Raw genomic sequence first — 72,089 nt, forward strand, 5'->3', positions numbered from 1 at the left:
GTTGATTGTGATGTGGTACCTATGCAAGCATGTTCCTTATTACTTGGTAGACCATGGCAATTTGATAAAAATTCTGTACACCATGGTAGAAACAATCACTATACTCTTGTTCATAAGGATAAAAATATTACTTTGCTTCCTATGACTCCTAATTCCATTTTGAAAGATGATATTAATAGAGCTAATAAAGCAAACCAGGAGAAGAATAAGAGTGAAAATCAGATTGTGGCAAAAGAATTTGAGCAACAAATGAAGCCTAATAATAAACCATCTAGTGTTGCTTCTGAAATTAAATTGAAAAGTGCATGTTTATTTGCCACCAAATCTGATATTGATGAGCTAGATTTCAGCAAATCTGTTTGCTATGCTTTTGTGTGCAAAGAGGCATTATTTTCATTCGAGGACGTGCCTTCCTCTTTGCCTCCTGTTGTCACTAACATTTTGCAGGAGTTCGCTGACGTCTTTCCACAAGACGTGCCACCAGGATTACCGCCTATTCGAGGGATTGAGCATCAGATTGACTTAATTCCCGGTGCTTCACTGCCAAACCGTGCACCATACCGTACCAATCCAGAGGAGACGAAGGAGATTATGCGTCAAGTACAAGAGCTTCTCGACAAAGGTTATATACGCGAATCCCTTAGTCCTTGTGATGTTCCTATTATTCTAGTGCCGAAAAAGGATGGTACATCACGTATGTGTGTTGATTGTAGAGGCATTAATAATATTACTATTCGTTATCGTCATCCTATTCCTAGGCTAGATGATATGCTTGATGAATTGAGTGGCTCTACAATATTCTCCAAAGTTGATTTGCGTAGTGGCTACCATCAAATTCGTATGAAATTGGGAGATGAATGGAAAACAGCATTTAAAACTAAGTTTGGATTATATGAGTGGTTAGTCATGCCTTTTGGGTTAACTAATGCACCTAGTACTTTCATGAGATTAATGAACGAAGTTTTACGTGCTTTCATTGGACGATTTGTGGTAGTTTACTTTGATGACATATTGATTTATAGCAGATCTTTGGAAGAACATTTGGACATTTACGTGCTGTTTTTATTGCTCTACGTGATGCACGTTTGTTTGGTAACCTCGGGAAGTGCACCTTTTGCACCGACCGAGTATCTTTTCTTGGCTATGTTGTTACTCCATAGGGAATTGAAGTTGATAAAGCCAAGATTGAAGCTATTGAGAGTTGGCCGCAGCCCAAAACGGTCACACACGTGAGGAGTTTTCTTGGACTCGCTGGATTCTATAGGCGTTTTGTGAGAGATTTCAGCACCATTGCTGCACCTCTCAATGAGCTTACAAAGAAAGATGTGCCTTTTCTTTGGGGTACCGCACAGGAAGAAGCCTTCTCGGTATTGAAAGATAAGTTGACACATGCTCCTTTACTCCAACTTCCTGATTTTAATAAGACTTTTGAGCTTGAATGTGATGCTAGTGGAATTGGATTAGGAGGTGTGTTATTACAAGATGGCAAACCTGTTGCATACTTTTCTGAAAAATTGAGTGGGCCTAGTCTGAATTATTCTACTTATGATAAAGAATTATATGCTCTTGTTCGGTCTTTAGAAACATGGCAACATTATTTATGGCCCAAAGAATTTGTTATACATTCTGATCATGAATCTTTGAAACATATTAAAAGTCAAGCTAAACTGAATCGTAGACATGCTAAATGGGTTGAATTCATTGAGACTTTCCCTTATGTCATTAAACACAAGAAGGGAAAAGAAAATGTTATTGCTGATGCATTGTCTCGTCGCTATACTATGCTTTCACAACTTGACTTCAAAATATTTGGTTTGGAGACCATCAAAGATCAATATGTGCATGATGCTGATTTTAAAGAGGTAATGCAGAATTGTAAAGAAGGAAGAATGTGGAACAAGTTTGTCGTTAACGATGGATTTGTGTTTCGTGCTAACAAGCTATGCATTCCAGCTAGCTCCGTTCGTCTTTTGTTGTGGAGGCGCATGGAGGAGGATTAATGGGACACTTTGGCGTGAAGAAGACGGAGGACGTACTTGCTACACATTTCTTTTGGCCAAAGATGAGACGGGATGTTGAGCGTTTTATTGCTCGATGCACTACATGTCAAAAAGCTAAGTCATGACTCAATCCTCATGGTTTATATATGCCTTTGCCTGTACCTAGTGTTCCTTGGGAGGATATATCTATGGACTTTGTTTTAGGTTTACCTCGAACAAAGAAGGGGAGGGATAGCATATTTGTTGTCGTGGATAGATTCTCGAAAATGGCACACTTTATACCATGTCATAAAAGCGATGATGCTGTTAATGTTGCTGATTTGTTCTTTCGTGAAATTATTCGCTTGCATGGTGTGCCAAATACTATTGTTTCAGATCGTGATACTAAATTTCTTAGCCACTTTTGGAGATGTTTATGGGTTAAGTTGGGGACTAAACTGCTTTTTAGTACTACTTGTCACCCCCAAACTGATGGCCAAACTGAAGTAGTCAATAGAACATTGTCTACTATGCTTAGGGCTGTTTTGAAGAGTAATAAGAAAATGTGGGAGGAATGCTTGCCTCATATTGAATTTGCTTATAATCGTTCATTGCATTCTACTACTAAGATGTGCCCTTTTGAAGTTGTGTATGGTTTCCTACCTCGTGCACCTATTGATTTGTTGCCTCTTCCATCTTCGGAGAAGGTTAATTTTGATGCTAAACAACGTGCTGAATTGATTTTAAAAACGCATGAGTTAACTAAGGAAAACATTGAGCGTATGAATGCCAAATATAAACTTGCTGGAGATAAGGGTAGAAAACATGTTGTGTTTGCACCTGGAGATCTTGTTTGGTTACATTTGCGTAAGGATAGATTTCCTGATTTGCGCAAATCAAAGCTCATGCCACGGGCTGATGGTCCCTTTAAGGTTTTAGAGAAAATAAATGATAATGCATATAAACTTGAGCTGCCTGCAGATTTTGGGGTTAGTCCCACTTTTAACATTGCAGATTTGAAGCCTTATTTGGGTGAGGAAGATGACCTTCCGTCGAGGACGACTTCATTTCAAGAAGGGGAGGATGATGAGGACATCAATACAATTGTTACACCCACAGGCCCTGCTGCTATACATACTGGACCAATTACTAGAGCTCGCGCACGCCAACTAAATTACCAGGTATTTTCGTTTCTTGGTAATGATTCTAATGTTCATGAGAATATGATGCTGTCTAAATTGGATACATTTGTTTTGCTTACAAATAAAGGGCCTAGCTTGGAGAAGGATGAACATTGGAGCAAGAACGAGCATGGAGATGATGGCATGCGCAAGGGGAACAAGAACGGAGTTACAAGTGATGATTTCAGGACTTTGAAGCCACCATAATGGGCGCATGAAGCCTTGGACGAAATATACAAGATGCCACTTCATAAATTTCGTCCCGAGGTTATTATAGGTGCTGCGTCACCTTATTATTGGGCCAGGCCCATGTAATTTCGAAATACATAAGTATAGGCTATTTTTAGAGTCCGTATGTGTGGGGAAACAAGAGATAGGGTTGATTTCGGACCCCTCCACCAAGGGCCACGAAATTCCCCCCTCTTCCTCCATATATACAGCCCTTAGGGCATCGTTTAGACTTTGGGTTTTGTTTAGATTAAAAGTTCACCATAGCTGAAACTTCGCGTACTTCGTTTGTGTTCAACGACCAGACAAAGGCGTCACAGAACCCCACCTTGATCAATAAAGCTTTCATCTTATATTCGCAATATCCAGATTGCAATCTCAGTTTCTTGCTTGTTCTTCGTTTGCTCGCAGGAAACAGACCCTCGTGGTCAGGTTGATCGTGCTCCGGAATAACCTCTCGGAGTTGGTTTAGCGATTGCTAAGGCGCGACGTCCTCGCACGTTCGTAGTCGGATCGTCAAAGTCGACTTCCACCAAAGCGATATCCATCATCTCATCGAAAGACGGGACACCTTTGCCTCTATCAAATAAGAGTGAAAATCAGATTGTGGCAAAAGAATTTGAGCAACAAATGAATCCTAATAATAAACCATCTAGTGTTGCTTTTGAAATTAAATTGAAAAGTGCATGTTTACTTGCCACCAAATCTGATATTGATGATCTAGATTTTAGCAAATCTGTTTGCTATGCTTTTGTGTGCAAAGAGGCATTATTTTCATTCGAGGACGTGCCTTCCTCTTTGCCTCCTACTGTCACTAACATTTTGCAGGAGTTCGCTGACATCTTTCCACAAGACGTGCCACCGGGATTACCACCTATTCGAGGGATTGAGCATCAAATTGACTTAATTCCCGGTGCATCATTACCCAACCGTGCGCCATACCGTACCAATCCAGAGACGAAGGAGATTATGCGTCAAGTACAGGAGCTGCTTGACAAAGGTTATATACGTGAATCCCTTAGTCCTTGTGCTGTTCCTATCATTTTAGTGCCAAAAAGGATGGTACGTCGCGTATGTGTGTTGATTGTAGAGGCATTAATAATATTACTATTCGTTATCATCATTCTATTCCTAGGCTAGACGACATGCTTGATGAATTGAGTGGCTCTACAATATTCTCCATGTTGATTTGCGTAGTGGATACCATCAAATTCGTATGAAATTGGGAGATGAATGGAAAATGGCATTTAAAACTAAGTTTGGTTTATATGAGTGGTTAGTCATGCCTTTTGGGTTAACTAATGCACCTAGTACTTTCATGAGACTAATGCACGAAGTTTTACGTGCTTTCATTGGATGATTTGTGGTAGTCTATTTTGATGATATACTGATTTATAGCAAATCTTTGGAGGAACATTTGGAACATTTACGTGCTGTTTTTATTGCTCTACCTGATGCATGTTTGTTTGGTAACCTTGGAAAGTGCACCTTTTGCACCGATTGAGTATCTTTTCTTGGCTATGTTGTTACTCCACAGGGAATTGAAGTTGATAAAGCCAAGATTGAAGCTATTGAGAGTTGGCCGCAGCCCAAAACGGTCACACAAGTGAGGAGTTTCCTTGGCCTCGCTGGTTTCTATAGGCATTTTGTGAGAGATTTCAGCACCATTGCTGCACCTCTCAACGAGCTTACAAAGAAGGATGTGCCTTTTGTTTGGGGTACCGCACAGGAAGAAGCCTTCATGGTATTGAAAGATAAGTTGACACATGCTCCTTTACTCCAACTTCCTAATTTCAATAAGACTTTTGAGCTTGAATGTGATGCTAGTGGAATTGGATTAGGAGGTGTGTTATTACAAGATGGCAAACCTGTTGCATACTTTTCTGAAAAATTGAGTGGGCCTAGTCTGAACTATTCTACTTATGATAAAGAATTATATGCTCTTGTTCGGACCTTAGAAACATGGCAACATTATTTATGGCCCAAGGAATTTGTTATACATTCTGATCATGAATCTTTCAAACACATTAAAAGTCAAGCCAAACTGAACCGTAGACATGCTAAATGGGTTGAATTCGTTGAGACTTTCCCTTATGTCATTAAACACAAGGGTAAAGAAAATGTTACTGTTGATGCATTGTCTCGTCGTTATACTTTGCTTTCACAACTTGACTTTTGGTTTGGAGACCATCAAAGATCAATATGTTCATGATGGTGAATTTAAAGATGTATTGCAGAATTGTAAGGAAGGGAGAACTTGGAACAAGTTCGTTCTTAATGATGGATTTGTGTTTGGTGCTAACAAGCTATGCATTCCAGCTAGCTCCGTTCGTCTTTTGTTGTTGCAGGAGGCGCATGGAGGAGGATTAATGGGACACTTTGGCGTCAAGAAGACGGAGGATATACTTGCTACACATTTCTTTTGGCCAAAGATGAGACGGGATGTTGAGCGTTTTGTTGCTCGCTGCACTACATGTCAAAAAGCTAAGTCATGACTCAATCCTCATGGTTTATATATGCCTTTGCCTGTACCTAGTGTTCCTTGGGAGGATATATCTATGGACTTTGTTTTAGGTTTACCTCGAACAAAGATGGGGAGGGATAGCATATTTGTTGTCGTGGATAGGTTCTCGAAAATGGCACACTTTATACCATGTCATAAAAGCGATGATGCTGTTAATGTTGCTGATTTGTTCTTTCATGAAATTATTCGCTTGCATGGTGTGCCAAATACTATTGTTTTAGATCATGATACTAAATTTCTTAGCCACTTTTGGAGATGTTTATGGGCTAAGTTCGGGACTAAGCTGCTTTTTAGTACTACTTGTCACCCCCAAACTGATGGACAAACTGAAGTAGTCAATAGAACATTGTCTACTATGCTTAGGGCTGTTTTGAAGAATAACAAGAAAATGTGGGAAGAATGCTTGCCTCATATTGAATTTGCTCATAATCGCTCATTGCATTCTACTACTAAGATGTGCCCTTTTGAAATTGTGTATGGTTTCCTACCTCGTGCACCTATTGATTTGTTGCCTCTTCCATCTTTGGAGAAGGTTAATTTTGATGCTAAAGAACGTGCTGAATTGATTTTAAAAATGCATGAGTTAACTAAGGAAAACATTGAGCGTATGAATGCTAAATATAAACTCGCTAGAGATAAGGGTAGAAAACATGTTGTGTTTGCACCTAGAGATCTTGTTTGGTTACATTTGCGTAAGGATAGATTTCCTAATTTGCGCAAATCAAAGCTAATGGCACATGCTGATGGTCCTTTTAAGGTGTTAGAGAAAATAAATGATAATGCATATAAACTTGAGCTGCCTGCAGATTTTGGGGTTAGTCCCACTTTTAACATTGCAGATTTGAAGCCTTATATGGGTGAGGACGATGAACTTTCGTCGAGGACGATTTCATTTCAAGAAGGGGAGGATGATGAGGACATCAATACCATTGTTACACCCACAGCCCCTACTGCTACATATACGGGACCAATTACTAGAGCTCGCGCACGCCAATTAAATTATCAGGTACTTTCGTTTCTTGGTAATGATTCTAATGTTCATGAGAATATGATGCTGCCTAAATTGGATACATTTGTTTTCCTTACAAATGAAGGGCCTAGCTTGGACAAGAAAGATGAACCTTGGATCAAGTTCAAGCATGGAGATGATGGCATGCGCAAGGGGAACAAGAACGGAGTTACAAGTGATGATTCCAGGACTCTAAAGCCACCATAATGAGTGCATGAAGCATGGGACGAAATATACAAGATGCCACTTCATAAATTTCGTCCAGAGGCTATTTTAGGTGCTGCGTCACCTTATTATTGGGCCAGGCCCATGTATTTTCGAAGTACTTAAGTATAGGCTGTTTTAGAGTCCGTATGTGTGGGGAAACAAGAGTTAGGGGTGGTTTCGGACCCCTCCACCAAGGGCCACGAAATCCTCCTCTCTCCTCCATATATACAGCCCTTAGGGCATCGTTTAGACTTTGGGTTTTGTTTAGATTAAAAGTTCGCCATAGATGCAACTTCGCGTACTTCGTTTGTGTCCAACGACCAGACCAAGACGTCACAGAACCCCGCCTTGATCAATAAAGCTTTCATCTTATATTCGCAATATCCCGATTGCAATCTCAGTTTCTTACTTGTTCTTCGTTTGCTCACAGGAAACAGACCCTCGTGGTCAGGTTGTTCGTGCTCCGGCGTGGTCAATAACCCTCGGAAGTTGGTTTAGCGATTGCTAAGGCGCGACGTCTCGCACGTTCGTAGTCGGATCGTCAAGGTCGACTCCCACAGAAAACGATAGCCACCATCTCATCGAAACATCGGGACACCTTCGCCTCTATCACACGATGGGCATAGAATATGTAGTGGACAATAACCCATTGCCAAGTGAGGGTGATGTAGAAGAATTGCGCGAAGTCTTTGCGCGAAGAGAGCGGTGGGAAAGACAATCCATGGGATCCCAAGTCATCGTTGCTCTCTAGAGCTCGTTTTGTCAACTCGTGGGATTGCGAGGTTGACTAGTATTCATGGGTACCTACACAAAAGAAACACAAACGAAAGAAATTGTGTGTGTGGTAAATGTACACATCATCCATCATGATGTGTATGTGCACGTGAAAGTTAGCACAAGATAAGCGTTGCTCAAAGAAATTTGATGCATGGTATAAGAACATGTCATCCATCATGAAAGAATAGTTATTGTGTATAACACGATGGGGATGCAAATTGAGCATACAAATATATGGCACATCAATATCATGTTTATTCATGGGGAGCATGTTGTGCACATAAGTATGAGGATCATGCAATGGATGGGAGTGATCAAAATCTCCTAAAATGTATGAGGAAACTATGGGGGTCTCCTCATGAGCAATATTGGAAACATCATATGGAGAAAATGGGCAACACTCAAAACAATGCATATCCGAAGCTAGGTGGTCATGGCATGGCATATGAGATAAATGATGCAAAGGAAGCATATCAATATCAACACAAGAAAAACAGATGCCGATAACCATGGGCTTGTCACCTATGCCATATGTGCAAATTGGGTTCATTTTTATAGCATATGCATAGTCACTATGAAGAGATTGCAAATATGACATATGATTGATCTCATGCATAGCATATGACAAGTCAAGCGGATTGGCAAACATGATGTGACCTAAGGAATTGTCACAAGAGATCCTATGCAACATGGCATCACAACTAATAGACTCCACATGGCAATCATCATATTCATCATAAATGGGTAAATCATCGCATGGGGAAATCATACTAGCACGAAGCATGTCAATAGGGGGATCAACAACATGCAAGCAATCAATGTCATGAATGTCCACTAGTGGGACTAGAGCATCACCTTCACCTATGTTACCTTGTTCATTCCACTCAAGTGGTGTAGGTGAGGTGGGAAAGACCAAATGGTGGTCATCTTCATCTTGATGGAACCATGTGGGGGCTGCATCATATTCCACCATGGCCATCGTCTTGTCCAAAGGGAGGATGAAGTCATCGTGAGTCGGCGCGTCATCATAGATGGGACCTAGCACCAAATGAGAAGACACAATAGAGGTAGAGGTCAAGTCGTTAGTGTTGAAAGTGGTCTCACATGACCTATCAACTATCTCACTCTCTTTATGTGGTGGTTCACTAACTCCCTCAAAGTCGGTGCACTCAATCGCTCGTATGGTGGAGTCACTCATCTCACTCAAGTGGTAGGGGTTGTGGCTCTCCTCACATGGGAATTGGGGTAACACATCTATGGGGCTAGTGGTGAAGTCACTCTCACTCTCAATATGGTGGCACAAGTCACTCAAGTCATCATACCTCGCCGTGGTCGAAGGGAAAATCCCATCCTCAACCATCTCGTTGTTGTCGCCGTGGATGAAGGCCGAAGATGGCACATCATCACTCTCGCCTCCTAAGATGGAAGCATCATCCTTGCTCGTCACCATGTCGCTCGCCTCCAAAGCTTGGTCCTTGAGGGTCTCCGTAGTCGTACTCGTCGCTGCACCATCTTGAAAAAGAGTCATGGAGGACTCGGCATCATCAATGCCACAAAGAGGAATGTCAGTGAAGTCGACCTTGGGAGCATCGTCTTGGAGCTCGTCGGGCTTGGACATCTTGGTGGTACTATCCTCATGCTCATTCTCATGGAGCTTGGTCGTCGCGAAGTGAGCTTGGGGTCGAGAAGCCTTGGCCTTCATGAGTTCTTGTTCCGCCTTGAGAGCACTAATGTAGTTGTCGTCGAGGGACTTGTTGTTCTCGAGGAAGATCGTCTTGGAGATGTCGTTGTGCAATCCCATCATGAAGTGGAACTTCATCGAAATGGGGTCGTCCATGCCGACTCGTCGCAAGGCAATCTTCATCTCCTTGAAGTACTCATCGATGGACTTGGATCCTTGGATGGTGTTCTCCAATTGGCGTTGAAGTTGTTCCGTGTAGGTTGGAGGCACAAACTCTCGCCACAAAGCTCTCTTTGTCTTGGGCCAACTCATGTCGTAGCTCTCCGAAGGTGTGTGAAGCCACCATGTGGACGCGTAGTCATGGAAGTTCCTTGTGGCACACTTCACTTGATCTTCAGGAGGGACTTGATGTAGCTTGAGGTAGTCGTCCATCAAACGCTCCCACTCGAGATACTCCTCGGGTTCTTGAGTCCCATAGAAAGGAATCGTGTGGTCGATGTCGAGGTCGTACTAGCTCGTGGAAGTCACAGACTTGAGCTTGGGGAGCTTCTCTTGAGCGTAGTCTTGAGGTGCTTGTTGGCGAAGATGCCATATATCCGAAGGCAAAGATGCCTTGAAGTCGCCTGGCGAAGATGCCAAAGTGGTTGGTGTAGCCGTAGCTCCGTCTTGGTGGTGCTTGTCTCGCGGTCTTCTCTTGTGGTCATGAAGTTTGGACTTGGCGTGAAGTAGGGCTTGTTGCGACTTGTAGGTAGGCGCATCTTGAGCATCTTCATGATGATGTTGTCGTTGTTGTGTTTGAGCTCGATGTAGATGTCGTTCGTCGTCGTCGTGCACATGTTGCTTGGAGGTGACTTACCCTTCATGACGAGGTGGATCACAAACGTGATAGTGGTCGCCATGGAGATGTGGACGACTTGCGCTTGCATCATTTTTGCGCTCCGAAGACTTGTGACTTGAACGTCGCCGCCTTGAGGATGATGACGGGGAAGAACGGTTGATCAACAAGGTCTGAATCTCCTCCATCCTTGCATCTTGCTCCTCCTTTTGTGAGGAAAGCTTGTTGTTGATGTAGTTGTACACGCCGTCGTTGTTGTGGAAGACCGGAGATGAAATGCCTTGCCTATCCATCACAAGATTCGAGCCAATATGAGTGGAGAAAGAGAAGAACGAATACCAAATGTACCTTGACCGAAGTTGAAAGTGGATCAATGATCACTCCAATGTGGAGAAGGAAATAGCACAATTGGTACCAATTCTTGTCGGTTTCTCACACCTACACAAATGAGGCTTATGGTGGAGCTCGGTGAGGATAGTGGCACAAACATTTAATGCAAAATGTTAGCAAGAGTCAATAATGTTGAAAGAGATTCACAAATTCGCAAGTGTAACAAGTAGACCAATAGCAATATGTGGCACACGGAAACACACACACGGATAGATAAATGGGGTCGTGCAACCAAGGATGAGCACAAAATGTGGAATCCACGGAAAACGCTCGTGTTGCACAACTCAAGAGAGACGCTAGCACGATTGCTCACTAGGCGGATACGACACTTGTGCACAACCTATAACATGCAAAATGGATAACTTTCTATCCCAAGTATGCTATGTATGTATGGTTCCCGGTGTTTGATCTAAGATGATCCGATATGACAATCTTATGCAATGTGGTGGATGCTATGGCTATTGCTTACAAGCTTCTTTGCTCTTTCTTTGCTTAAAAGCTTATTCTTTTTTTCATGGCCACTTTGCGAAATGCACTAACCAAGGTAGCAATTGTGTATATGCGGGAACAAACTTGAGGCACACGAGATGATATCATAACAAGATGATACCTATTGTATGGTATGTATGCAATGGGAGGTGTAGCTCGATGATCACTAATGTGCACAAGTAACGTTGCCGGCAATACTCAAATGGCTAGTCTCGATAGGCAAGTGACGCAAAATTGGCTAGGGGTTAGCAATGCAATGGCAATGGAATATACAATGGAGGTATACCACGATACCAAGATGATATGGAGGTTACCGTCCTTGTCGATGATGAATGGCGGTGATCTTGATGGAGATACCAAGATGATGGAGACTCGTCCCTAAGTAGCCGAAACACCTTAGGAAACGGAAAAACCGCGAACTCAAAATCTGAAATGCCAAATGGTGGTAGCGGGAATGTGGTGGTGGTTGCACTAGGCAATGCGGAAGTGGAGGTTATGGTGGTGGACTATACACGGTGTCGGAGTTGAAAGCAGGGTCCCCAAGTAGCCGAAACACCTTAGGAGACACAACTCACAACACAAACAAAATTGGGTTAAGTTGAGGTGGCGGAAGTGTATGGTGGCAAGGTTATGCGGAAGTGGTGGTGATGGTTGATGAAGAAGCGACCGTCCCTAAGTAGCCTAGACACCTTAGGACACTCAAATCACTCCTCAAGCAACCACTAATGCGATGGGGGAAAATTGGTTAGGTTGCGGAAGGCTATGGTGGTGTAGCGGATGATATGGTGGAGGGCCTAGGCAAACTAGCCAAATTTCAGAAAATTTGACGGAGTCAAATGATGTTGGTGGTATTTTTGTGGTAAGGGGGATGTCAAGAGCTTCTAAACGAGCTAAAGAACGTCAAAATCGGAGTTCGGATAATTTAGTTATGGCCGAAACAAAATTTCAGCGAAGTCAGTTTTTACAGGTAGCGGACGTCCGAAAAAAAAACGGTTGTCCGGTCGCCGGACATCCAGTCGGGTCGGAAATCCGCTGATTCTACTCAGGTTAGGGGGTTCCGGTCGTCCGGTAAAGTCGGACGTCCGGTGGTTCCTGGGTCTCCGGACGTCCGGTAAAGCAACAGTCGTCCGGTGGGTTGGGGTCAACTCGAGATCCGAGATCCGAGACGCGATTTTGGGCAGAATTTGGGGATTTTGGGGTCAAAATTGATGAGATTTCGTGGATAAAAGATGGGGAAACTTGGGGAGATGCTAGATCCACTTGAAACCAAGCAAATCCATGGATCAAAATGATGAGGACATCAATACCATTATTACACCCACAGCCCCTACTGCTACATATACGGGACCAATTACTAGAGCTCGCGCACGCCAATTAAATTATCAGGTACTTTCGTTTCTTGGTAATGATTCTAATGTTCATGAGAATATGATGCTGCCTAAATTGGATACATTTGTTTTGCTTACAAATGAAGGGCCTAGCTTGGAGAAGGATGAACATTGGAGCAAGAACAAGCATGGAGATGATGCCATGCGCAAGGGGAACAAGAACGGAGTTACAAGTGATGATTTCAGGACTTTGAAGCCACCATAATGGGTGCATGAAGCCTTGGACAAAATATACAAGATGCCACTTCATAAATTTCGTCCCGAGGCTATTATAGGTGCTGCGTCACCTTTTTATTGGGCCAGGCCCATGTAATTTCGAAATACATAAGTATAGGCTATTTTAGAGTCCGTATGTGTGGGGAAACAAGAGATAGGGTTGATTTCGGACCCCTCCACCAAGGGCCACGAAATTCCCCTCTCTTCCTCCATATATACAGCCCTTAGGGCACCGTTTAGATTTTGGGTTTTGTTTAGATTAAAGTTCGCCATAGCTGCAACTTCGCGTACTTCGTTTGTGTTCAACGACCAGACAAAGGCGTCACAGAACCCCACCTTGATCAATAAAGCTTTCATCTTATATTCGCAATATCCAGATTGCAATCTCAGTCTGGATAATTCTGGCTAGGCAGTTTTTAGACCATTTGTAGACTTTTTCGAAAAAAATTTGTTGCGGAGCAAAAAAAAAGAGGAAAAAAAAGTGCAAAAAAAAGAGAAAAAAAAATTCAGAGTGTGCTCCTCCCTTGTTTAAGTGTCGCGCCGTGATTTTGTTGGTGTTCTAGGCTCGCGTCTCTAGCACAGTCTAGCCTAGGACCAGCACAGTACCGTCGTTGAGCGTTTATTCAACTTTGCATCTCTGAATTGATTATTGCTGACCCTTTTTGCTACCATATTATAAGCCTTCCCAGCTCCACATACATCTACGTCGTGCGTTTGACTCTCCCTGGTAATCGCTCTGTCCAAGCTTTGAGAGTTTTGACTACAACGGTTGCCGATCACCGCCTGTTGCTGGGTAAGAACTGGTAAGAATTTGAGTTTTGCTTGACGGATTTGTGACACCCACCACCACCACTTGTTAGTAGTCTGTAGGATCATATTCTTGTGTGTTTCGAAACAAAGCTCGATAACAAGTTTAATGAATTGCTCGCGCGTCTTCCACCACCACCACCACCTCTCCAACAACAACAACAACGACTACCTCCACATCGCGAAACAGACCTTCGCCGAGCGAGTCGTGTTCCTCTTGCGTTTGGCCAAACTGTTGGTGCTGCTGTTGATACTTCTGTGGCTCCTGCTGCTGATGTGGAGGAGGATGATTATGTGGGAGATTATGAGGATGAGGTTGATCAAAATCAGCACTACGTGCAGCCACCTGCACCACCACCAGCAGGTCGACCTCAGGTATATATTCGTAATGGCAGGCCTGCACCACCACCTCAGGTACGAGATGATGTCCATATTCCTAAACTGAAATTGAATATTCCACCATTTGAGGGTAGATATGTTCCTGATATATATCTTACTTGGGAGTTAGAAACTGAACAACGATTTACATGTTTACAATATCCTGAGGAGAGACGAGTTGCTGCTGCTGTTTGTGCTTTCACTAGTTTTGCATGTGTATGGTGGTCTGAACATTGTAGATTATATCCTATTCCAACTACTTGGGCCGCTTTGAAAACTGCTATGCGTACACGTTGGGTTCCACCATATTATCAACGTGAATTGCTTCAAAAATTACAGCGCTTAAGACAAGGAAAAAATTCTGTAGAAGAATATTATCAGGAATTACAAACTGGCATGATTAGATGTGGTATTGTTGAGGAGAATGAAGCTATGCTTGCACGTTTTTTGGGTGGATTAAATAGAGAGATTCAGACCATTCTAGACTATAAGGAGTATACTAATATCACTCGTTTATTCCATCTTGCTTGTAAAGCTGAACGTGAAGTGCAGGATCGACAAGCACTGGGGCGAACTAACTTTTCTGCAGGCCGACCTTCATCATGGACACCACGTGCATCTTCTACTTCAACTGCACCAGCACCTCCATCCGGTGCCACCTCCAGCCGTGATACAAGAAAACAGGCACAACCACCATTATCTGCCAAGAGCGCACCTACGGGGCCTGCACAACGTTCTTCTTCTTCCATGGCATCAACAGGGCACACAAGTGATATTATTTGTCGTCGTTGTAAGGGAGGAGGTCATTATGCGAGAGAATGCAAATCTCCGCGTGTGATGATTGCTACCGCGGATGGTGGATATGAGTCCGCTAGTGACTATGATGAGGAGACTTTGGCTCTTATTACACGTGAAGAACATGGTGGAGATGATTCTGATCATGAGACGCAATACATGGCTCCTGAAGACGCTGACAGGTATGAATGTTTAGTTGCTCAACGTGTTTTGAGTGTGCAGGTCACACAAGCTGAGCAGAATCAGAGGCACAATTTGTTGCATACCAAGGGAGTTGTGAAAGAACGTTCTGTGCGCGTCAACATAGATGGAGGGAGCTGCAACAACTTGGCTAGCATGGAGATGGTGGAGAAGCTTTCTCTCACCACAAGACCACATCCACATCCTTACTACATCCAATGGTTCAACAACAGCGGCAAGGTTAAGGTAACACGTACTGTTCGTGTGCATTTTAGTATCTCTACATATGCTGATTATGTTGATTGTGATGTGGTACCTATGCAAGCATGTTCCTTATTACTTGGTAGACCATGGCAATTTGATAAAAATTCTGTACACCATGGTAGAAACAATCACTATACTCCTGTTCATAAGGATAAAAATATTACTTTGCTTCCTATGACTCCTGATTCCATTTTGAAAGATGATATTAATAGAGCTAATAAAGCAAAACAGGAGACGAATAAGAGTGAAAATCAGATTGTGGCAAAAGAATTTGAGCAGCAAATGAAGCCTAATAATAAACCATCTAGTGTTGCTTCTGAAATTAAATTGAAAAGTGCATGTTTATTTGCCACCAAATCTGATATTGATGAGCTAGATTTCAGCAAATCTGTTTGCTATGCTTTTGTGTGCAAAGAGGCATTATTTTCATTCGAGGACGTGTCTTCCTCTTTGCCTCCTGCTGTCACTAACATTTTGCAGGAGTTCGCTGACGTCTTTCCACAAGACGTGCCACCGGGATTACCACCTATTCGAGGGATTGAGCATCAGATTGACTTAATTCCCGGTGCTTCACTGCCAAACCGTGCACCATACCGTACCAATCCAGAGGAGACGAAGGAGATTATGCGTCAAGTACAAGAGCTTCTCGACAAAGGTTATATACGTGAATCCCTTAGTCCTTGTGCTGTTCCTATTATTCTAGTGCCGAAAAAGGATGGTACATCACGTATGTGTGTTGATTGTAGAGGCATTAATAATATTACTATTCGTTATCGTCATCCTATTCCTAGGCTAGATGATATGCTTGATGAATTGAGTGGCTCTACAATATTCTCCAAAGTTGATTTGCGTAGTGGATACCATCAAATTCGTATGAAATTGGGAGATGAATGGAAAACAACATTCAAAACTAAGTTTGGATTATATGAGTGGTTAGTCATGCCTTTTGGGTTAACTAATGCACCTAGTACTTTCATGAGATTAATGAACGAAGTTTTACGTGCTTTCATTGGACGATTTGTGGTAGTTTACTTTGATGACATATTGATTTATAGCAGATCTTTGGAAGAACATTTGGAACATTTACGTGCTGTTTTTATTGCTCTACGTGATGCACGTTTGTTTGGTAACCTTGGGAAGTGCACCTTTTGCATCGACCGAGTATCTTTTCTTGGCTATGTTGTTACTCCACAGGGAATTGAAGTTGATAAAGCCAAGATTGAAGCTATTGAGAGTTGGCCACAACCCAAAACGGTCACACAAGTGAGGAGTTTTCTTGGCCTCGCTGGATTCTATAGGCGTTTTGTGAGAGATTTTAGCACCATTGCTGCACCTCTCAATGAGCTTACAAAGAAAGATGTGCCTTTTCTTTGGGGTACCGCACAGGAAGAAGCCTTCATGGTATTGAAAGATAAGTTGACACATGCTCCTTTACTCCAACTTCCTGATTTTAATAAGACTTTTGAGCTCGAATGTGATGCTAGTGGAATTGGATTAGGAGGTGTGTTATTACAAGATGGCAAACCTGTTGCATACTTTTCTGAAAAATTGAGTGGGCCTAGTCTGAATTATTCTACTTATGATAAAGAATTATATGCTCTTGTTCGGACTTTAGAAACATGGCAACATTATTTATGGCCCAAAGAATTTGTTATACATTCTGATCATGAATCTTTGAAACATATTAAAAGTCAAGCTAAACTGAATGGTAGACATGCTAAATGGGTTGAATTCATTGAGACTTTTCCTTATGTCATTAAACACAAGAAGGGAAAAGAAAATGTTATTGCTGATGCATTGTCTCGCCGCTATAATATGCTTTCACAACTTGACTTCAAAATATTTGGTTTGGAGACCATCAAAGATCAATATGTGCATGATGCTGATTTTAAAGATGTAATGCAGAATTGTAAAGAAGGAAGAATGTGGAACAAGTTCGTCGTTAACGATGGATTTGTGTTTCATGCTAACAAGCTATGCATTCCAGCTAGCTCCGTTCGTCTTTTGTTGTTGCAGGAGGCGCATGGAGGAGGATTAATGGGACACTTTGGCGTGAAGAAGACGGAGGACGTACTTGCTACACATTTCTTTTGGCCAAAGATGAGATGGGATGTTGAGCGTTTTATTGCTCGCTGCACTACATGTCAAAAAGCTAAGTCACGACTCAATCCTCATGGTTTATATATGCCGTTACCTATACCTAGTGTTCCTTTGGAGGATATATCTATGGACTTTGTTTTAGGTTTACCTCGAACAAAGAAGGGGAGGGATAGCATATTTGTTGTCGTGGATAGATTCTCGAAAATGGCACACTTTATACCATGTCATAAAAGCGATGATGCTGTTAATGTTGCTGATTTGTTCTTTCGTGAAATTATTCGCTTGCATGGTGTGCCAAATACTATTGTTTCAGATCATGATACTAAATTTCTCAGCCACTTTTGGAGATGTTTATGGGCTAAGTTGGGGACTAAACTGCTTTTTAGTACTACTTGTCACCCCCAAACTGATGGACAAACTGAAGTAGTCAATAGAACGTTGTCTACTATGCTTAGGGCTGTTTTGAAGAATAATAAGAAAATGTGGGAGGAATCCTTGCCTCATATTGAATTTTCTTATAATCGTTCATTGCATTCTACTACTAAGATGTGCCCTTTTGAAGTTGTGTATGGTTTCCTACCTCGTGCACCTATTGATTTGTTGCCTCTTCCATCTTCGGAGAAGGTTAATTTTGATGCTAAACAACGTGCTGAATTGATTTTAAAAATGCATGAGTTAACTAAGGAAAACATTGAGCGTATGAATGCTAAATATAAACTTGCTGGAGATAAGGGTAGAAAACATGTTGTGTTTGCACCTGGAGATCTTGTTTGGTTACATTTGCGTAAGGATAGATTTCCGGATTTGTGCAAATCAAAGTTAATGCCACGTGCTGATGGTCCCTTTAAGGTGTTAGAGAAAATAAATGATAATGCATATAAACTTGAGCTGCCTGCAGATTTTGGGGTTAGTCCCACTTTTAACATTGCAGATTTGAAGCCTTATTTGGGTGAGGAAGATGAGCTTCCGTCGAGGACGACTTCATTTCAAGAAGGGGAGGATGATAAGGACATCAATACCATTGTTACACCCACAGCCCCTACTGCTACATATACGGGACCAATTACTAGAGCTCGCGCATGCCAATTAAATTATCAGGTACTTTCGTTTCTTGGTAATGATTCTAATGTTCATGAGAATATGATGCTGCCTAAATTGGATACATTTGTTTTGCTTACAAATGAAGGGCCTAGCTTGGAGAAGGATGAACATTGGAGCAAGAACAAGCATGGAGATGATGCCATGCGCAAGGGGAACAAGAACGAAGTTACAAGTGATGATTTCAGGACTTTGAAGCCACCATAATGGGTGCATGAAGCCTTGGACGAAATATACAAGATGCCACTTCATAAATTTCGTCCCGAGGCTATTATAGGTGCTGCGTCACCTTTTTATTGGGCCAGGCCCATGTAATTTCGAAATACATAAGTATAGGCTATTTTTAGAGTCCGTATGTGTGGGGAAACAAGAGATAGGGTTGATTTCGGACCCCTCCACCAAGGGCCACGAAATTCCCCCTCTTTTCCTCCATATATACAGCCCTTAGGGCACCGTTTAGACTTTGGGTTTTGTTTAGATTAAAAGTTCGCCATAGCTGCAACTTCGCGTACTTCGTTTGTGTTCAACGACCAGACAAAGGCGTCACAGAACCCCACCTTGATCAATAAAGCTTTCATCTTATATTCGCAATATCCAGATTGCAATCTTAGTTTCTTGCTTGTTCTTTGTTTGCTCGCAGGAAACAGACCCTCGTGGTCAGGTTGATCGTGCTCCGGCGTGGTCAATAACCTCTCGGAGTTGGTTTAGCGATTGCTAAGGCACGACGTCCTCGCACGTTCGTAGTCGGATCGTCAAAGTCGACTTCCACCAAAGCGATATCCATCATCTCATCGAAAGACGGGACACCTTTGCCTCTATCAAGTGGTATCAGATTTCCAGGTTGCTCGGTGAGATTTTACAGTTTTTCGTAGTTTAGATCGAGTCTGTTCTTCATACCTATAGTCCACGAAAAAGCCACAAAAAAAATTAGGGTTAGTTCATCATATCCGAACCAATCTGAGCCTTTGCATAATCTTTTTAGGGTTTTGCTTTGTTGAATTTGCGGTTGCATCGTCGTGTCTAGTTGCTGGTCTTAGAGTCTAGTCTTTTAGAGTTTCGAGTTCTGGTCATAAGTTGTCACGCCGCCGCCGCACCATCATCATCGCCCCTGCCGTCTACCACCACCACTCCTGATAGAGGCGAGAGTGTCCCGATCTTTCGATGAGATGATAACTATCAATTTGGTGGAGACGACTTTGACGATCCGACTACAAACGTGCACGACGTTGCGCCTTAGCAATCGCTAAACCAATCTCCTGAGGTTACTGACGATGCCGGAAGCACGGTCAGCCTGACCACGAAGGTCTATTCCTGCAAGCAATCGAAGAACGAGCAAGAATATGATAAAGCAATCTGAATATTGCAAATATATATGAGGTATTGATAATGGTGGGGATCCGGAAGCGGTCTTGGTCTGGTCGTTGGACACAAACGAAGTACACGAAGTTGCGTTGGCTAACTTTTAACTAAACAAATCCCTAGGAAAAAGCTACTAGATGGATCTACTTATATAGGAGCAAGGGGTGGCGGCCAAGGAGGTGGGAGGACGTCCCAAGGCAGCCTAAAACTAAATCTAGGTCGTACAAGGCCAATGGGCCCAAGTGGAGGTGATGTAACACCTTTGGACTTGTAGTTTGACTCGGATTCTGCTGCAGCATCAGATTGTTTCGTCCACAACTCAACGCTCCGGACGAATTTGAAGGTGATTCCAATTGGGTTGGAAAGTGCACGAAATCTTGTTTCCAACAAAAAAAGAATCACCCAATTCGGAGTCCGTATGAAAAACTTGTGTGCGTTTTGAGTCAGGTATGTCTGTGCAGTCCGAATCTGAATCCAGAACGTGAGAGACTTGGACTCTATCTTCTCTTGGGCCAAAAGTGACGTGAGAGAACTTTTTGGACAGCAAATAAACATCTCTTTCTTCCTTATCTTCATATGTGGATTGTACAAATGTCCCATACACCTGCAATTAGACAAAGCACAAAAGTGTGTGAAGTATTTTTGTTCTGGATAACATAAATAGATTATTGAATAGTTTGCACTAGAAATCACCTGACAAATATGCATATATGCAATATTTTTGGTCATATCCAAGGTAGTCATGTCCTCATCACAGGTACTTTCGTTTCTTGGTAATGATTCTAATGTTCATGAGAATATGATGCTGCCTAAATTGGATACATTTGTTTTACTTACAAATGAAGGGCCTAGCTTGGAGAAGGATGAACGTTGGAGCAAGAACAAGCATGGAGATGATGCCATGCGCAAGGGGAACAAGAACGGAGTTACAAGTGATGATTTCAGGACTTTGAAGCCACCATAATGGGTGCATGAAGCCTTGGACGAAATATACAAGATGCCACTTCATAAATTTCGTCCCGAGGCTATTATAGGTGCTGCGTCACCTTTTTATTGGGCCAGGCCCATGTAATTTCGAAATACATAAGTATAGGCTATTTTTAGAGTCCGTATGTGTGGGGAAACAAGAGATAGGGTTGATTTCGGACCCCTCCACCAAGGGCCACGAAATTCCCCTCTCTTCCTCCATATATACAGCCCTTAGGGCACCGTTTAGATTTTGGGTTTTGTTTAGATTAAAGTTCGCCATAGCTGCAACTTCGCGTACTTCGTTTGTGTTCAACGACCAGACAAAGGCGTCACAGAACCCCACCTTGATCAATAAAGCTTTCATCTTATATTCGCAATATCCAGATTGCAATCTCAGTTTCTTGCTTGTTCTTCGTTTGCTTGCAGGAAACAGACCCTCGTGGTCAGGTTGATCGTGCTCCGGCGTGGTCAATATCAATGCTATCACCGTTCATTATAGGTATCTCATTCCATGCCTAAATGATATGCTAGATGAGCTTAGTGGTGCCACTATATTTTCCAAAATTGATCTTAAGAGTGGTTACTATCAATTCCGCATACAAGAGAGTGATGAATGGAAAACCGCATTCAAAACCAAGTTTGGTTTGTATGAGTGGTTAGTCATGTCTATGGGTCTCTCGGAAGCACCGGGCACTTTTATGCGCCTTATGAATCATGTCTTTCGCCCTTACATTGGTATATTTGTTGTGGTTTACTTCGATGACATTCTTGTGTTTAGCAAATCTATCCAAGAGCATGTCACCCATGTCTGCACCGTTTTGCAAACTCTTAGGAAAGAGCGTCTCTATGCTAATATGGAGAAATGCCTTTTTGTTGTTGATAAGCTCGTTTTCTTGGGTTTTGTGGTCTCTTATAAGGGTGTTCATGTAGATGAGTCCAAGATCAATGCTATTAAGACTTGGCCGCAAACAACCAACTTGCATCAAGTGCGTAGTTTTCTTAGCCTTGCGGGTTTCTATCGTCGCTTTGTGAAGGATTTTAGCACCATTGCTTCGCCTTTGCATGCTTTGAGCAAGAAGAATGCGCCGTTTATTTGGGGACCATCCCAAGATACCGCATTCAATGAGCTTAAGAATTTTCTTTCTCATGCTCCTGTGCTTTCTTTACCCAACTTCGACAAGCCTTTTGAGATTCATTGCGATGCTAGCGGTAATGGCATAGGAGGTGTGTTAACGCAAGAGAAGCGCCCCATAGCTTACTTTAGTGAGAAACTTTCCGGAGCGCAACTCAACTATCCCATCTATGACAAAGAGTTATATACTTTAGTCCGTGTTTTACATGAATGGGAACATTACCTTCGTCCCCATGAGTTTATCATTCATACCGATCATGAGACCCTCAAGTATCTCAAGGGTCAAACTAAGTTGAACAAGCGTCATGCTAAATGGAGTGAATTCATTGATAGAGGCAAAGGTGTCCCGTCTTTCGATGAGATGATGGATATCGCTTTGGTGGAAGTCGACTTTGACGATCCGACTACGAACGTGCGAGGACGTCGCGCCTTAGCAATCGCTAAACCAACTCCGAGAGGTTATTGACCACGCCGGAGCACGATCAACCTGACCACGAGGGTCTGTTTCCTGCGAGCACACGAAGAGCAAGCAAGAAACTAAGATTGCAATCTGGATATTGCGAATATAAGATGAAAGCTTTATTGATCAAGGTGGGGTTCTGTGACGCCTTTGTCTGGTCGTTGAACACAAACGAAGTACGCGAAGTTGCAGCTATGGCGAACTTTTAATCTAAACAAAACCCAAAGTCTAAACGGTGCCCTAAGGGCTGTATATATGGAGGAAGAGAGGGGGAATTTCCTGGCCCTTGGTGGAGGGGTCCGAAATCAACCCTATCTCTTGTTTCCCCACACATACGGACTCTAAAAATAGCCTATACTTATGTATTTCGAAATTACATGGGCCTGGCCCAATAAAAAGGTGACGCAGCACCTATAATAGCCTCGGGACGAAATTTATGAAGTGGCATCTTGTATATTTCGTCCAAGGCTTCATGCACCCATTATGGTGGCTTCAAAGTCCTGAAATCATCACTTGTAACTCCGTTCTTGTTCCCCTTGCGCATGGCATCATCTCCATGCTTGTTCTTGCTCCAATGTTCATCCTTCTCCAAGCTAGGCCCTTCATTTGTAAGCAAAACAAATGTATCCAATTTAGGCAGCATCATATTCTCATGAACATTAGAATCATTACCAAGAAACGAAAGTACCTAGTAATTTAGTTGGCGTGCACGAGCTCTAGTAATTGGTCCAGTATGTATAGCAGCAGGGGCTGTGGGTGTAACAATTGTATTGATGTCCTCATCATCCTCCCCTTCTTGAAATGAAGTCGTCCTCGACGGAAGTTCATCTTCCTCACCCAAATAAGGCTTCAAATCTGCAATGTTAAAAGTGGGACTAACCCCAAAATCTGCAGACAGCTCAAGTTTATATGCATTATCATTTATTTTCTCGAACACCTTAAAGGGACCATCAGCACGTGGCATTAACTTTGATTTGCGCAAATCAGGAAATCTATCCTTACGCAAATGTAACCAAACAAGATCTCCAGGTGCAAACACAACATGTTTTCTACCCTTATCTCCAGCAAGTTTATATTTAGCATTCATGCGCTCAATGTTTTCCTTAGTTAACTCATGCATTTTTAAAATCAATTCAGCACGTTGTTTAGCATCAAAATTAACCTTCTCCGAAGATGGAAGAGGCAACAAATCAATAGGTGCATGAGGTAGGAAACCATACACAACTTCAAAAGGGCACATCTTAGTAGTAGAATGCAATGAACGATTATAAGCAAATTCAATATGAGGCAAGCATTCCTCCCACATTTTCTTATTATTCTTCAAAACAGCCCTAAGCATAGTAGACAACGTTCTATTGACTACTTCAGTTTGTCCATCAGTTTGGGGGTGACAAGTAGTACTAAAAAGCAGTTTCCCCAACTTAGCCCATAAACATCTCCAAAAGTGGCTAAGAAATTTAGTATCACGATCTGAAACAATAGTATTTGGCACACCATGCAAGCGAATAATTTCATGAAAGAACAAATCAGCAACATTAACAGCATCATCGCTTTTATGACATGGTATAAAGTGTGCCATTTTCGAGAATCTATCCACGACAACAAATATGCTATCCCTCCCCTTCTTTGTTCGAGGTAAACCTAAAACAAAGTCCATAGATATATCCTCCCAAGGAACACTAGGTACAGGCAAAGGCATATATAAACCATGAGGATTGAGTCGTGACTTAGCTTTTTGACATGTAGTGCATCGAGCAATAAAACGCTCAACATCCCGTCTCATCTTTGGCCAAAAGAAATGTGTAGCAAGTACGTCCTCTGTCTTCTTCACGCCAAAGTGTCCCATTAATCCTCCTCCATGCGCCTCCTGCAACAACAAAAGACGAACGGAGCTAGCTGGAATGCATAGCTTGTTAGCACGAAACACAAATCCATCGTTAACGACGAACTTGTTCCACATTCTTCCTTCTTTACAATTCTGCATTACATCTTTAAAATCAGCATCATGCACATATTGATCTTTGATGGTCTCCAAACCAAGTATTTTGAAGTCAAGTTGTGAAAGCATAGTATAGCGGCGAGACAATGCATCAGCAATAACATTTTCTTTTCCCTTCTTGTGTTTAATGACATAAGGAAAAGTCTCAATGAATTCAACCCATTTAGCATGTCTACGATTCAGTTTAGCTTGACTTTTAATATGTTTCAAAGATTCATGATCAGAATGTATAACAAATTCTTTGGGCCATAAATAATGTTGCCATGTTTCTAAAGTCCGAACAAGAGCATATAATTCTTTATCATAAGTAGAATAATTCAGACTAGGCCCACTCAATTTTTTCAGAAAAGTATGCAACAGGTTTGCCATCTTGTAATAACACACCGCCTAATCCAATTCCACTAGCATCACATTCAAGCTCAAAAGTCTTATTAAAATCAGGAAGTTGGAGTAAAGGAGCTTGTGTCAACTTATCTTTCAATACCGAGAAGGCTTCTTCCTGTGCGGTACCCCAAAGAAAAGGCACATCTTTCTTTGTAAGCTCATTGAGAGGTGCAGCAATGGTGCTGAAATCTCTCACAAAATGCTTATAGAATCCAGCGAGGCCAAGAAAACTCCTCACTTGTGTTACCGTTTTGGGTTGCGGCCAACTCTTTATAGCTTCAATCTTGGCTTTATCAACTTCAATTCCCTGTGGAGTAACAACATAGCCAAGACAAGATACTCGGTCGGTGCAAAAGGTGCACTTCCCAAGGTTACCAAACAAACGTGCATCACGTAGAGCAATAAAAACAGCACGTAAATGTTCCAAATGTTCTTCCAAAGATCTGCTATAAATCAATATGTCATCAAAGTAAACTACCACAAATCGTCCAATGAAAGCACGTAAAACTTCGTTCATTAATCTCATGAAAGTACTAGGTGCATTAGTTAACCCAAAAGGCATGACTAACCACTCATATAATCCAAACTTAGTTTTGAATTCTGTTTTCCATTCATCTCCCAATTTCATACGAATTTGATGGTATCCACTACGCAAATCAACTTTGGAGAATATTGTAGAGCCACTCAATTCATCAAGCATATCATCTAGCCTAGGAATAGGATGACGATAACGAATAGTAATATTATTAATGCCTCTACAATCAACACACATACGTGATGTACCATCCTTTTTCGGCACTAGAATAATAGGAACAGCACAAGGACTAAGGGATTCGCGTATATAACCTTTGTCGAGAAGCTCTTGTACTTGACACATAATCTCCTTCGTCTCCTCTGGATTGGTACGGTATGGTGCACGGTTTGGCAGTGAAGCACCGGGAATTAAGTCAATCTGATGCTCAATCCCTCGAATAGGCGGTAATCCCGGTGGCACGTCTTGTGGAAAGACGTCAGCGAACTCCTGCAAAATGTTAGTGACAGCAGGAGGCAAAGAGGAAGGCACGTCCTCGAATGAAAATAATGCATCTTTGCACACAAAAGCATAGCAAACAGATTTGCTGAAATCTAGCTCATCAATATCAGATTTGGTGGCAAATAAACATGCACTTTTCAATTTAATTTCAGAAGCAACACTAGATGGTTTATTATTAGGCTTCATTTGTTGCTCAAATTCTTTTGCCACAATCTGATTTTCACTCTTGTTCGTCTCCTGTTTTGCTTTATTAGCTCTATTAATATCATCTTTCAAAATGGAATCAGGAGTCATAGGAAGCAAAGTAATATTTTTATCCTTATGAACAAGAGTATAGTGATTGTTTCTACCATGGTGTACATAATTTTTATCAAATTGCCATGGTCTACCAAGTAATAAGGAACATGCTTGTATAGGTACCACATCACAATCAACATAATCAGCATATGTAGAGATATTAAAATGCACACGAACAGTACGTGTTACCTTAACCTTGCCGCTGTTGTTGAACCATTGGATGTAGTAAGGATGTGGATGTGGTCTTGTGGTGAGAGAAAGCTTCTCCACCATCTGCATGCTAGCCAAGTTGTTGCAGCTCCCTCCGTCTATGATGACGCGCACAGAACGTTCCTTCACAACTCCCTTGGTATGGAACAAATTGTGCCTCTGATTTTGCTCAGCTTGTGTGATCTGCACACTCAAAACACGTTGAGCAACTAAACATTCATACCTGTCAGCGTCTTCAGGAGCCATGTATTGCGTCTCATGATCAGAATCATCTCCACCATGTTCTTCACGTGTAATAAGAGCCAAAGTCTCCTCATCATAGTCACTAGCGGACTCATATCCACCATCCGCGGTAGCAATCATCACACGCGGAGATTTGCATTCTCTCGCATAACGACCTCCTCCCTTACAACGACGACAAATAATATCACTTGTGTGCCCTGTTGATGCCATGGAAGAAGAAGAACGCTGTGCAGGCCCCGCAGGTGCGCTCTTGGCAGATAATGGTGGTTGTGCCTGTTTTCTTGTATCACGGCTGGAGGTGGCACCGGATGGAGGTGCTGGTGCAGTTGAAGTAGAAGATGCACGCGGTGTCCATGATGAAGGTCGGCCTGCAGAAAAGTTAGTTCGCGCCAATGCTTGTCGATCCTGCACTTCACGTTCAGCTTTACAAGCAAGATGGAATAAATGAGTGATATTAGTATACTCCTTATAGTCTAGAATGGTCTGAATCTCTCTATTTAATCCACCCAGAAAACATGCAAGCATAGCTTCATTCTCCTCAACAATACCACATCTAATCATGCCAGTTTGTAATTCCTGATAATATTCTTCTACAGAATTTTTCCCTTGTCTTAAACGCTGCAATTTTTGAAGCAATTCACGTTGATAATATGGTGGAACCCAACGCGTACGCATAGCAGTTTTCAAAGCAGCCCAAGTAGTTGGAATAGGATATAATCTACAATGTTCAGACCACCATACACATGCAAAACTAGTGAAAGCACAAACAGCAGCAGCAACTCGTCTCTCCTCAGGATATTGTAAACATGTAAATCGTTGTTCAGTTTCTAACTCCCAAGTAAGATATATATCAGGAACATATCTACCCTCAAATGGTGGAATATTCAATTTCAGTTTAGGAATATGGACATCATCTCGTACCTGAGGTGGTGGTGCAGGCCTACCATTACGAATATATACCTGAGGTCGACCTGCTGGTGGTGGTTAGGTGGCTGCACGTAGTGCTGATTTTGATCAACCTCATCCTCATAATCTCCCACATAATCATCCTCCTCCGCATCAGCGGCAGGAGCCACCGAAGTATCAACAGCAGCACCAACAGTTTGGCCAAACGCAAGAGGAACACGGCTTGCTCGGCGGAGGTCTGTTTCGCGACGTGGAGGTAGTCGTTGTTGTTGTTGTTGGAGAGGTGCGTTAGGTGCACCGGGTGGTGGTGGTGGAAGACGAGCGAGCAATTCATTAAACTTGTTATCGAGCTTTGTTTCGAACGTCTTCTCAAGGCCAGTGATCTTCTCCATGGCCTCTTCAAAATTGTTCAGCACATCTTGCACCTGTTCAGTCATCATTTGCTGAAACTTATCATGAAGCTCCTTGTTCGATAAATTCTCCCAGTCAATCTCGTCGGCTTGTGATCCTGGCATGGTTAGCAGCAATAGAAATACACAAGAATATGATCCTACAGACTACGAACAAGTGGTGGTGGTGGGTGTCACAAATCCGTCAAGCAAAACTCAAATTCTTACCAGTTCTTACCCAGCAACAGGCGGTGATCGGCAACCGTTGTAGTCAAAACTCTCAAAGCTTGGATAGAACGATTACCAGGGAGAGTCAAACGCACGACGTAGATGTATGTGGAGCTGGGAAGGCTTATAATATGGTAGCAAAAAGGGTTAGCAATAATCAATTCAGAGATGCAAAGTTGAATAAACGCTCAACGACGGTACTGTGCTGGTCCTAGGCTAGACTGTGCTAGAGACGCGAGCCTAGAACACCAACAAAATCATGGCGCGGCACGTAAACAAGGGAGGAGCACACTCTAAATTTTTTTTCTCTTTTTTTTGCACTTTTTTTCCTCTTTTTTTTTTGCTCCGCAATAAATTTTTTTCGAAAAAGTCTACAAATGGTCTAAAAACTGCCTAGCCAGAATTTTCCAGACTTAGTTTTTTTTTTTGAAATTGGAACTATTTTTCTTCTGCGGATGGCTCAGAAGTTGGGGAGTCCTTCTCTGTCACGACTCGGAGTATCGCGTGATCTGGAAATCGAGAAAAATGCAACAATTACTGGACTCGGACTAGGACTGGTGGCGGAGATGAATCTGGTGGAACTCGGACTAGTGGCGGAGATGAATCTGGTGGAACACGGACAGGTGGCGGATATATATTGCAGGTGAACTCGGATTGGCGTGATGGCGGCGGATATGTGGTGGCGCATATGGATTCGGATTGGCGGTGAATATGTGGTGGTGGTATATGGCAACAGCGACGATGATGATGCGGTGGTGATATATGGCAGCGGCGACGTGACAACCTGTGAACAGAACTCGAAACTCTAAAAGACTAGACGCTAAGACCAGCAACTGGACACGACGATACAACCGCAAATTCAACAAAGCAAATACAGAAAAGATTATGTAAGGCTCAGATTGGTTCGGATGGGATGAACTAACCCTAAATTTTTTTTTGGCTTTTTCGTGGACTATAGGTATGAAGAACAGACTCGATCTAAACTACGAAAAACTATAAAATCTCACCGAGCAACCTGGAAATCTGATACCACTTGATAGAGGCAAAGGTGTCCCGTCTTTCGATGAGATGATGGATATCGCTTTGGTGGAAGTCGACTTTGACGATCCGACTACAAACGTGCGAGGACGTCGCGCCTTAGCAATCCCTAAACCAACTCCGAGAGGTTATTGACCACGCCGGAGCACGATCAACCCGACCACGAGGGTATGTTTCCTGCGAGCACACGAAGAACAAGCAAGAAACTAAGATTGCAATCTGGATATTGCGAATATAAGATGAAAGCTTTATTGATCAAGGTGGGGTTCTGTGACGCCTTTGTCTGGTCGTTGAACACAAACGAAGTACGCGAAGTTGCAGCTATGGCGAACTTTTAATCTAAACAAAACCCAAAGTCTAAACGGTGCCCTAGGGGGAATTTCCTGGCCCTTGGTGGAGGGGTCCGAAATCAACCCTATCTCTTGTTTCCCCACACATACGGACTCTAAAAATAGCCTATACTTATGTATTTCGAAATTACATGGGCCTGGCCCAATAAAAAGGTGACGCAGCACCTATAATAGCCTCGGGACGAAATTTATGAAGTGGCATCTTGTATATTTCGTCCAAGGCTTCATGCACCCATTATGGTGGCTTCAAAGTCCTGAAATCATCACTTGTAACTCCGTTCTTGTTCCCCTTGCGCATGGCATCATCTCCATGCTTGTTCTTGCTCCAATGTTCATCCTTCTCCAAGCTAGGCCCTTCATTTGTAAGCAAAACAAATGTATCCAATTTAGGCAGCATCATATTCTCATGAACATTAGAATCATTACCAAGAAACGAAAGTACCTGATAATTTAATTGGCGTGCGCGAGCTCTAGTAATTGGTCCCGTATATGTAGCAGTAGGGGCTGTGGGTGTAACAATGGTATTGATGTCCTCATCATTCATTGAGTATTTCCCCTATGTCATCAAGTACATCAAGGGTAAAGAGAACATCGTTGCAGATGCTCTTTCCCGCATATGCATGCTAGTCACGCAACTTGAGTTAGATGTCTTTGGCTTTGAGCATATCAAAGAATTGTATGCGCATGATGAAACTTTTGCCACTCCTTATGCCAAGTGTTTGTCGCATACATCGTGGGAGCGCTATTACATCAAAGACGACTACCTTATGAGAGCTAACAAACTTTGCATCCCCAAGTCGTCCCTTCGTTTATTGCTTTTGCAAGAATTGCATGGAGGAGGATTAATGGGACACTTTGGACGCGATAAGACGTTCGCCACGCTCTCGAAGAGCTACTTTTGGCCAAAGATGTTTCGGGACGTCAATCGCTTCACCAACCGATGTTCGACATGTCGCAAAGCTAAGTCCAAAGCTCAATCTCATGGCCTCTATATGCCTCTACCGATTCCATACCAAACTTGGGAAGACATTAGCATGGACTTTGTACTTGGTTTGCCTAGAACTCACAATGGGAAAGATTACATATTTGTAGTTGTTGACCGTTTCTCAAAAATGGCACATTTTATTCCTTGTCACAAGATAGACGGTGCTTCACATGTTGCTAATCTCTTTTGTAGGGAAATATTGCGTCTCTATGGTGTGCCAAAGACAATTGTCTCGGACCGCGACGTCAAGTTCCTTAGCTACTTTTGGAAGACCCTATGCGCCAAGCTCGGAATCAAGCTACTCTTCTCCACGGCGTACCATCCTCAAACCGACGGCTAAACGGAGGTGACAAACCGCACACTCTCTGCTCTACTTCCAGTACTCATCAAGAACAACATCAAGGAGTGGGAGGAGTGCCTACCTATCGCCGAGTTCTCCTACAACCGCGCAAGACACTCAACAACCGGCAAGTCGCCTTTCGAGGTCGTTTACGGATTCAACCCATTGTCACCATTGGACATTCTTCCTCTACCACTCCAAGAGCGCATCAATTTGGACGCAAGTGTGTGTGTGACACATCTCAAGAAGATGCACGAAGATACAAGAAACACCATCGAGCGCCAAGTTCAACGCCTTGCGACCAAGCTCAACTTCAACAAGCAACCTATGGTCTTCAACATTGGTGATCGAGTGTGGCTACACCTTCGCAAGGACCGCTTCCCACAAGAACGCAAATCCAAGCTTCGACCACGAGTGGATGGACCCTTCAAGGTGCTTGCACGCTACAACGACTACGCTTCCAAGATCGACCTCCCGCGCGACAAGTACAACATGCGCGACATCTTCAACGTCAAAGATCTCTCTCCCTTCCATGGGGATGAAGATTTTGATCCGAGGACGGATCTTCCCCATGGGAGGGGAGATGATGCAGAGCATCCCAAGGTCATCCCCATGGACCTACCATCGTCTAATCAAGTGCCTACCGGACCCATGACTCGATCACGTGCAAGAGCCCTTGAAACCGAGGTGACATCTCTCCTCTCACAATTCCACTTCGATGCACATGAAGCATGGCTACTACCTCATATGGATACCTTGTGCATACTCAGGTACAATGGAGAAGCTAAGGAGCAAGGACAAGAAGAAGAGGAAGATGGACGAGAAGACGGAGAAGAAGAAGGGCTGCAGGAAAAGTCCCAGCCACTGGACGACCGGCCGGGACCAGACGTCCGGCGCCTGAAGCGTCAGCCGAGCTCCAGCAGGCGGACGTCCGGTCCAGAGCGGACGACCGGTGCCCCTGCACTCGAGGCCAATGAGCGGACGTCCGGCCCCGACCGGACGACCGACGCGACCGCACCCGAGCCAAAGTCAGCGGATGTCCGGAGCCTCCAGACGTCCGGCACCCCCATCACAGAGCGGAACCAGCAGACGACCGGAGGACACCGGACGTCCGGCAGCTCCTGAGACACCAGACGACCAGTCCCCAGCGGATGTCCGGTACCTATCTGCGCACAGTGTTCGGGCCCGAGGCCCATGTGCCCCTTCACTTCGCCCCCATTTGCACTTAGACTATAAATAGACCCCCCATTCATCCTAGCTAGGTTTAGCATTGGTTTAGTGATAGAGGCGAGGGTGTCCCGATCTTTCGATGAGATGATAACTATCGATTTGGTGGAGACGACTTTGACGATCCGACTACAGACGTGCACGACGTTGCGCCTTGGCAATCGCTAAACCAATCTCCTGAGGTTACTGACGATGCCGGAAGCACGGTCAGCCTGACCACGAAGGTCTATTCCTGCAAGCAATCGAAGAACGAGCAAGAATATGATAAAGCAATCTGAATATTGCAAATATATATAAGGTATTGATAATGGTGGGGATCCGGAAGCGGTCTTGGTCTGGTCGTTGGACACAAACGAAGTACACGAAGTTGCAGTGGCTAACTTTTAACTAAACAAATCCCAAGCAAAAAGCTACTAGATGGATCTACTTATATAGGAGCAAGGGGTGGCGGCCAAGGAGGTGGGAGGACGTCCCAAGGCAGCCTAAAACTAAATCTAGGTCGTACAAGGCCAATGGGCCCAAGTGGAGGTGATGTAACACCTTTGGACTTGTAGTTTGACTCGGATTCTGCTGCAGCATCAGATTGTTTCGTCCACAACTCAACGCTTCGGATTTGAAGGTGATTCCAATTGGGTTGGGAAGTGCACGAAATCTAGTTTCCAACAGAAAAAGAATCACCCAATTCGGAGTCCGTATGAAAAACTTGTGTGCGTTTTGAGTCAGGTATGTCTGTGCAGTCCGAATCTGAATCCAGAACGTGAGAGACTTGGACTCTATCTTCTCTTGGGCCAAAAGTGACGTGAGAGAACTTTTTGGACAGCAAATAAACATCTCTTTCTTCCTTATCTTCATATGTGGATTGTACAAATGTCCCATACACCTGCAATTAGACAAAACACAAAAGTGTGTGAAGTATTTTTGTTCTGGATAACATAAATAGATTATTGAATAGTTTGCACTAGAAATCACCTGACAAATATGCATATATGCAATATTTTTGGTCATTTCCAAGGTAGTCATGTCCTCATCATCCTCCCCTTCTTGAAAATAAAGCCGTCCTCGGCGTTGCTTAATCTGAAATGTGGCTAACAAAAGAGACAAGGTGTACATGTTGTATATGTATATGTCATCCATTTTTACTTCCCTTGATTTTTGCATATATGACACATGAATAGATGAGTAACTTGCATAGTTCATAAAATCTAAAGCCAAAAAATTAGCACAAGAAGTAGAAGGCATGAAAATATTGCAACTCAGTTTGCACATATAAGTGAAGCTCTTATTCATTTCAAAAGATTGACAATGTTCATCATTAAACCATCCCAACATTGGTGAATAAACCTTACTTGCATCAAATTTACATGCTACAACATGCTTAAATAAGCAAACATGCCATAAGTCATTCAACACAGAATCATCACCAAGATTAGAGGTCATATCAAAATGATTAAACATTGGTTCTTTTGCATCAATAGTTAATTCAATGGGTGCACTCAAAATTGTTGGTATTTCAGTTGTTTGATCACATGGCAAAGTCAAATTATCAACGTAGTCCTCTAAAATAGGTGGTGTGATCAAAGTAGTGGGTAGCTCATCACATGGTGCATTCAAATTGACAAGGCATTCATCATTCTCATGTAGAGATGGAAGATCAGTACCTTTGTCATTACCTCTTATGATCAACTCAGATGATGTAGCCACTCTCGGGGGCGATGTGTCACATGGTGGAGGTGATGTAGTCCTGACAACAACGGATGTGGTTGTCATAGTATGCCTAGTAGTTGAAGGAACAATCATATCAACTCTTGGAATGTGCACCGTGCGCTTGTTCTGCTCGTGGCCAACACGTCGTTTTATTTCCTGTTCAGCTTTGCAAGCAAGATGAAACAAATGGTCCATAGGATAACACTCTTCATGAATTAGTATCTCTTGAATATCACGGTTTAATCCTCCCCAAAATCTATCCATAAAATCATCTTCACTTTCTTCTAAAGAGGAATGCAACAAGGTAGTTTGTAAATCATCGTAATATTTTATTACAGTTTCACTACCTTGTTTTAAGTGTTGCAACTTCTTAATCATGTCACGAGCATAATAAGCAGGGACGAAAGTATGTCGCATGGCAAGTTTCAAATCATCCCAAGTAGTAGGTATATAATCAGGGTGTAACCGACAATATTCACTCCACCAAACCAAAGCATAACCGGTGAAAGAACCAACCGCAACCTGAACCTTTTTATGTTCATCGAAATTATGGGAAGCAAATATATTTTTTATGTCGAACTCCCATTCAATATATAAAGCAGGTCTAAAACGGCCATTAAATGGTGGTATAGATACATTAACCCGATCATGTGCATTTGGATGTTTGTGCACCTCTCGTGACGGTTGTGGTATTTGCATAGGTGGTGGCATGTCTCCTGCGATCGACAAAGCCCATGAATTGACTCTGGATCCTGTCATGATTAGTAGAACAAGAAACAAAATCCAAAAATAATATTCCTATAACTACTAGGATGTGGTGGTAAAACACTCACAGTAAAGCAAATATCAATGTCTTACAAGTTCTTACCATGCAGCAGGCGGTGATCGGCAACCAGCGGTGTCAAGTAACTCCGAATATTGAGTGAAGCGATTGACAGGGGAGCGTACGTATACACGGTGTAGAAATATGTGGAGCTAGGTTGGCTATATATGGTAGCAAAAGATTAGCAATAATCAATTCAAAGATGCAATGTTGAATAAACGCTCAACGACGGTACTGTGCTGGTCCTAGGCTAGACCAAACTAGAGACGCGAGCCTAGAACACTAATGAGGTCAAGTCGTAGCACAACTAGCATCAATAAAGGATATGAAGTAGCTCTGGACAGCAAGATATAAGTGAAGATCACAATAGCAGTAGACCTATTTAGAAGCTGATGTTGAGGTGCCAAATACTGAACTAGCTTCTGCAACTATTTAGATGCGGCTCGTCGCTAGCTTTCATTTGAGTACTCGCGGAGCCAAAACAGACTTCATATGAAGAAGTTATGCCTGTTTTACTGAACAGTGCACAAAACAGATTCCAATCCGAATTCAACTACAAGATTGAGTCTAGATAGATCCAAATTTTGTTTTTTTTCTCCTCTCTTTTTTTTCTCACACTTTTTTTTCTTTTCCTTTCTTTTTTTCTCTCTCCCTCTTTCCATAACAAACTAGATAAGATGTAGATTGGATCAAGCGAAGATGGGAACGATCTCAACTATGATTATGACAATGAACGGTGGGTAGCACGTGGAGGAAATTGATGGATGGGTGGTGGACAGCGGAAGGAATAATGATGCAGCGGCGACGTGACTAATGTGAACAGAACTCGAAACTCTAAACGACCTAGACACTAAGACCAGCAACTCGACACGACGATGCAACCGATAATTCAACTATGCAAGCAATGAAAAGAAAATTGCAAAGGCTCAGACTGGCTTGGACAAAGGATGAATAGATCTAACTCTTTTTTGTGGATTTTTCTTGGATAATAGGTAAGAAAATAAATCTAATCTAGGAAAACTGGAAATTCTCACCGAGCAACCTGAAAACTGATACCACGTGATAGAGGCGAGGGTGTCCTGATCTTTCGATGAGATGATAACTATCGATTTGGTGGAGACGACTTTGACGATCCGACTACAGACGTGCACGACGTTGCGCCTTGGCAATCGCTAAACCAATCTCCTGAGGTTACTGACGATGCCGGAAGCACGGTCAGCCTGACCACGAAGGTCTATTCCTGCAAGCAATCGAAGAACGAGCAAGAATATGATAAAGCAATCTGAATATTGCAAATATATATAAGGTATTGATAATGGTGGGGATCCGGAAGCGGTCTTGGTCTGGTCGTTGGACACAAACGAAGTACACGAAGTTGCAATGGCTAACTTTTAACTAAACAAATCCCAAGGAAAAAGCTACTAGATTGATCTACTTATATAGGAGCAAGGGGTGGCGGCCAAGGAGGTGGGAGGACGTCCCAAGGCAGCCTAAAACTAAATCTAGGTCGTACAAGGCCAATGGGCCCAAGTGGAGGTGATGTAACACCTTTGGACTTGTAGTTTGACTCGGATTCTGCTGCAGCATCAGATTGTTTCGTCCACAACTCAATGCTCCGGGTGAATTTGAAGGTGATTCCAATTGGGTTAGAAAGTGCACGAAATCTAGTTTCCAACAAAAAAAGAATCACCCAATTCGGAGTCCGTATGAAAAACTTGTGTGCGTTTTGAGTCAGGTATGTCTGTGCAGTCCGAATCTAAATCCAGAACTTGAGAGACTTGGACTCTATCTTCTCTTGGGCCAAAAGTGACGTGAGAGAACTTTTTGGACAGCAAATAAACATCTCTTTCTTCCTTATCTTCATATGTGGATTGTACAAATGTCCCATACACCTGCAATTAGACAAAACACAAAAATGTGTGAAGTATTTTTGTTCTGGATAACATAAATAGATTATTGAATAGTTTGCACTAGAAATCACCTGACAAATATGCATATATGCAATATTTTTGGTCATTTCCAAGGTAGTCATGTCCTCATCATTTAGCTCATTTGAGAGATAGAGCATTGCTCATCCATATCGGATCTACTCCACGTGAGAGACCGCGGCCCCTCTTCGGAGAAGATCCACCTTGGATTCAAGACCCCTTTCTAAGGGAACATCCCCTTGTGGATTCAAGACCTCCTCACGGAGAAGAACCGGTTACCGTGTATCGTCCCTAGTTGTCTGTGGATTCGTGTGTCGTTCTATGTACTCGAGGACCTAGTCCATGTGTGACTTATTCGTGTCGGTTTAGTGATTTCCTCTTGTGTTTTCCATCCGTTCATCCTCGTGTTCTTCGTGGTTTCCCCGGGATCCGCTACTTTCGTGAAAGATCGGGCGATTAGGGTCTCCACCCTACATCATAAAATGATAGGAACAGCACAAGGACTAAGGGATTCGCGTATATAACCTTTGTTGAGCAGTTATTGTACTTGACGCAAAATCTCCTTCGTCTCCTCTGGATTGGTACGGTATGGTGCACGGTTGGGCAATGATGCACCGGGAATTAAGTCAATTTGATGCTCAATCCCTTGAATAGGTGGTAATCCCGGTGGCACATCTTGTGGAAAGACGTGAGCGAACTCCTGCAAAATGTTAGTGATAGCTGGAGGCAAACAGGAAGGCACGTCCTCGAATGAAAATAATGCCTCTTTGTACACAAAAGCATATCAAACAGATTTGCTAAAATCGAAATCATCAATATCAGATATGGTGGCAATTAAACATGCACTTTTCAATTTAATTTCAGAAGCAACACTAGATGGTTTATTATTAGGCTGCAGTTGTTGCTCAAATTCTTTTGCCACAATCTGATTTTCACTTTTATTTTTCTCCTATTTTGGCTTATTAGCTCTATTAATATCATCTTTCAAAATGGAATCGGCAGTCATAGGAAGCAAAGTAATATTTTTATCCTTATGAACAACAGTATACTGATTGTTTCTACCATGGTGTCCAGAATTTTTTATCAAATTGCCATGGTCTACCAAGTAATAAGGAACATGCTTGCATAGGTACCACATCACAATCAACATAATCAGCATATGTAGAGATACTAAAATGCACACGAACAGTACGTGTTACCTTAACCTTGCCACTATTGTTGAACCATTGGATGTAGTAAGGATGTGGATGTGGTCTTGTGGTGAGAGATAGCTTCTCCACCATCTCCATGCTAGCCAAGTTATTGCAGCCCCCTCCATCTATGATGACGCGAACAGAACGTTCCTTCACAACTCCCTTTGTATGGAACAAATTATGCCTCTGATTTTGCTCAGCTTGTGTGACCTGCACACTCAAAACACGTTGAGCAACTAAACATTTATACCTGCCAGCATCTTCAGGAGCCATGTATTGCGTCTCATGATCAGAATCATCTCGACCGTGTTCTTCACGTGTAATAAGAGCCAAAGTCTCCTCATCATAGTCACTAGCGGACTCATACCCACCATCCTCAGTAGCAATCATCACACGCTGAGATTGGCATTCTCTCACAAAATGTTCTGTTCCCTTACAACGATGACAAATAATATCACTTGTGTGCCATGTTGATGCCATGGAAGAAGAAGAGCTCTGTGCAGGTCCAGCAGGTGTGCTCTTGGCAGATAGTGGTGGTTGTGCCTGCTTTCTTGTATCACGGCTGGAGGTGGCACCTGATGGAGGTGCTGGTGGAGTGGAAGTAGAGGATGCATGTGGTGTCCATGATGAAGATCGACCTGCAAAAAAGTTAGTTCGCGCCAATGCTTGTCGATCCCGCACTTCACGTTCAGCTTTACAAGCAAGATGGAATAAATGAGTGATATTATTATACTCCTTATACTCTAGGATGGTATGAATCTCTCTATTTAATCCACCCATAAAACATGCAAGCATAGCTTCATTCTCCTCAACAATACCACATCTAATCATGCCAGTTTGTAATTCCTGATAATATTCTTCTACAAAAAAATTTCCTTGTCTTAAGGGCTACAATTTTTGAAGTAATTCACGTTGATAATATGGTGGAACCCAACGAGTGCGCATAGCAGTTTTCAAAGCAGCCCAAGTAGCTGGAATGGGATATAATCTACAATGTTCAGACAACCAAACACATGCAAAGCTAGTGAAAGCACAAACAGCAGCAGGAACACGTCTCTCCTCAGGATATTGTAAACATGTAAATCGTTGTTCAGTTTCTAACTCCCAAGTAAGATATATATCAGGAACATATCTACCCTCAAATGGTGGAATATTCAATTTTAGTTTAGGAAGATGGTCATGTACCTCAGGTGGTGGTGCAGCCGTACCGTTGCGATGATATGCATGAGGACGACCTATGGTGGTGGTGCTGGTGGTTGCACGTAGTTATGATTTTGATCAACCTCATCCTCGTAATGGTCCTCCACCTCTGCAGTAGCAGCAGGAGCGGCAGAAGCACCAACAGTAGGTACAGCAGCACCAGAAGTTTGACCAGGCTCAATGGGAACGCGTTGTGCTCGTCCCACTTGATTTGGAAGACGATGTTGTTGTTGTTGTAGAGGTGCGACAGGTGCAACACGCGGTGGAAGACATGCGAGCAATTCATTAAACTTGTTATCGAGCTTTGTTTCGAACGCCTTCTCAATGCCATCTATCTTCTCCACGGCCTCTTCAAATCTGTTTAGCACATCTTCCAGCTATCCACTCATCATTTGCTGAAACTTATCATGTAACTCTTTGTTCGTCATGTTCTCCCAGTCAATCGCGTTGGGTTGTGATCCTGCCATGGTTAGCAGCAATAGAAACACACAAGAATATGATCCTACAGACTACTAGAAAATGGCGGTGGTGGAGTGTCACAAATCCGTCAAGCAAATCTCAAATTCTTACCAGTTCTTACCCAGCAACAGGCGGTGATCGGCAACCATCATAGTAAAAACTCTCAAAGCTTGGATACAGCGATTACCAGGGAGAGTCAAACGCACGACGTAGATGTATGTGGAGCTAGGAAGGCTTATAATATGGTAGCAAAAGGGGTCAGCAATAATCAATTCAGAGATGCAAAGTTGTATAAACGCTCAACGACGGTACTGTGCTGGTCCTAGGCTAGACCGTGCTAGAGACGCGAGCCTAGAACACTAACAAAAATCACGGCGCTGCACGTAAACAAGGGAAAAACACACTCTGGAACTTTTTTTTTCGCTCTATTTTTTGGCGCTCCTCTTTTTTTTGCGAAAAATCACTATAATGGCAAGTGTCTCAAAACTCTTCCCTCGTCAAACTGATAGGACGGGCACGATTTTTTTTGACTTCTTTCCTAAATTAGGGCAGCGGCAACGAAAAAGTGCGCCAAAAAATCACTATGATGGCACGTGGCTGAAAAGACTCAGAAAAGCCTAAAAATAGGATAGGGAAAAAATTTCTTGTGAAATTTTTTTCTTTCTGAAACCTACTCAGGCAAGGAAACACGAATCGGAAAGTAGACAGACCTTGAAAACAAATCTAATATGAAAGGAACTCGGATTGGTGGTGGATATATGATGGTAGGATATGGCACCGGTGGTGGTATATGGATACGGATTGGTGGTGGTATATGGATACGGATTGGTGATGGTATATGGAGACGGATTGGTGGCGGATAAGCGGTGGTGGTAGATGGCAGGGGCGATGATGATGGTGCGGCGGCGGCGTGACAACTTATGACCAGAACTTGAAACTCTAAAAGACTAGAATCTAAGACCAGCAACTAGACACGACGATGCAACCGCAAATTCAACAAAGCAAAATACTGAAAAGACTATGCAAAGGCTCAGATTGGTTCGGATACGATGAACTAACCCTAATTTTTTTTGGCTTTTTTTTCGTGGACTGTAGGTATGAAGAACAGACTCGATCTAAACTACGAAAAACTGTAAAATCTCACCGAGCAACATGGAAATCTGATACCACTTAATAGAGGCAAAGGTGTCCCGATGTTTCGATGAGATGGTGGCTATCGTTTCTGTGGGAGTCAACCTTGATGATCCGACTACAAACGTCCAAGATGTCGCGCCTTAGCAATCGCTAAACCAACTTCCGAGGGGTTATTGACCACGCCGGAGCACGATCAACCTGACCACGAGGGCCTGTTTCCTGTGAGCAAACAAAGAACAAGCAAGAAACTGAGATTGCAATCTTGATATTGCGAATATAAGATGAAAGCTTTATTGATCAAGGTGGGGTTCTGTGACGTCTTGGTCTGGTCGTTGGACACAAACGAAGTACGCGAAGTTGCAGCTATGGCGAACTTTTAATCTAAAACAAAACCCGAAGTCCAAACGATGCCCTAAGGGCTGTATATATGGAGGAAGAGGGGGAATTTCGTGGCCTTTGGAGGAGGGGTCCGAAACCAACCCTAGCTCTTGTTTCCCCACACATACGGACTCTAAAAACAGCCTATACTTAAGTATTTCGAAAATACATGGGCCGGGCCCAATAATAAGGTGACGCGGCACCTAAAATAGCCTCTGGACGAAACTTATGAAGTGGCATCTTGTATATTTTGTCCAAGGCTTCATGCACTCCTTATGGTGGCTTCAAAGTCCTGAAATCATCACTTGTAACTCTGTTCTTGATTCCCTTGCGCATGCCATCATCTCCATGCTTGATCTTGCCCCAAGGTTCATCTTTCTTGTCCAAGCTAGGCCCTTCATTTGTAAGCAAAACAAATGTATCCAATTTAGGCAGCATCATATTCTCATGAACATTAGAATCGTTACCAAGAAACGAAAGTACCTGATAATTCAATTGGCGTGCGCGAGCTCTAGTAATTGGTCCAGTATGTATAGCAGCAGGGGCTGTGGGTGTAACAATGGCATTGATGTCCTCGTCATCTCATATGTCTATCATATCCTTTGCTAACCCTAACAAATGGTCTAGGTACGGAATATATAGGTAGGTGGAGGGAGCGGACGAAGTGGAGGCCCAACAGCAGCTCACAGCCGTCCATCCTGATGGGCCCGTGCGCACGGGGGTCCCGTGGGCACGGTATGTTAGAGGCAAAGGTGTCCCATCTTTCGATGAGATGGTGGCTATCATTTTAAAGGAAGTCGACTTTGACGATTCGACTACGAACGTGCGAGGACGTCGCGCCTTAGCAATCACTAAACCAACTCCGAGGGGTTATTGACCATGCCGGAGCACGATCAACCTGACCACAAGGGCCTATTTCCTGCGAGCAAACAAAGAACAAGCAAGAAACTGAGATTGCAATCTTGATATTGCGAATATAAGATGAAAGCTTTATTGATCAAGGTGGGGTTCTGTGACGTCTTGGTCTGGTCGTTGGACACAAACGAAGTACGCGAAGTTGCAGCTATGGCGAACTTTTAATCTTAAACAAAACCCAAAGTCTAAACGACGCCCTAAGGGCTGTATATATGGAGGAAGGGGGGAATTCCGTGGCCCTTGGAGGAGGGGTCCGAAACCAACCCTAACTCTTATTTCCCCACACATACAGACTCTAAAAACAGCATATACTTAAGTATTTCGAAAATACATGGGCCGGGCCCAATAATAAGGTGACGCATCACCTAAAATAGCCTCTAGACAAAACTTATGAAGTGGCATCTTGTATATTTCGTCCAAGGTTTCATGCACTCCTTATGGTGGCTTCAAAATCCTGAAATCATCACTTGTAACTCTGTTCTTGATTCCCTTGCGCATGCCATCATCTCCATGCTTGATCTTGCCCAAGGTTCATCTTTCTTGTCCAAGCTAGGCCCTTCATTTGTAAGCAAAACAAATGTATCCAATTTAGGCAGCATTATATTCTCATGAACATTAGAATCGTTACCAAGAAACGAAAGTACCTGATAATTCAATTGGCGTGCGCGAGCTCTAGTAATTGGTCCAGTATGTATAGCAACAGGGGCTGTGGGTGTAACAATTGTATTGATGTCCTCGTCATCTCATATGTCTATCATATCCTTTGTTAACCCTAACAAATCGTCTAGGTACGGAATATATAGGTAGGTGGAGGGAGCGAACGAAGTGGAGGCCCAACAGCAGCTCACAGCCGTCCATCCTGATGGGCCCGTGCGCACGGGGTAAGTTGGGCCCGTGCGCACGGGGGTCCCGTGGGCATGGTATGTTAGAGGCAAAGGTGTCCGTCTTTCGATGAGATTGTGGCTAACGTTTTAAAGGAAGTCGACTTTGACGATTCGACTACGAACGTGCGAGGACATCGCGCCTTAGCAATCGCTAAACCAACTCCGAGGGCTTATTGACCATGCCGGAGCATGATCAACCTGACCACGAGGGCCTGTTTCCTGCGAGCAAACGAAGAACAAGCAAGAAACTGAGATTGCAATTTGGATATTGCGAATATAAGATGAAAGCTTTATTGATCAAGGTGGGGTTCTATGACATCTTGGTCTGGTCGTTGGACACAAACGAAGTACGCGAAGTTGCAGCTATGGCGAACTTTTAATCTTAAACAAAACCCAAAGTCTAAACGACGCCGTAAGGGTTGTATATATGGAGGAAGAGTGGGAATTTCGTGGCCCTTGGTGGAGGGGTCCGAAATCAACCCTATCTCTTGTTTCCCCACACATACGGACTCCAAAAAGAGCCTATACTTATGTATTTCGAAATTACATGGGCCTGGCCCAATAAAAAGGTGACACAGCACCTATAATAGCCTCGGGACGAAATTTATGAAGTGGTATCTTGTATATTTCGTCCAAGGCTTCATGCACCCATTATGGTGGCTTCAAAGTCCTAAAATCATCACTTGTAACTCCGTTCTTGTTCCCCTTGCGCATGGCATCATCTCCATGCTTGTTCTTGCTCCAATGTTCATCCTTCTCCAAGCTAGGCCCTTCATTTGTAAGCAAAACAAATGTATCCAATTTAGGCAGCATCATATTCTCATGAACATTAGAATCGTTACCAAGAAATGAAAGTACCTGATAATTCAATTGGCGTGCGCGAGCTCTAGTAATTGGTCCAGTATGTATAGCAGCAGTGGCTGTGGGTGTAACAATGGTATTGATGTCCTCATCATCAGATATGTCTATCATATCCATTTCTAACCCTAACAAATGGTCTAGGTACAGAATATATAGGTAGGTGGAGGGAGGGGACAAAGTGGAGGCCCAACAACAGCTCACAGCCGTCCATCCTGATGGGCCCGTGCGCACGGGGTAAGTTGGGCCCGTGCGCATGGGGGTCCCGTGGGCATGGTATGATAGAGGCAAAGGTGTCCCGTCTTTCGATGAGATGGTGGCTATCGTTTTAAAGGAAGTCGACTTTGACGATCCGACTATGAACGTGCGAGGACGTCGCGCCTTAGCAATCGCTAAACCAACTCCGAGGGGTTATTGACCACGCCAGAGCACGATCAACCTGACCACGAGGGCCTGTTTCCTGCGAGCAAACAAAGAACAAGCAAGAAACTGAGATTGCAATCTGGATATTGCGAATATAAGATGAAAGCTTTATTGATCAAGGTGGGGTTCTGTGACGTCTTGGTCTGGTCGTTGGACACAAACGAAGTACGCGAAGTTGCAGCTATGGCGAACTTTTAATCTAAACAAAACCCGAAGTCTAAATGATGCCCTAAGGGCTGTATATATGGAGGAGAGAGGGGAAATTTCATGGCCCTTGGTGGAGGGGTCCGAAACCAACCCTAACTCTTGTTTCCCTACACATACGAACTCTGAAAACAGCCTATACTTAAGTATTTCGAAAATACATGGGCCGAGCCCAATAATAAGGTGACGCGGCACCTAGAATAGCCTCCGGACGAAATTTATGAAGTGGCATCTTGTATATTTCGTCCCATGCTTCATGCACTCATTATGGTGGCTTCAGAGTCCTGAAATCATCACTTGTAACTCCGTTCTTGTTCCCCTTACGCATGCCATCATCTCCATGCTTGAACTTGCTCCAAGGTTCATCTTTCTTGTCCAAGCTAGGCCCTTTGTTTATAAGCAAAACAAATGTATCCCACTTAGGCAGCATCATATTCACATGAACATTAGAATCATTACCAAGAAACGAAAGTACCTGATAATTCAATTGGCGTGCGCGAGCTCTAGTAATTGGTCCAGTATGTACAGCAGCAGGGGCTGTGGGTGTAACAATGGTATTGATGTCCTCATCATCCTCCCCTTCTTGAAATGAAGTCGTCCTCGACGAAAGTTCATCGTCCTCACCCAAATAAGGCTTCAAATCTGCAATGTTAAATGTGGGACTAACCCCAAAATCTGCAGGCAGCTCAAGTTTATATGCATTATCATTTATTTTCTATAACACCTTAAAAGGACCATCAACACGTGGCATTAGCTTTGATTTGCACAAATTAGGAAATCTATCCTTACACAAATGTAACCAAACAAGATCTCCAGGTGCAAACACAACATGTTTTCTACCTATATCTGCAGCAAGTTTATATTTAGCATTCATACGCTCAATGTTTTCCTTACTTAACTCATGCATTTTTTTAAATCAATTCAGCACGTTCTTTAGCATCAAAATTAACCTTCTCCGAAGGTGGAAGATGATAGAGGCAAAGGTGTCCCGTCTTTCGATGAGATGATGGATATCGCTTTGGTGGCAGTCGACTTTGACGATCTGACTACGAACGTGCGAGGACGTCGCGCCTTAGCAATCGCTAAACCAACTCCGAGAGGTTATTGACCACGCTGGAGCACGATCGACCTGACCACGAGGGTCTGTTTCCTGCGAGCAAACGAAGAACAAGCAAGAAACTGAGATTACAATCTGGATATTGCGAATATAAGATGAAAGCTTTATTGATCAAGGCGGGGTTCTATGACGCCTTTGTCTGGTCGTTGAACAAAAACGAAGTACGCGAGTTGCAGCTATGGCGAACTTTTAATCTAAACAAAACCCCAAAGTCTAAACGGTGCCCTAAGGGCTGTATATATGGAGGAAGAGAGGGGGAATTTCGTGGCCCTTGGTGGAGGGGTCCGAAATCAACCCTATCTCTTGTTTCTCCACACATACGGACTCGAAAAATAGCCTATACTTATGTATTTCGAAATTACATGGGCCTGGCCCAATAAAAAGGTGACACAGCACCTATAATAGCCTCGGGACGAAATTTGTGAAGTGGCATCTTGTATATTTCGTCCAAGGCTTCATGCACCCATTATGGTGGCTTCAAAGTCCTGAAATCATCACTTGTAACTCCGTTCTTGTTCCCCTTGCGCATGGCATCATCTCCATGCTTGTTCTTGCTCCAATGTTCATCCTTCTCCAAGCTAGGCCCTTCATTTGTAAGCAAAACAAATGTATCCAATTTAGGCAGCATCATATTCTCATGAACATTAGAATCATTACCAAGAAACGAAAGTACCTGATAATTTAATTGGCGTGCGCGAGCTCTAGTAATTGGTCCTGTATATGTAGCAGTAGGGGCTGTGGGTGTAACAATGGTATTGATGTCCTCATCATCCTCCCCTTCTTGAAATGAAGTCGTCCTCGACGGAAACTCATCTTCCTCACCCAAATAAGGCTTCAAATCTGCAATGTTAAAAGTGGGACTAACCCCAAAATCTGCAGGCAGCTCAAATTTATATGCGTTATCATTTATTTTCTCTAACACCTTAAAGGGACCATCAGCACGTGGCATTAGCTTTGATTTGCGCAAATCAGGAAATCTTTCCTTACGCAAATGTAACCAAACAAGATCTCCAGGTGCAAACACAACATGTTTTTACCCTTATCTCCAGCAAGTTTATATTTAGCATTCATACGCTCAATGTTTTCCTTAGTTAACTCATGCATTTTTAAAATCAATTCACCACGTTGTTTAGCATCAAAATTAACCTTCTCCGAAGATGGAAGAGGCAACAAATCAATAGGTGCACGAGGTAGGAAACCATACACAACTTCAAAAGGGCACATCTTAGTAGTAGAATGCAATGAACGATTATAAGCAAATTCAATATGAGGCAAGCATTCCTCCCACATTTTCTTATTATTCTTCAAAACAGCCCTAAGCATAGTAGACAACGTTCTATTGACTACTTCAGCTTGTCCATCAGTTTGGGGGTGACAAGTAGTACTAAAAAGCAGTTTAGTCCCCAACTTAGCCCATAAACATCTCCAAAAGTGGCTAAGAAATTTAGTATCACGATCTGAAACAATAGTATTTGGCACACCATGCAAGCGAATAATTTCACGAAAGAACAAATCAGCAACATTAACAGCATCATCGCTTTTATGACATGGTATAAAGTGTGCCATTTTCGAGAATCTATCCACGACAACAAATATGCTATCCCTCCCCTTCTTTGTTCTAGGTAAACCTAAAACAAAGTCCATAGATATATCCTCCCAAGGAACACTAGGTACAGGCAAAGGCATATATAAACCATGAGGATTGAGTCGTGACTTAGCTTTTTGACATGTAGTGCATCGAGCAATAAAACGCTCAACATCCCGTCTCATCTTTGGCCAAAAGAAATGTGTAGCAAGTACGTCCTCCGTCTTCTTCATGCCAAAGTGTCCCATTAATCATCCTCCATGCGCCTCCTGCAACAACAAAAGACGAACGGAGCTAGCTGGAATGCATAGCTTGTTAGCACGAAACACAAATCCATCGTTAACGACGAACTTGTTCCACATTCTTCCTTCTTTACAATTCTGCATTACATCTTTAAAATCAGCATCATGCACATATTGATCTTTGATGGTCTCCAAACCAAATATTTTGAAGTCAAGTTGTGAAAGCATAGTATAGCGGCGAGACAATGCATCAGCAATAACATTTTCTTTTCCCTTCTTGTGTTTAATGACATAAGGAAAAGTCTCAATGAATTCAACCCATTTAGCATGTCTATGATTCAGTTTAGCTTGACTTTTAATATGTTTCAAAGATTCATGATCAGAATGTATAACAAATTCTTTGGGCCATAAATAATGTTGCCATGTTTCTAAAGTCCGAACAAGAGCATATAATTCTTTATCATAAGTAGAATAATTCAGACTAGGCCCACTCAATTTTTCAGAAAAGTATGCAACAGGTTTGCCATCTTGTAGTAACACACCGCCTAATCCAATTCCACTAGCATCACATTCAAGCTCAAAAGTCTTATTAAAATCAGGAAGTTGGAGTAAAGGAGCATGTGTCAACTTATCTTTCAATACCGAGAAGGCTTCTTCCTGTGCGGTACCCCAAAGAAAAGGCACATCTTTCTTTGTAAGCTCATTGAGAGGTGCAGCAATGGTGCTGAAATCTCTCACAAAACGCCTATAGAATCCAGCGAGGCCAAGAAAACTCCTCACTTGTGTGACCGTTTTGGGCTGCGGCCAACTCTCAATAGCTTCAATCTTGGCTTTATCAACTTCAATTCCCTGTGGAGTAACAACATAGCCAAGAAAAGATACTCGGTCGGTGCAAAAGGTGCACTTCCCAAGGTTACCAAACAAACGTGCATCACGTAGAGCAATAAAAATAGCACGTAAATGTTCCAAATGTTCTTCCAAAGATCTGCTATAAATCAGTATATCATCAAAATAGACTACCACAAATCGTCCAATGAAAGCACGTAAAACTTCGTTCATTAGTCTCATGAAAGTACTAGGCGCATTAGTTAACCCAAAAGGCATGACTAACCACTCATATAATCCAAACTTAGTTTTAAATGCTGTTTTCCATTCATCCCCCAATTTCATACGAATTTGATGGTATCCACTACGCAAATCAACTTTGGAGAATATTGTAGAGCCACTCAATTCATCAAGCATATCATCTAGCCTAGGAATAGGATGACGATAACGAATAGTAATATTATTAATGCCTCTACAATCAACACATATACGCGATGATTTTAATAAGACTTTTGAGCTTGAATGTGATGCTAGTGGAATTGGATTAGGAGGTGTGTTATTACAAGATGGCAAACCTGTTGCATACTTTTCTGAAAAATTGAGTGGGCCTAGTCTGAATTATTCTACTTATGATAAAGAATTATATGCTCTTGTTCGGACTTTAGAAACATGGCAACATTATTTATGTCCCAAAGAATTTGTTATACATTCTGATCATGAATCTTTGAAACATATTAAAAGTCAAGCTAAACTGAATCGTAGACATGCTAAATGGGTTGAATTCATTGAGACTTTCCCTTATGTCATTAAACACAAGAAGGGAAAAGAAAATGTTATTGCTGATGCATTGTCTCGTCGCTATACTATGCTTTCACAACTTGACTTCAAAATATTTGGTTTGGAGACCATCAAAGATCAATATGTGCATGATGCTCATTTTAAAGATGTAATGCAGAATTGTAAAGAAGGAAGAATGTGGAACAAGTTTGTCGTTAACGATGGATTTGTGTTTCGTGCTAACAAGCTATGCATTCCAGCTAGCTCCGTTCGTCTTTTGTTGTTGCAGGAGGCGCATGGAGGAGGATTAATGGGACACTTTGGCGTGAAGAAGACGGAGGACGTACTTGCTACACATTTCTTTTGGCCAAAGATGAGACGGGATGTTGAGCGTTTTATTGCTCGATGCACTACATGTCAAAAAGCTAAGTCACGACTCAATCCTCATGGTTTATATATGCCTTTGCCTGTACCTAGTGTTCCTTGGGAGGATATATCTATGGACTTTGTTTTAGGTTTACCTCGAACAAAGAAGGGGAGGGATAGCATATTTGTTGTCGTGGATAGATTCTCGAAAATGGCACACTTTATACCATGTCATAAAAGCGATGATGCTGTTAATGTTGCTGATTTGTTCTTTCGTTAAATTATTCGCTTGCATGGTGTGCCAAATACTATTGTTTCAGATCGTGATACTAAATTTCTTAGCCACTTTTGGAGATGTTTATGGGCTAAGTTGGGGACTAAACTGCTTTTTAGTACTACTTGTCACCCCCAAACTGATGGACAAACTGAAGTAGTCAATAGAACGTTGTCTACTATGCTTAGGGCTGTTTTGAAGAATAATAAGAAAATGTGGGAGGAATGCTTGCCTCATATTGAATTTGCTTATAATCGTTCATTGCATTCTACTACTAAGATGTGCCCTTTTGAAGTTGTGTATGGTTTCCTACCTCGTGCACCTATTGATTTGTTGCCTCTTCCATCGTCGGAGAAGGTTAATTTTGATGCTAAACCACGTGCTGAATTGATTTTAAAAATGCATGAGTTAACTAAGGAAAACATTGAGCGTATGAATGCTAAATATAAACTTGCTGGAGATAAGGGTAGAAAACATGTTGTGTTTGCACCTGGAGATCTTGTTTGGTTACATTTGCGTAAGGATAGATTTCCAGATTTGCGCAAATCAAAGCTAATGCCACGTGCTGATGGTCCCTTTAAGGTGTTAGAGAAAATAAATGATAATGCATATAAACTTGAGCTGCCTGCAGATTTTGGGGTTAGTCCCACTTTTAACATTGCAGATTTGAAGCCTTATTTGGGTGAGGAAGATGAACTTCCGTCGAGGACGACTTCATTTCAAGAAGGGGAGGATGATGAGGACATCAATACAATTGTTACACCCACAGCCCCTGCTGCTATACATACTGGACCAATTACTAGAGCTCGTGCACGCCAACTAAATTACCAGGTACTTTCGTTTCTTGGTAATGATTCTAATGTTCATGAGAATATGATGCTGCCTAAATTGGATACATTTGTTTTGCTTACAAATGAAGGGCCTAGCTTGGATAAGGATGAACATTGGAGCAAGAACAAGCATGGAGATGATGGCATGCGCAAGGGAAACAAGAACGGAGTTACAAGTGATGATTTCAGGACTTTGAAGCCACCATAATGGGTGCATGAAGCCTTGGACGAAATATACAAGATACCACTTCATAAATTTCGTCCCGAGGCTATTTTAGGTGCTGCGTCACCTTATTATTGGGCCAGGCCCATGTAATTTCGAAATACATAAGTATAGGCTATTTTTAGAGTCCGTATGTGTGGGGAAACGAGAGATAGGGTTGATTTCGGACCCCTCCACCAAGGGCCACGAAATTTCCCCCCTCTTCCTCCATATATACAGCCCTTAGGGCATCGTTTAGACTTTGGGTTTTGTTTAGATTAAAAGTTCGCCATAGCTGCAACTTCGCGTACTTCGTTTGTGTTCAACGACCAGACAAAGGCGTCACAGAACCCCACCTTGATCAATAAAGCTTTCATCTTATATTCGCAATATCCAGATTGCAATCTTAGTTTCTTGCTTGTTCTTCGTTTGCTCGCAGGAAACAGACCCTCGTGGTCAGGTTGATCGTGCTCCGGCGTGGTCAATAACCTCTCGGAGTTGGTTTAGCGATTGCTAAGGCGCGACGTCCTCGCACGTTCGTAGTCGGATCGTCAAAGTCGACTTCCACCAAAGCGATATCCATCATCTCATCGAAAGACGGGACACCTTTGCCTCTATCATAATGCCTCTACAATCAACACACATACGTGATGTACCATCCTTTTTCGGCACTAGAATAATAGGAACAGCACAAGGACTAAGGGATTCGCGTATATAACCTTTGTCGAGAAGCTCTTGTACTTGACGCATAATCTCCTTCGTCTCCTCTGGATTGGTACGGTATGGTGCACGGTTTGGCAGTGAAGCACCGGGAATTAAGTCAATCTGATGCTCAATCCCTCGAATAGGCGGTAATCCCGGTGGCACGTCTTGTGGAAAGACGTCAGCGAACTCCTGCAAAATGTTAGTGACAGCAGGAGGCAAAGAGGAAGGCACGTCCTCGAATGAAAATAATGCCTCTTTGCACACAAAAGCATAGCAAACAGATTTGCTGAAATCTAGCTCATCAATATTAGATTTGGTGGCAAATAAACATGCACCTTTCAATTTAATTTCAGAAGCAACACTAGATGGTTTATTATTAGGCTTCATTTTTTGCTCAAATTCTTTTGCCACAATCTGATTTTCACTCTTATTCGTCTCCTGTTTTGCTTTATTAGCTCTATTAATATCATCTTTCAAAATGGAATCAGGAGTCATAGGAAGCAAAGTAATATTTTTATCCTTATGAACAAGAGTATAGTGATTGTTTCTACCATGGTGTACAGAATTTTTATCAAATTGCCATGGTCTACCAAGTAATAAGGAACATGCTTGCATAGGTACCACATCACAATCAACATAATCAGCATATGTAGAGATACTAAAATGCACACGAACAGTACGTGTTACCTTAACCTTGCCGCTGTTGTTGAACCATTGGATGTAGTAAGGATGTGGATGTGGTCTTGTGGTGAGAGAAAGCTTCTCCACCATCTCCATGCTAGCCAAGTTGTTGCAGCTCCCTCCGTCTATGATGACGCGCACAGAACGTTCCTTCACAACTCCCTTGGTATGGAACAAATTGTGCCTCTGATTTTGCTCAGCTTGTGTGATCTGCACACTCAAAACACGTTGAGCAACTAAACATTCATACCTGTCAGCGTCTTTAGGAGCCATGTATTGTGTCTCATGATCAGAATCATCTCCACCATGTTCTTCACGTGTAATAAGAGCCAAAGTCTCCTCATCATAGTCACTAGCGGACTCATATCCACCATCCGCGGTAGCAATCATCACACGCGGAGATTTGCATTCTCTCGCATAATGACCTCCTCCCTTACAACGACGACAAATAATATCACTTGTGTGCCCTGTTGATGCCATGGAAGAAGAAGAACTCTGTGCAGGCCCAGCAGGTGCGCTCTTGGCAGATAATGGTGGTTGTGCCTGTTTTCTTGTATCACGACTGGAGGAGGCACGTGACTGAGGTGCTGGTGCAGTTGAAGTAGAAGATGCACGTGGTGTCCATGATGAAGGTCGGCCTGTAGAAAAGTTAGTTCGCCCCAATGCTTGTCGATCCTGCACTTCACGTTCAGCTTTACAAGCAAGATGGAATAAATGAGTGATATTAGTATACTCCTTATAGTCTAGAGTGGTCTGAATCTCTCTATTTAATCCACCCAGAAAACGTGCAAGCATAGCTTCATTCTCCTCAACAATACCACATCTAATCATGCCAGTTTGTAATTCCTGATAATATTCTTCTACAGAATTTTTCCCTTGTCTTAAACGCTGCAATTTTTGAAGCAATTCACGTTGATAATATGGTGGAACCCAACGCGTACGCATAGTAGTTTTCAAAGCAGCCCAAGTAGTTGTAATAGGATATAATCTACAATGTTCAGACCACCATACACATGCAAAACTAGTGAAAGCACAAACAGCAGCAGCGACTCGTCTCTCCTCAGGATATTGTAAACATGTAAATCGTTGTTCAGTTTCTAACTCCCAAGTAAGATATATATCAGGAACATATCTACCCTCAAATTGTGGAATATTCAATTTCAGTTTAGGAATATGGACATCATCTCGTACCTGAGGTGGTGGTGCAGGCCTACCATTACGAATATATACCTGAGGTCGACCTGCTGGTGGTGGTACAGGTGGCTGCACGTAGTGTTGATTTTGATCAACCTCATCCTCATAATCTCCCACATAGTCATCCTCCTCCGCATCAGCAGCAGGAGCCACAGAAGTATCAACAGCAGCACCAACAGTTTGGCCAAACGCAAGAGGAACACGGCTTGCTCGGCGGAGGTCTGTTTCGCGACGTGGAGGTAGTCGTTGTTGTTGTTGTTGGAGAGGTGCGTTAGGTGCAGCGGGTGGTGGTGGTGGAAGACGCGCGAGCAATTCATTAAACTTGTTATCGAGCTTTGTTTCGAACGTCTTCTCAAGGCCAGTGATGTTCTCCATGGCCTCTTCAAAATTGTTCAGCACATCTTGCACCTGTTCGGTCATCATTTGCTGAAACTTATCATGAAGCTCCTTGTTCGATAAATTCTCCCAGTCAATCTCGTCGGCTTGTGATCCTGGCATGGTTAGCAGCAATAGAAATACACAAGAATATGTTCCTACAGACTACGAACAAGTGGTGGTGGTGGGTGTCACAAATCCGTCAAGCAAAACTCAAATTCTTACCAGTTCTTACCCAGCAACAGGCGGTGATCGGCAACCGTTGTAGTCAAAACTCTCAAAGCTTGGATAGAGCGATTACCAGGGAGAGTCAAACGCACAACGTAGATGTATGTGGAGCTGGGAAGGCTTATAATATGGTAGCACAAAGGGTCAGCAATAATCAATTCAGAGATGCAAAGTTGAATAAACGCTCAACGACGGTACTGTGCTGGTCCTAGGCTAGACTGTGCTAGAGACGCGAGCCTAGAACACCAACAAAATCACGGCGCGGCACGTAAACAAGGGAGGAGCACACTCTGAATTTTTTTTTCTCTTTTTTTTTGCACTTTTTTTTCCTCTTTTTTTTTTGCTCCGCAACAAATTTTTTTCGAAAAAGTCTACAAATGGTCTAAAAACTGCCTAGCCAGAATTTTCCAGACTTAGTTTTTTTTTTGAAATTGGAACTATTTTTCTTCTGCGGATCGCTCGGAAGTTGGGGAGTCCTTCTCTGTCACGACTCGGAGTATCGCGTGATCTGGAAATCGAGAACAATGCAACAATTACTGGACTCGGACTAGAACTGGTGGCGGAGATGAATCTGGTGGAACTCGGACTGGTGGCGGAGATGAATCTGGTGGAACACGGACAGGTGGCGGATATATGTTGCAGGTGAACTCGGATTGGCGTGATGGCGGCGGATATGTGGTAGCATATATGGATTCGGATTGGCGGTGAATATGTGGTGGTGGTATATGGCAACAGCGACGATGATGATGCGGTGGTGATATATGGCAGCGGCGACGTGACAACCTGTGAACAGAACTCGAAACTCTAAAAGACTAGACGCTAAGACCAGCAACTGGACACGACGATGCAACCGCAAATTCAACAAAGCAAATACAGAAAAGATTATGCAAGGCTCAGATTGGTTCAGATGGGATGAACTAACCCTAATTTTTTTTGGCTTTTTCATGGACTATAGGTATGAAGAACAGACTCGATCTAAACTACGAAAAACTGTAAAATCTCACCGAGCAACCTGGAAATCTGATACCACTTGATAGAGGCAAAGGTGTCCCGTCTTTCGATGAGATGATGGATATCGCTTTGGTGGCAGTCGACTTTGACGATCCGACTACGAACATGCGAGGACGTCGCGCCTTAGCAATCGCTAAACCAACTCCGAGAGGTTATTGACCACGCCGGAGCACGATCAACCTGACCACGAGGGTCTGTTTCCTGCGAGCAAACGAAGAACAAGCAAGAAACTGAGATTGCAATCTGGATATTGCGAATATAAGATGAAAGCTTTATTGATCAAGGTGGGGTTCTGTGACGCCTTTGTCTGGTCGTTGAACACAAACGAAGTACGCGAAGTTGCAGCTATGGCGAACTTTTAATCTAAACAAAACCCAAAGTCTAAACGGTGCCCTAAGGGCTGTATATATGGAGGAAGAGAGGGGGAATTTCGTGGCCCTTGGTGGAGGGGTCCTAAATCAACCCTATCTCTTGTTTCCCCACACATACGGACTCTAAAAATAGCCTATACTTATGTATTTCGAAATTACATGGGCCTGGCCCAATAAAAAGGTGACGCGGCACCTATAATAGCCTCGGGACGAAATTTATGAAGTGGCATGTTGTATATTTCGTCCAAGGCTTCATGCACCCATTATGGTGGCTTCAAAGTCCTGAAATCATCACTTGTAAGTCCGTTCTTGTTCCCCTTGCGCATGGCATCATCTCCATGCTTGTTCTTGCTCCAATGTTCATCTTTCTCCAAGCTACGCCCTTCATTTGTAAGCAAAACAAATGTATCCAATTTAGGCAGCATCATATTCTCATGAACATTAGAATCATTACCAAGAAACGAAAGTACCTGATAATTTAATTGGCGTGCGCGAGCTCTAGTAATTGGTCCCGTATATGTAGCAGTAGGGGCTGTGGGTGTAACAATGGTATTGATGTCCTCATCATTTAGAGTCCGTATGTGTGGGGAAACAAGAGTTAGGGTTGGTTTCGGACCCCACCCTCAAGGGCCACGAAATTCCCCCCTCTTCCTCCATATATACAGCCCTTAGGGCGTCGTTTAGACTTTGCGTTTTGTTTAGATTAAAAGTTCGCCATAGCTGCAACTTCGCGTACTTCGTTTCTGTCCAATGACCAGACCAAGACGTCACAGAACCCCACCTTGATCAATAAAGCTTTCATCTTATATTCGCAATATCCAGATTGCAATCTCAGTTTCTTGCTTGTTCTTCGTTTGCTCGCAGGAAACAGACCCTCGTGGTCAGGTTGATCGTGCTCCGGCGTGGTCAATAACCCTCGGAAGTTGGTTTAGCGATTGCTAAGGCGCGACGTCTCGCACGTTCGTAGTCGGATCGTCAAAGTCGACTCCCACAGAAAACGATAGCCACCATCTCATCGAGACATCGGGATACCTTAGCCTCTATCATGAAGTTGATGGCATGCGCAAGGGGATCAAGAACGGAGTTACAAGTGATGATTTCAGGACTTTAAAGCCGCCATAAGGAGTGCATGAAGCCTTGGACGAAATATACAAGATGCCACTTCATAATATTCGTCCATATGCTATTCTAGGTGCTGCGTCACCTTATTAATGGGCCAGGCCCATGTAATTTCGAAATACTTAAGTATAGGCTATTTTTAGAGTCCGTATGTGTGGGGAAACAAGAGTTAGGGTTGGTTTCGGACCCCACCCTCAAGGGCCACGAAATTCCCCCCTGTTCCTCCATATATACAGCCCTTAGGGCGTCGTTTAGACTTTGGGTTTTGTTTAGATTAAAAGTTCGCCATAGCTGCAACTTCGCGTACTTCGTTTGTGTCCAACGACCAGACCAAGACGTCACAGAACCCCACCTTGATCAATAAAGCTTTCATCTTATATTCGCAATGTCCAGATTGCAATCTCAGTTTCTTGCTTGTTCTTCATTTGCTCGCAGGAAACAGACCCTCGTGGTCAGGTTGATCGTGCTCCGGCGTGGTCAATAACCCCTCGGAAGTTGGTTTAGCGATTGCTAAGGCGCGACGTCTCGCACGATCATAGTCGGATCGTCAAGGTCGACTCCCACAGAAACGATAGCCACCATCTCATCGAAACATCGGGACAACTTTGTCTCTATCAATTGCTTCGCCTTTGCATGCTTTGAGCAAGAAGAATGTGCCGTTTATTTGGGGACCATCCCAAGACACCGCATTCAATGAGCTTAATAATTTGCTTACTCATGCTCCCGTGCTTGCTTTACCCAACTTCGACAAGCCTTTTGAGATTCATTGCGATGCTAGCGGTAATGGCATAGGAGGTGTGTTAACGCAAGAGAAGCGCCCCATAGCTTACTTTAGTGAGAAACTTTCTGGAGAGCAACTCATCTATCCCATCTATGACAAAGAGCTATATGCTTTAGTCCGCGTTTTACATGAATGGGAACATTACCTTCGTCCCCATGAGTTTATCATTCATACCGATCATGAGACTCTCAAGTATCTTAAGGGTCAAACTAAGTTGAACAAGCATCATGCTAAATGGAGTGAATTCATTGAGTCTTTTCCCTATGTCATCAAGTACATCAAGGGTAAAGAAAACATCGTAGCGGATTCTCTTTCCTGCATATGCATGCTAGTCACGCAACTTGAGTTAGATGTCATTGGCTTCGAGCATATCAAAGAATTGTATGAGCATGATGAAACTTTTGCCACTCCTTACGCCAAGTGTTTGTCGAATACATCTTGGGAACGCTATTACATCAAAGACGGCTATCTTATGAGAGCTAACAAACTTTGCATCCCCAAGTCGTCCCTTCGTTTGTTGCTTTTGCAGGAATCACATGGAGAGGCTTAATGGGACATTTCGGACGTGACAAGATGTTAGCCATGCTCTCGAAGAGCTACTTTTGGCCAAAGATGTTTCGAGACGTCAATCTTTTCACCAACCGATGTTCGACATGCCACAAAGCTAAGTCCAAAGCTCAATCTCATGGCCTCTATATGCCTCTACCAATTCCATACCAACCATGGGAAGACATTAGCATGGACTTTGTACTTGGTTTGCCTAGGACTCGCAATGGGAAAGATTCTATATTTGTCGTTGTCGACCGTTTCTCAAAAATGGCACACTTTATTCCTTGTAACAAGATAGACGATGCTTCACATGTGGCTAATCTCTTTTGTAGGGAAATATTGCGTCTACATGGTGTGCCAAAGACTATCGTCTCGGACCGTGACGTCAAGTTCTTGAGTTACTTTTGGAAGACCTTATGCGCCAAGCTCGGAATCAAGCTTCTATTCTCCACGGCCTATCACCCACAAACCGATGGGCAAACGGAGGTGACAAACCGCACGCTCTCCACCCTTCTTCGCGTGCTAATCAAGAAGAACATCAAGGAGTGGGAGGAGTGCTTACCCATCGCCGAGTATGCCTAAAACCGCGCAAGACATTCGACTACCGGCAAATCCCCCTTTGAGGTTGTCTACGGTTTCAACCTGTTGTCCCCATTGGACATCCTACCTCTACCACTCCACGAGCACACAAACATGGACGCGAGTGACCGAGCCAACCACCTCAAGAAGATGCATGAAGATACAAGGCACACCATTGAGCTCCAAGTACAACGACTCACGACCAAGCTCAACGTCAACAAGAATCACATGATATTCAACATTGGAGATCTTGTGTGGCTACACCTTCGCAAGGAACGTTTCCCCAACGAACACAAGTCCAAGCTACTACCACGAGCCGATGGACCATTCAAGGTGCTTGCCCGCTACAACAACAACGCATACAAGATCGACATCCCACGTGACAAGTACTCCGTGAGTGACATCTTCAACGTCAAAGATCTGATAGAGGCAAAGGTGTCCCGTCTTTCGATGAGATGATGGATATCGCTTTGGTGGAAGTCGACTTTGACGATCCGACTACGAACGTGCGAGGATGTCGCGCCTTAGCAATCTCTAAACCAACTCCGAGAGGTTATTGACCACGCCGGAGCACATCAACTTGACCACGAGGGTCTGTTTCCTGCGAGCAAACGAAGAACAAGCAAGAAACTAAGATTGCAATCTGGATATTGCGAATATAAGATGAAAGCTTTATTGATCAAGGTGGGGTTCTGTGACGCCTTTGTCTGGTCGTTGAACACAAACGAAGCACGCAAAGTTGCAGCTATGGCGAACTTTTAATCTAAACAAAACCCAAAGTCTAAATGGTGCCCTAAGGGCTATATATATGGAGGAAGAGAGGGGGAATTTCGTGGCCCTTGGTGGAGGGGTCCGAAATCAACCCTATCTCTTGTTTCCCCACACATACGGACTCTAAAAATAGCCTATACTTATGTATTTCGAAATTACATGGGCCTGGCCCAATAAAAAGGTGACGCAGCACCTATAATAGCCTCGGGACAAAATTTATGAAGTGGCATCTTGTATATTTCGTCCAAGGCTTCATGCACCCATTATGGTGGCTTCAAAGTCCTGAAATCATCACTTGTAACTCCGTTCTTGTTCCCCTTGCGCATGGCATCATCTCCATGCTTGTTCTTGCTCCAATGTTCATCCTTCTCCAAGCTAGGCCCTTCATTTGTAAGCAAAACAAATGTATCCAATTTAGGCAGCATCATATTCTCATGAACATTAGAATCATTACCAAAAAACGAAAGTACCTGATAATTTAATTGGCGTGCGCGAGCTCTAGTAATTGGTCCTGTACATGTAGCAGTAGGGGCTGTGGGTGTAACAATGGTATTGATGTCCTCATCATCCTCCCCTTCTTGAAATGAAGTCGTCCTCGACGGAAACTCATCTTCCTCACCCAAATAAGGCTTCAAATCTGCAATGTTAAAAGTGGGACTAACCCCAAAATCTGCAGGCAGCTCAAGTTTATATGCATTATCATTTATTTTCTCTAACACCTTAAAGGGACCATCAGCACATGGCATTAGCTTTGATTTGCGCAAATTAGGAAATCTATCCTTACGCAAATGTGACCAAACAAGATCTCCAGGTGCAAACACAACATGTTTTCTACCCTTATCTCCAGGAAGTTTATATTTAGCATTCATACGCTCAATGTTTTCCTTAGTTAACTCATGCATTTTTAAAATCAATTCAGCACGTTGTTTAGCATCAAAATTAACCTTCTCCGAAGATGGAAGAGGCAACAAATCAATAGGTGCACGAGGTAGGAAACCATACACAACTTCAAAAGGGCACATCTTAGTAGTAGAATGCAATGAACGATTATAAGCAAATTCAATATGAGGCAAGCATTCCTCCCACATTTTCTTATTATTCTTCAAAACAGCCCTAAGCATAGTAGACAACGTTCTATTGACTACTTCAGTTTGTCCATCAGTTTGGGGGTGACAAGTAGTACTAAAAAGCAGTTTAGTCCCCAACTTAGTGATAGAGGCAAAGGTGTCCCGTCTTTCGATGAGATGGTGGATTTCGCTTTGGTGGAAGTCGACTTTGACGATCCGACTACGAACGTGCGAGGACGTCGCGCCTTAGCAATCGCTAAACCAACTCCGAGAGGTTATTGACCACGCCGGAGCACGATTAACCTGACCACGAGGGTCTGTTTCCTGCGAGCAAACGAAGAACAAGCAAGAAACTAAGATTGCAATCTGGATATTGCGAATATAAGATGAAAGCTTTATTGATCAAGGTGGGGTTCTATGACGCCTTTGTCTGGTCGTTGAACACAAACGAAGTACGCGAAGTTGCAGCTATGGCGAACTTTTAATCTAAACAAAACCCAAAGTCTAAACGATGCCCTAAGGGCTGTATATATGGAGGAAGAGGGGGGGAATTTCTTGGCCCTTGGTGGAGGGGTCCGAAATCAACCCTATCTCTTGTTTCCCCACACATACGGACTCTAAAAATAGCCTATACTTATGTATTTCGAAATTACATGGGCCTGGCCCAATAATAAGGTGACGCAGCACCTAAAATAGCCTCGGGACGAAATTTATAAAGTGGCATCTTGTATATTTCGTCCAAGGCTTCATGCACCCATTATGGTGGCTTCAAAGTCCTGAAATCATCACTTGTAACTCCGTTCTTGTTTCCCTTGCGCATGCCATCATCTCCATGCTTGTTCTTGCTCCAATGTTCATCCTTCTCCAAGCTAGGCCCTTCATTTGTAAGCAAAACAAATGTATCCAATTTAGGCAGCATCATATTCTCATAAACATTAGAATCATTACCAAGAAACGAAAGTACCTGGTAATTTAGTTGGCGTGCACGAGCTCTAGTAATTGGTCCAGTATGTATAGCAGCAGGGGCTGTGGGTGTAACAATTGTATTGATGTCCTCATCATCCTCCCCTTCTTGAAATGAAGTCGTCCTCGACGGAAGTTCATCTTCCTCACCCAAATAAGGCTTCAAATCTGCAATGTTAAAAGTGGGACTAACCCCAAAATCTGCAGGCAGCTCAAGTTTATATGCATTATCATTTATTTTCTCTAACACCTTAAAGAGACCATCCGCACGTGGCATTAACTTTGATTTGCGCAAATCAGGAAATCTATCCTTACGCCAATGTCACCAAACAAGATCTCCAGGTGCAAACACAACATGTTTTCTACCCTTATCTCCAGCAAGTTTATATTTAGCATTCATGCGCTCAATGTTTTCCTTAGTTAACTCATGCATTTTTAAAATCAATTCAGCACGTTGTTTAGCATCAAAATTAACCTTCTCCGAAGATGGAAGAGGCAACAAATCAATAGGTGCACGAGGTAGGATACCATACACAACTTCAAAAGGGCACATCTTAGTAGTAGAATGCAATGAACGATTATAAGCAAATTCAATATGAGGCAAGCATTCCTCCCACATTTTCTTATTATTCTTCAAAACAGCCCTAAGCATAGTAGACAACGTTCTATTGACTACTTCAGTTTGTCCATCAGTTTGGGGGTGACAAGTAGTACTAAAAAGCAGTTTAGTCCCCAACTTAGCCCATAAACATCTCCAAAAGTGGCTAAGAAATTTAGTATCACGATCTGAAACAATAGTATTTGGCACACCATGCAAGCGAATAATTTCACGAAAGAACAAATCAGCAACATTAACAGCATCATCGCTTTTATGACATGGTATAAAGTGTGCCATTTTCGAGAATCTATCCACGACAACAAATATGCTATCCCTCCCCTTCTTTGTTCGAGGTAAACCTAAAACAAAGTCCATAGATATATCCTCTCAAGGAACACTAGGTACAGGCAAAGGCATATATAAACCATGAGGATTGAGTCGTGACTTAGCTTTTTGACATGTAGTGCATCGAGCAATAAAACGCTCAACATCCCGTCTCATCTTTGGCCAAAATAAATGTGTAGCAAGTACGTCCTCCGTCTTCTTCACGCCAAAGTATCCCATTAATCCTCCTCCATGCGCCTCCTGCAACAACAAAAGACGAACGGAGCTAGCTGGAATGCATAGCTTGTTAGCACGAAACACAAATCCATCGTTAACGACGAACTTGTTCCACATTCTTCCTTCTTTACAATTCTGCATTACATCTTTAAAATCAGCATCATGCACATATTGATCTTTGATGGTCTCCAAACCAAATATTTTGAAGTCAAGTTGTGAAAGCATAGTATAGCGGCGAGACAATGCATCAGCAATAACATTTTCTTTTCCCTTCTTGTGTTTAATGACATAAGGAAAAGTCTCAATGAATTCAACCCATTTAGCATGTCTACGATTCAGTTTAGCTTGACTTTAATTATGTTTCAAAGATTCATGATCAGAATGTATAACAAATTCTTTGGGCCATAAATAATGTTGCCATGCTTCTAAAGTCCGAACAAGAGCATATAATTCTTTATCATAAGTAGAATAATTCAGACTAGGCCCACTCAATTTTTCAGAAAAGTATGCAACAGGTTTGCCATCTTGTAATAACACACCGCCTAATCCAATTCCACTAGCATCACATTCAAGCTCAAAAGTCTTATTAAAATCAGGAAGTTGGAGTAAAGGAGCATGTGTCAACTTATCTTTCAATACCGTGAAGGCTTCTTCCTGTGCGGTACCCCAAAGAAAAGGCACATCTTTCTTTGTAAGCTCATTGAGAGGTGCAGCAATGGTGCTGAAATCTCTCACAAAACGCCTATAGAATCCAGCGAGGCCAAGAAAACTCCTCACTTGTGTGACCGTTTTGGGCTGCGGCCAACTCCCAATAGCTTCAATCTTGGCTTTATCATCTTCAATTCCTTGTGGAGTAACAACATAGCCAAGAAAAGATAATCGGTCGGTGCAAAAGGTGCACTTCCCAAGGTTACCAAACAAACGTGCATCACGTAGAGCAATAAAAACAGCACGTAAATGTTCCAAATGTTCTTCCAAAGATCTGCTATAAATCAATATGTCATCAAAGTAAACTACCACAAATCGTCCAATGAAAGCACGTAAAACTTCGTTCATTAATCTCATGAAAGTACTAGGTGCATTAGTTAACCCAAAAGGCATGACTAACCACTCATATAATCCAAACTTAGTTTTGAATGCTGTTTTCCATTCATCTCCCAATTTCATACGAATTTGATGGTATCCACTACGCAAATCAACTTTGGAGAATATTGTAGAGCCACTCAATTCATCAAGCATATCATCTAGCCTAGGAATAGGATGACGATAACGAATAGTAATATTATTAATGCCTCTACAATCAACATACATACGTGATGTACCATCCTTTTTCGGCACTAGAATAATAGGAACAGCACAAGGACTAAGGGATTCGCGTATATAACCTTTGTCGAGAAGCTCTTGTACTTGACGCATAATCTCCTTCGTCTCCTCTGGATTGGTACGGTATGGTGCACGGTTTGGCAGTGAAGCACCGGGAATTAAGTCAATCTGATGCTCAATCCCTCGAATAGGCGGTAATCCCGGTGGCACGTCTTGTGGAAAGACGTCAGCGAACTCCTGCAAAATGTTAGTGACAGCAGGAGGCAAAGAGGAAGGCACGTCCTCGAATGAAAATAATGCCTCTTTGCACACAAAAGCATAGCAAACAGATTTGCTGAAATCTAGCTCATCTATATCAGATTTGGTGGCAAATAAACATGCACTTTTCAATTTAATTTCAGAAGCAACACTAGATGGTTTATTATTAGGCTTCATTTGTTGCTCAAATTCTTTTGCCACAATCCGATTTTCACTCTTATTCGTCTCCTATTTTGCTTTATTAGCTCTATTAATATCATCTTTCAAAATGGAATCAGGAGTCATAGGAAGCAAAGTAATATTTTTATCCTTATGAACAAGAGTATAGTGATTGTTTCTACCATGGTGTACAGAATTTTTATCAAATTGCCATGGTCTACCAAGTAATAAGGAACATGCTTGCATAGGTACCACATCACAATCAACATAATCAGCATATGTAGAGATACTAAAATGCACACGAACAATACGTGTTACCTTAACCTTGCCGCTGTTGTTGAACCATTGGATGTAGTAAGGACGTGGATGTGGTCTTGTGGTGAGAGAAAGCTTCTCCACCATCTCCATGCTAGCCAAGTTATTGCAGCTCCCTCCGTCTATGATGACGCGCACAGAACGTTCCTTCACAACTTCCTTGGTATGGAACAAATTGTGCCTCTGATTTTGCTCAGCTTGTGTGATCTGCACACTCAAAACACGTTGAGCAACTAAACATTCATACCTGTCAGCGTCTTCAGGAGCCATGTATTGTGTCTCATGATCAGAATCATCTCCACCATGTTCTTCACGTGTAATAAGAGCCAAAGTCTCCTCATCATAGTCACTAGCAGACTCATATCCACCATCCGCGGTAGCAATCATCACACGCGGAGATTTGCATTCTCTCGGATAATGACCTCCTCCCTTACAACGACGACAAATAATATCACTTGTGTGCCCTGTTGATGCCATGGAAGAAGAAGAACGCTGTGCAGGCCCCGCAGGTGCGCTCTTAGCAGATAATGGTGGTTGTGCCTGTTTTCTTGTATCACGGCTGGAGGTGGCACCGGATGGAGGTGCTGGTGCAGTTGAAGTAGAAGATGCACGTGGTGTCCATGATGAAGGTCGGCCTGCATAAAAGTTAGTTCGCCCCAATGCTTGTCGATCCTGCACTTCACGTTCAGCTTGACAAGCAAGATGGAATAAACGAGTGATATTAGTATACTCCTTATAGTCTAGAATGGTCTGAATCTCTCTATTTAATCCACCCAGAAAACATGCAAGCATAGCTTCATTCTCCTCAACAATACCACATCTAATCATGCCAGTTTGTAATTCCTGATAATATTCTTCTACAGAATTTTTCCCTTGTCTTAAACGCTGCAATTTTTGAAGCAATTCACGTTGATAATATGGTGGAACCCAACGCGTACGCATAGCAGTTTTCAAAGCAGCCCAAGTAGTTGGAATAGGATATAATATACAATGTTCAGACCACCATACACATGCAAAACTAGTGAAAGCACAAACAGCAGCAGCAACTCGTCACTCCTCAGGATATTGTAAACATGTAAATCGTTGTTCAGTTTCTAACTCCCAAGTAAGATATATATCAGGAACATATCTACCCTCAAATGGTGGAATATTCAATTTCAGTTTAGGAATATGGACATCATCTCGTACCTGAGGTGGTGGTGCAGGCCTACCATTACGAATATATACCTGAGGTCGACCTGCTGGTGGTGGTACAGGTGGCTGCATGTAGTGCTTATTTTGATCAACCTCATCATCATAATCTCCCACAAAATCATCCTCCTCCGCATCAGCAGCAGGAGCCACAGAAGTATCAACAGCAGCACCAACAGTTTGGCCAAACGCAAGAGGAACACGGCTTGCTCGGTGGAGGTCTGTTTCGCGGCGTGGAGGTAGTCGTTGTTGTTGTTGTTGGAGAGGTGCGTTAGGTGCAGCGGGTGGTGGTGGTGGAAGACGCGCGAGCAATTCATTAAACTTGTTATCGAGCTTTGTTTCGAACGTCTTCTTAAGGCCAGTGATCTTCTCCGTGGCCTCTTCAAAATTGTTCAGCACATCTTGCACCTGTTCACTCATCATTTGCTGAAACTTATCATGAAGCTCCTTGTTTGATAAATTCTCCCAGTCAATCTCGTCGGCTTGTGATCCTGGCATGGTTAGCAGCAATAGAAACACACAAGAATATGATCCTACAGACTACGAACAAGTGGTGGTGGTGGGTGTCACTAATCCGTCAAGCAAAACTCAAATTCTTACCAGTTCTTACCCAGCAACAGGCGGTGATCGGCAACCATTGTAGTCAAAACTCTCAAAGCTTGGATAGAACGATTACCAGGGAGAGTCAAACGCACGACGTAGATGTATGTGGAGCTGGGAAGGCTTATAATATGGTAGCAAAAAGGGTCAGCAATAATCAATTCAGAGATGCAAAGTTGAATAAACGCTCAACGACGGTACTGTGCTGGTCCTAGGCTAGACTGTGCTAGAGACGCGAGCCTAGAACACCAACAAAATCACGGCGCGACACGTTAACAAGGGAGGAGCACACTCTGAATTTTTTTTTCTCTTTTTTTTTGCACTTTTTTTCCTCTTTTTTTTGCTCCGCAACAATTTTTTTTAGAAAAAGTCTACAAATGGTCTAAAAACTGCCTAGCCAGAATTTTCCAGACTTAGTTTTTTTTTTGAAATTGGAACTATTTTTCTTCTGCGGATGGCTCGGAAGTTGGGGAGTCCTTCTCTGTCACGACTCGGAGTATCGCGTGATCTGGAAATCGAGAACAATGCAACAATTACTGGACTCGGACTAGGACTGGTGGCGGAGATGAATCTGGTGGAACTCGAACTGGTGGCGGAGATGAATCTGGTGGAACACGGACAGGTGGCGGATATATGTTGCAGGTGAACTCGGATTGGCGTTGATGAGGACATCAATACAATTGTTACACCCACAACCCCTGCTGCTATACATACTGGACCAATTACTAGAGCTCGTGCACGCCAACTAAATTACCAGGTACTTTCGTTTCTTGGTAATGATTCTAATGTTCATGAGAATATGATGCTGCCTAAATTGGATACATTTGTTTTGCTTACAAATGAAGGGCCTAGCTTGGAGAAGGATGAACATTGGAGCAAGAACAAGCATGGAGATGATGGCATGCGCAAGGGGAACAAGAACGGAGTTACAAGTGATGATTTCAGGACTTTGAAGCCACCATAATGGGTGCATGAAGCCTTGGACGAAATATACAAGATGCCACTTCATAAATTTCGTCCCGAGGCTATTTTAGGTGCTGCGTCACCTTATTATTGGGCCAGGCCCATGTAATTTCGAAATACATAAGTATAGGCTATTTTTAGAGTCCGTATGTGTGGGGAAACAAGAGATAGGGTTGATTTCGGACCCCTCCACCAAGGGCCACGAAATTCCCCCCTCTTCCTCCATATATACAGCACTTAGGGCATCGTTTAGACTTTGGGTTTTGTTCAGATTAAAAGTTCGCCATAGCTGCAACTTCGCGTACTTCATTTGTGTTCAACGACCAGACAAAGGCGTCACAGAACCCCACCTTGATCAATAAAGCTTTCATCTTATATTCGCAATATCCAGATTGCAATCTCAGTTTCTTGCTTGTTCTTCGTTTGCTCGCAGGAAACAGACCCTCGTGGTCAGGTTGATCGTGCTCCGACGTGGTCAATAACCTCTCGGAGTTGGTTTAGCGATTGCTAAGGCGCGACGTCCTTGCACGTTCGTAGTCGGATCGTCAAAGTCGACTGCCACCAAAGCGATATCCATCATCTCATCGAAAGACGGGACACCTTTGCCTCTATCAAGTGGTATCAGTTTTCAGGTTGCTCGGTGAGAATTTCCAGTTTTTCTTAGATTAGATTTATTTTCTTACCTATTGTCCAAGAAAAAGCCACAAAAAAAAAGTTAGATATGTTCATCCTTTATCCAAGCCAGTCTGAGCCTTTGCAATTTTCTATTCATTGCTTGCATAGTTGAATTATCGGTTGCATCGTCGTGTCAGTTGCTGGTCTTAGTGTCTAGTTCCTTTAGAGTTTCGAGTTCTGTTCACATTAGTCACGCCGCCGCTGCATCATTATCCGTTCCGCTGTCCACCATCCCATCTATTAATTTCCAGCACGTGCTATGCACTGTTCATTGTCATAATCATAGTTGAGGTCATTCACATCTTCGCCTGATCCAATCTGCATCTTATCTAGTTTGTCTTGGAAAAAGGGAGAAAAAAAGATAGAGAAAAAAAAAGAGAAGAAAAGGAAAGAAAAAGAGAGAGAAGAAAAAAAAAGCGTGAGAAAAAAAGAGAGAAGAAAAAAAATTTGGATCTATCTAGAATCAATCTCGTACCTGAATTCGGATTGGAATCTGTTTTGCGCACTGTTCAGTAAAACAGGTGTATCTTCCTCATACAAAGTCCGTTTTGGCTCCGTGAGTACTCAAATTGAAGATAGAGACGAGCCGCATCTAAATAGTTGCAGAAGCTAGTTCAATATTTGACACCTCAAAATCGGCTTTTAAATAGGTCTTTTTTCCCTCCGAAGTTCGTGAACACAACTTGTTCCAATTTTCAGGCCAGTTTTAGAATTCTTTGACTCCTCATATCAACTCGGAATTGAGTGATTCTTTTTGCATTGGAAAGCTTGAGTTAGTAGCATTCTTTGAAAGAATTTATCAGAAAATTGTCTCAAACTTTTCAAGAGGAAAGTTGGAGAGAGAGTTGTTGTATATCCTGCTTGGCAGTTGTTTTTCATCATTATCTTCACTGCCGTTGTGATCTTCACTTATATCTTGCTGTCAAGAGCTACTTAGTATCCTTCATTGATGCTAGTTGTGCTACGCCGTGACCTTATTAGTGTTCTAGGCTCGCGTCTCTAGTCCGGTCTAGCCTAGGACCAGCACAGTACCGTCGTTGAGCGTTTATTCAACATTGCATCTTTGAATTGATTATTGCTAATCTTTTGCTACCATATATAGCCAACCCAGCTCCACATATTTCTACACCGTGTATACGTACTGATGAGGACATCAATACAATTGTTACACCCACAGCCCCTGCTGCTATACATACTGGACCAATTACTAGAGCTCGTGCACGCCAACTAAATTACCAGGTACTTTCGTTTCTTGGTAATGATTCTAATGTTCATGAGAATATGATGCTGCCTAAATTGGATACATTTGTTTTGCTTACAAATGAAGGGCCTAGCTTGGAGAAGGATGAACATTGGAGCAAGAACAAGCATGGAGATGATGGCATGCGCAAGGGGAACAAGAACGGAGTTACAAGTGATGATTTGAGGACTTTGAAGCCACCATAATGGGTGCATGAAGCCTTGGACGAAATATACAAGATGCCACTTCATAAATTTCGTCCCAAGGCTATTTTAGGTGCTGCGTCACCTTATTATTGGGCCAGGCCCATGTAATTTCGAAATACATAAGTATAGGCTATTTTTAGAGTCCGTATGTGTGGGGAAACAAGAGATAGGGTTGATTTCGGACCCCTCCACCAAGGGCCACGAAATTCCCCCCTCTTCCTCCATATATACAGCTCTTAGGGCATCGTTTAGACTTTGGGTTTTGTTTAGATCAAAAGTTCGCCATAGCTGCAACTTCGCGTACTTCGTTTGTGTTCAACGACCAGACAAAGGCGTCACAGAACCCCACCTTGATCAATAAAGCTTTCATCTTATATTCGCAATATCCAGATTGCAATCTCAGTTTCTTGCTTGTTCTTCGTTTGCTCGCAGGAAACAGACCCTCGTGGTCAGGTTGATCGTGCTCCGGCGTGGTTAATAACCTCTCGGAGTTGGTTTAGCGATTGCTAAGGCGCGACGTCCTTGCACGTTCGTAGTCGGATCGTCAAAGTCGACTTCCACCAAAGCGATATCCATCATCTCATCGAAAGACGGGACACCTTTGCCTCTATCACGTACACTCCACTGGCAATCGCTTTACTCAATATTCGGAGTTACTTGACACCGCTGGTTGCCGATCACCGCCTGCTGCATGGTAAGAACTTGTAAGACATTGATATTTGCTTTACTGTGAGCGTTTTACCACCACATCCTAGTAGTTATAGGAACATTATTTTTGGGTTTTGTTTCTTGTTCTACTAATCATGACAGGATCCAGAGTCAATTCATGGGCTTTGTCGATCGCGGGAGACGTGCCACCACCTTTGCAAATACCACAACCGTCACGAGAGGTGCACAAACATCCAAATGCACATGATCAGGTTAATTTATCTATACCACCATTTAATGGCCGTTTTAAACCTGCTTTATATATTGAATGGGAGTTCGACATAAAAAATATATTTGCTTCCCATAATTTCGATGAACATAAAAAGGTTAAGGTTGCGGTTGGTTCTTTCACTGGTTATGCTTTGGTTTGGTGGAGTGAATATTGTCGGTTACACCCTGATTATATACCTACTACTTGGGATGATTTGAAACTTGCCATGCGACATACTTTCGTCCCTGCTTATTATACTCGTGACATGATTAAGAAGTTGCAACACTTAAAACAAGGTAGTGAAACTGTAACAAAATATTATGATGATTAAGAAGTTGCAACACTTATTGCCAAATACTATTGTTTCAGATCGTGATACTAAATTTCTTAGCCACTTTTGGAGATGTTTATGGGCTAAGTTGGGGACTAAACTGCTTTTTAGTCAAAGTCGATCGTGCTCCGGCGTGGTCAATAACCTCTCGGAGTTGGTTTAGCGATTGCTAAGGCGCGACGTCCTCGCACGTTCGTAGTCGGATCGTCAAAGTCGACTTCCACCAAAGCGATATCCATCATCTCATCGAAAGACGGGACACCTTTGCCTCTATCAAGTGGTATCAGATTTCCAGGTTGCTCGGTGAGATTTTACAGTTTTTCGTAGTTTAGATCGAGTCTGTTCTTCATACCTATAGTCCACGAAAAAGCCACAAAAAAAATTAGGGTTAGTTCATCATATCCGAACCAATCTGAGCCTTGCATAATCTTTTTAGGGCTTTGCTTTGTTGAATTTGCGGTTGCATCGTCGTGTCTAGTTGCTGGTCTTAGAGTCTAGTCTTTTAGAGTTTCGAGTTCTGGTCATAAGTTGTCACGCCGCCGCCGCACCATCATCATCGCCCCTGCCATCTACCACCACCGCACCGAATCCGTATCCATATACCACCACCAATCCGTGTCCATATACCACCACCGATCCATATCCATATACTACCACCGCTACCACCACCGCTGCCATATACCACCACCATATATCCACCACCAATCCGAGTTCTTTGCTTATTAGGTTTGTTTTCGGGATCCATCTAGATTCCGATTCGTGTTTCCTTGCCGGAGTAGGTTTCGAAAAAAAAAGAGTCGGGTAGCCACGCTCCGTTTAGGCCCAAAATTTTTCGAAAACACATTTTTCGAAAAAATTTCTGGCTATCCTATTTTTAGGTGTTTCTGAGTGTTTTGAGACAGGTGCCATTATAGGAAGTTTTTTTTGACCCGTTTCCAGTTTTTGGGTCCGGGCAGTCGAAAAAAAAAATTTGGTCGAAAAATTTCGTGCCCATCCTGTCAGTTTGAGCTAGGAAGAGTTTTGAGACACTCGCCATTATAGTAATTTTTCGCAAAAAAAAAAGCAGCGCAAAAAAAAAGAGCGCAAAAAAAAAGAGCGAAAAAAAAAATTCAGAGTGTGCTTTTCCCTTGTTTACGTGCCGCGCCGTGATTTTGTTAGTGTTCTAGGCTCGCGTCTCTAGCACAGTCTAGCCTAGGACCAGCACAGTACCGTCGTTGAGCGTTTATTCAACTTTGCATCTCTGAATTGATTATTGCTGACCCTTTTTGCTACCATATTATAAGCCTTCCCAGCTCCACATACATCTACGTCGTGCATTTGACTCTCCCTGGTAATCGCTCTATCCAAGCTTTGAGAGTTTTTGACTACAACGGTTGCTGATCACCGCCTGCTGCTGGGTAAGAACTGGTAAGAATTTGAGATTTGCTTGACGGATTTGTGACACCCACCACCACCACTTGTTCGTAGTCTGTAGGATCATATTCTTGTGTGTTTCTATTGCTGCTAACCATGCCAGGATCACAAGCCGACGAGATTGACTGGGAGAATTTATCGAACAAGGAGCTTCATGATAAGTTTCAGCAAATGATGACTGAACAGGTGCAAGATGTGCTGAACAATTTTGAAGAGGCCATGGAGAAGATCACTGGCCTTGAGAAGACGTTCGAAACAAAGCTTGATAATAAGTTTAATGAATTGCTCGCGCGTCTTCCACCACCACCACCCGCTGCACCTAACGCACCTCTCCAACAACAACAACAACGACTACCTCCACGTCGCGAAGCAGACCTCCACCGAGCAAGCCGTGTTCCTCTTGCGTTTGGCCAAACTGTTGGTGCTGCTGTTGATACTTCTGTGGCTCCTGCTGCTGATGCGGAGGAGGATGATTATGTGGGAGATTATGAGGATGAGGTTGATCAAAATCAACACTACGTGCAGCCACCTGTACCACCACCAGCAG

The sequence above is a fragment of the Triticum dicoccoides genome, chromosome 5A (genome assembly GCF_002162155.2).
Source record: "Triticum dicoccoides isolate Atlit2015 ecotype Zavitan chromosome 5A, WEW_v2.0, whole genome shotgun sequence".
Taxonomy (NCBI): Eukaryota; Viridiplantae; Streptophyta; class Magnoliopsida; order Poales; family Poaceae; genus Triticum; species Triticum dicoccoides.